The sequence below is a fragment of the Eretmochelys imbricata genome, chromosome 9 (assembly GCF_965152235.1).
Source record: "Eretmochelys imbricata isolate rEreImb1 chromosome 9, rEreImb1.hap1, whole genome shotgun sequence".
NCBI lineage: Eukaryota > Metazoa > Chordata > Testudines > Cheloniidae > Eretmochelys > Eretmochelys imbricata.
Window position 1 is genome coordinate 59794999 of NC_135580.1, and position 72089 is coordinate 59867087.

Here is a 72089-nt window from a genome sequence, read left to right on the forward strand (position 1 = left end):
CCTTACAGAGCTGAACCGCGGCCATGATGGGACACAGATCATACGGGCCAGCAATTGGCTGCAGAAAATGACGCGGGAGGATGATGTCGAGGCGTACCTCCTGGCCTTTGAGAGGACAGCCCTGCGGGAGGTTTGACCCCGAGAACAGTGGTCTGGCATCCTTGCTCCATTCCTGTGTGGGTTGGCCCAGAAGGCCTACTATGATTTGCCTGAAAAGGCTGTGACAGACTACCCCCAACTGAAAGCAGAGATCCTGGCCAAATCTGGGGTAATGACCACAGTGCGGGCCCAGTGATATCATGAGTGGAGGTACCAGGAAAACAAAACCCCACGGTCCCAATTATATGACCTCATCCATCTCGCATGAAAGTGGTTACGAACTGAGTCCCGGAGTCCAGAGGAGATACTAGAAGTTCTTGTCATCGACCGGTACATGAGAGGACTACTGCCAGAACCTCGTGCCTGGGTAAGCCAGAACGAACCCTCCACCTACAACGAGATTGTCGCTCTGGTAGAAAGGCAAAGGACGGCAAGGGAGCTGACCCGACCAGTTAAGGAAGAAGCACCCCAGGTTAAACTAGCAGCACCCAGCCCTAAAGCTCGGGTGACTGGGCCACCAGGAGAACCCAGGTGGAAAAAGAGAGGGGCTGAAGGCCCACCAGAAGCCACCAAGAGTTGGAGCACTGAGGGGGAAGAGGATCGTGATGTTAGACTACCTAAACCAAGAGACCGGGGAATGCCTAGGGCTCCATACAGATGTTATGCCTGCGGGGAGTGGGGACACATAGCTGCACAGTGTCCAAATGCCGAGGAGCCTATGCAGTGTAACCTGGGGAACTGGGCAGACCCATGCTCCCTAATCCACCTTGTGGGGGTCTCACTAACCCCACATATGTACACCAGACCAGTGAAGCTAAATGGGGTAGAGACCACAGCACTGGTTGATTCGGGGAGTGCTATCACGCTTGTCTCGGGGAAGCTCGTGAAGCGTAGTCAGCTGCTGTGGGCTAAGCGTACGGGGATAACATGCGTCCATGGGACAGTTGGTTATTACCCCACCATCCCAGTAAAAATCGAGATTTAGAGGAACACTACTGAGGTGGTAGCAGCAGGTGTAGTCCCTAAACTCCCATACCGGGTGCTCATAGGGAGGAACTTCCCAGGGTTTGGAGACTTACTCCTGGTAGGGGAATTGGAGAAAGGGGGAAGCCCTGAAAGTAGTGAGGCATCCACAGTAGACTGTCAACCCCCAACCTTCTCTGAAATATCCCCAGATTTGTTCTCCACTCCCTGACAGCGTAGAAAGACAAAAAGGGAAAGAAGGGCAGCTAAGGCCTTGGGAACCCGAATACTGGTCCAAAGCCAGAGGGTCGCTCTCGTAGGTAGGCAGACCCGAGCAGCTGAAAAGGAGGCCACCCAGGAGCGAGAAGCACCCAAGTCTGACCCACACCCTAATGCCTCTGAACCAGTAGAGGCAACAGACTGGCCCCCTAGATCTCGGGCAGATTAGCCCCAGGAGAGGAAATTTTGGACGGGACCAAGCTGAAGACCCAAGGTACGACAACATTAGGAAGGAGGTGACTGAAATAGATGGGGTCCCCGTGGAAGGGAAAACCCAGGGACCAGGACCCTACTTCATAAGGAAGAAGAATCTCTCTCTTATACCACGTTGCACCAGTACAGGGGCAGAAGGTACAGCAGATCCTAGTACCTCAAAAACACCAGAATGCTATATTAAGTCTGGCCCATAGTCATCTTTTTGGGGAGCATTTGGGGTAGAAAAGACCCTGGCACGGGTCCTGCAATGATTCTTCTGGCCTGGAGTACATGAAGAAGTGCAGAGGTACTGTGCGTCCTGCCCGGAGTGTCAGCTGCACAGTCGCCATCCCTACTTGAGGACACCTTTAGTACCCCTTCCCATCATAGAGGTTGCCTTCGAGCGAATAGCCATGGACCTAGTGGGACCCCTGGAGAAGACAGCCCGGGGCCACCAATATATACTTGTCGTTCTGGATTATGCAACTTGCTATCCAGAAGCCGTCCCCCTGCAGAACACGGCCTCTAAAACGATAGCTAAAGAGTTGGTGGGGATCTTTGCCCGAGTGAGGCTACCAAAGGAAATATTAACAGACCAAGGTATCCCATTTACGACGAAGCTTATGAAGGACCTCTGTACGCTGCTCCATATACATACCTTGAGAACTTCAGTCTATCATCCGCAGACTGATGGACTGATAGAAAGGTTTAACCGAACCCTCAAGGCAATGATAAGGAAAGTGGTAAGTCGGGGCGGGAAGGATTGGGACACCCTACTTCCCTACCTTATGTTTGCAATCCAGGAGGTACCTCAGGCCTCAACTGGGTTTTCCCCCTTTGAATTATTATACAGATGCCACCCCCGTGACATACTAGATATCGCAAAAGAAATCTGGGAAGAGGAACCCAATGAGGGGAGAAATATAATTGACCATGTGTTGCAGATGCGAGAATGGATAGCCTGAGTCACCCCTATTGTACAGGAACATTTGGAAAAGGCGCAGGGTGCCCAGCGAACCCATTACAATTGCCAGGCAAAAGTCCAACAGTTCCAACCAGAGGATCGGGTGATGGTGTAGGTACCCACAGCAGAAAGCAAGCTTTTGGCCCAATGGCAGGGGCCATATGAGGTGGTTGAACCCGTGGGGGAAGTAACCTACAAGGTGCGGCAGTCAGGACGCCGGAAACAAGAACAAATTTATCACATAAACTGTTAAAGCCTTGGCACCAACGGGAGGCGTGTGTAGTGGCCCAAGAGACCCCGATCCAGGGAAATAACATGCAGGAGCAGATCAGGATATCCACTGATCTGACACCAAACCAGAAGAAGGAGGTAACTGAGGTGATCAACCGATACCAGGATGTGTTTTCAACCAAACCAGGTCGGACCACCGAAGCCTATCACCACATTATCACAGATCCTGGGGCAAAGATAAATTTAAGGCCCTATCAGGTCCCAGCAGCAAAAAGGGAGGAGCTCAAGGCAGAGGTAAAAAGGATGTTGGAGCTGGGAGTCATCGAAGAGTCCCACAGTCAGTGGTCAAGCCCAATTGTGTGTTGGTGCCCAAACCCAATGGCACCACTAGGTTTTGTAATGACTTTCGCCGGCTGAATGAGATATCCAAATTTGATACATACGCCATACCCCCTATCGATGAGTTAGTTGACCACCTGGGCAATGCTCGACTTTTGACCACCCTTGATTTAACAAAGGGATACTGGCAGATTCCCCTTGCCAAAGATGCGAAAGAAAAGACTGCATTCTCTACCCCAGAGGGTCTGTTTCAATATACTGTTCTTCCTTTTGGACTGCATGGGGCACCTGCCACCTTCCAGCGGCTTATGGACACACACTCCTATGGCCCCATATCAGTTATGCTGCGGCATACCTGGATGATGTGATTATTCACACCCCCAACTGGGAAACCCACTTAGGAAAGATGGAAGTGGTTCTAGACACGCTAAGACGGGCTGGCCTCACAGCCAACCCGGCCAAGTGTGCTATAGGGCTAGCCAAGGCTAAATACCTTTGCTACATTGTAGGAAGGGGCATGGTCAAGCCCCAACTAAACAAACTAAAGGCTATCCAAAATTGGCCCCAGCCAAATCGGAAAAAGCAAGTCCGGGCATTTCTGGGTGTGGTGGGGTATTACTGACGATTTATTCCCCATTTTGCTACCAGAGCAAGTCCCCTGACAGACCTGATAAAAGCCCGGGGTCCAGACATGGTGAAGTGGACAGATGCCGCAGAGAAAGCATTCATAGATCTACGGACAGCCCTTTGCAGTAACCCCATGCTTATAGCCCCAGACTTCAACAAAGAATTCATTTTACAAACAGATGCATCTGAAGTAGGATTGAGAGCTGTCCTATCGCAGATGGTCGGAGATGAAGAACACCCAGTCCTCTACCTCAGCAGGAAACTCCTCCCAAGAGAGCAGAAGTATGCCATGGTTGAAAGAGAGTGCCTAGCTGTGAAATGAGCCATGGAAACACTACATTATTACCTTCTGGGATGACAGTTTACCCTTGGGACCGACCATGCACCCCTCCAGTGGATGCAGCGAAATAAAGAGAAGAACGCAAGGGTGACCAGATGGTTCCTGTCCCTACAACCTTTCAAATTCACCATACAACACCAGGCTGGAAGCCACCATGGCAATGCAGATGGCTTGTCCCAAGTTGCCCAACCCCATAGTGTTGAGCAGAGGGGGCGGGATATGTGACAGGGTCAGGCTGGATGACTACAGGAGAGTAATAGAAGGCAGATATATTAGCCCCAGGTTAAGTAGGTCCCTTTTCCCTGGGTAAAGCAACAGGGAAGGTTCCAGAACAATCAGGAACCTTCTGGAGACAATGAAGACAGGCTGATTAGGACACCTGCAGCCAATCAAGAAGCTGCTAGAATCAATTAAGGCATTCTAATCAGGGCACCTGGGTTTAAAAAGGAGCTCACTTCAGTTTGTGGTGCGCGTGTAAGGAGCTGGGAGCAAGAGGCGCTAGGAGCTGAGAGTGAGAACGCGGACTGTTGGAGGACCGAGGTGTACAAGCATTATCAGATACCAGGAGGAAGGTCCTAGGGTGAGGATAAAGCAGATGTTGGGAGGAGGCCATGGGGAAGTAGACGAGGCAGTTGTAGCTGTCACACAGCTGTTCCAGGAAGCACTCTAGACAGCTGCATTCCACAGGGCCCTGGGCTGGAACCCGGAGTAGAGGGCAGGCCCGGGTTCCCCCCAAATCCTCCCAACTCCTGGTCAGACACAGGAGGAGTCGACCTGGACTGTGGGTTCAGAAAAACGGCCAAGCTGAGGGCTACCGTGAAGCTCCAATGCGAGCAAATCCGCCAATAAGCGCAAGACCCACCAAGGTAGAGGAGGAACTTTGTGACAAGAGTTAACATCTGCTAAAAGTGGGCCGTGGGTTGGAACGGAAAATGCTTTGCAACCTGAACAGCAGAAAAAGCAAATTATCAAACTGGTCACAGGTGTTAACAATTTGAGGCTTTGTTGTTTTTTTTAATGCCTTGACTCTAAAGTTTTAAAATGAAAAATATCAAGCTATTAGTTCATAGTGGAAATGGGGAGCGGGAAGAATGGAAAGTGAGTAATTTTGCATGCACGTTATCTTTGTTTCAACCCAGATCTCCCGAGTCTTTCAGTGTATGACTTGTCCACGTGTGTGGCAGGTCCATTGACCTGCTCTGGCACGTCAATAGTCCATGTCACAGGGGGTCCTGAAAAGCTCAGTGACACAAGAGAATGCAATAGCTCACTCCAAGCCCCATGGACATTGTGCATCCACACACTGGGGCCCCTTTTCTAAATAAAGCCAGGCGTGCTGGGACAGATTTAATATACTTGGGTGGAATGGCAGGGGCTGCCAATAGGGCTGGGCAGGAAAGGGTTTTCCAGTTCTGTGAGGATGTCTGCGATTTTTGACATCTTTTTCCTGTTTGGAATGGGGCGAGAAGCTCTCCCGCCCCATCCTTCACTATACCACCCTGCCCTGCCCTCCACTGCACCATCCTGCTCCGCTCTGCCCTACACTGTCCCAGTGCCTTGCATCCGTGTCCCACACTACTCCATACCAGACCGCCCTGCCTCATACCACCTTGCCCTAAATGAGGCTTTCTTCACAACTTCACCCACATATCTATTCCTCCTACATTCTGGAGAACTGTCTTTTTTTCTCTTCCATACTAAACCTGTGGCCTGACGCTAGCTGACCCACATTCTTTATCCCATCCCCTCTAAGAGGGATTACAGTCACTCCCTGCACCCCATAGCCAGGGCATTAACTCAAAGGTGGAATTTCCTCTGCCTGAAAAAACAAAACAAATGCTCTCCTTGGGATAATTACCCCAACCATGCTTCAGCGGGCAGGCTCCTGCTAACAGCACGGCAAACTCCTTGGGCATGGAGCTCTCAGCAACAGACAGGGAAGGGCCAGGTATTGCAACCAGGAAGGGGAGCTTGCCTTTGCTTCGCTTTGCACATGGAGTTCCCACCAGCCGGCTGGCTCGGCAGCCTCTTCCTGGAGCAGTGTGACACTTTTACAGTTTTCACTGGAGCAGGGCAGGATGAAATCAAAGCAATAAGCAAAACTTCTCCACCGAAGGAAGCCCCAGTGTCAGCAGGAGCTGGTGAGTCTCCCACTTGACATGCTGTGCGCTGTTTGTTAGGGCATGTGCTGGAATCTCCTGGTGCAGGAAGCAGGCATTTGGGAAGCAGGAAAAGTCCTAAAAATAGATGGCGGTGCTGGGCTGGAGGGAGCAGCTCGCTTAGGAGCGATGGCAGGACACGTTGCTAGAGCTGTGCAACAAGTACATGTGGGCGTGGAGGTGCCAAAGAAGAGCCCCAGCACCCAGCCAACCCAGCCTGATGTTAGGTGAATTGGTGGCAGCCCTGAATTGTACAGGACTCCAGCAGGACAAGACCACCTGTCCAACCTAGCGCGCAATGTAGGAATCACATTCTCCTCCAGCTGTAGAGTATGAATAATGGATCAAGGGCTGAGCTCCATCTGGTGAGTTAGAAGCAGATGTCTCTGCACAGCCAGAGGCTGCATTGCACCTGGCTAAGAACAGAACCTCCAGTGCCCTCCTCTCTAAGGTGGAAGCGAGTGGGGTGTGTGCAGCTGACAAGTCCAAGCCCCCAGTGCTCCACTTGTTCTGGGATCCCAGCAGCCAGCTGCCCCGTCTGTCCACACGGCTTGCACCTGCTCACACTAGGGCTGAATCTGGTCCTTGGTGCGAAAACGTGTATGGAAAAACCTGCAAGCCAGCTAGTCTGTGGGAGGAGCTTTTAGATGGTATCTCCCAGCTTACTGCCTTCGGGTACCTTGACGATGGTGTGGTATAACCCCCTCCCCACGCAGAATCCCTCCATTTGTACGCTGGGCTGTGAACAAGTTTCCCTTGTTCTATTTAATATATCCTCCACAAGAAATGATGCCCCCAGTCCATACTGTAGGGCCCAATTTGGCTCCCATTCAGTCAGGGGCAACAGTTACAAGACAAGTCTGCCGGAGCCATGTGCATTTTAGACAAGTCTCTGCTTCTAATGGCTACACACAGGCCAGGGTCTGCTCCCAGGGCTTTCCTTAAGGCTTTCACTTTCATAGTGTCCATGCAGCTCACAATTCCTGAACTTGTCACCCCTAGAACCCCAGCAGGCAGGGAGATATTCCTGTCCCAGTATTACCGAGAGGTTCTGCGGACAGCTGCCTCGGATGCCAGTGCCCCTCAGCCATCCCCAGTTGTGCACCCCAAAGTCAAATCACATGCAGCAAACTTCTGCAAACTTACCTACAGTCCCACAGTGAGTCTGCTGCAAAGCTGCAACAGGCCCCCTCTCCAGATTCCCTGCCTAGCAACTTTGCCACAAGCCCAGCCAGAAGCAGCGCGGGGGGTTTGAAGGAACGTTTTTAATGAAGGACGAAACGGCAAAGGAGACAGCCCCTCCCTAGCGCATGGCTTGAGGACATCAGATGCAGGGGTGGGGCACCTAGCATGTGCAACCCTATGTATTCCCTGCCAATTCCCTCCCACAATCACACAGAGGTCACCTGCTATTTCACTGAGTGGGCCTGTCTCCTCTGCTACCAGCAAGGCAGAGGCCCCACACACACCCCGCTCCCTCATTCTGCCTCTGTGGCACTGTCCCTGCGAGGAGGGAGCAAGGGGAGGATATGCCTTGTGGAGCTTGCAGCACACATCCATCCTGGGCTAGAGGCAATGGCTCTGATGGAGCTGCTGTGGAAGAGCTGGGAGGGGAGGGACCAAGGGCTCCAGAATCAGCACAGGGGCATCAAGGTGGAGGTGGATGGTCCTGCCCTGGGGTCTGTACAGTGCTGGGGCTGGACATGCCTCTTGTTGCACAAGGGAGGGAGCAGATGATCCGGAAACACCTGTCTCCCGGTGGCCTGCTGTGATCACAAGCACACTGTGTGCCAAGGTCTTGCCCAATGCTAATAATACAGCAAAAAGACCAGCGAAGATCAAAGCCCCTGCCCATCTCCATAGCACATGTGGCATGGGGCATAGGCTGCCTACACCTTCCATTCCCCATCTGTCAAACAGGTGTAAGGGAAGGGGACAATGGCCAGGGATGAGTGCGCACAATGGCTGGTACCGTAGAGCTGCCTCCATCTCCTCAGTCAGCATGTGGTTGTAGCAGCAGTCTCCCACAGCAAGGGGTTATGGGGAACTGGAAACAACCCTCTGAGCAGGATGCGAGCCCTACATGACCGTTACCAGGACCATTAGAGATGGGCAAATAATGGATCTTTCAGTTCGCTGGCAAGTCTGGGGGAAAAAATGGTTTCAGGTAAACCTGAAAACTAAATTGTTTGGAACCGTCAACAAATTGAAAACAAAATAAGTTGGGATTTACCTAAAGGTTTTGTTCCACCCGTAACAGAAGGTTCAGTCTCCATTTTGACCATTTCAAAAGATTTTTTAATTGTTTTTTTTTATTTTAAATCAAATTAAGAGAAATTTCAAACTAAAATGTTATTTTGAACCTGCCCAAAAAGCCAGCCATTTAATTTCAAAACTGTCAAATTAAAACATTTCAACATTTTGAGCATATTTTTCTGACAGAAACAATTCAGTGTTGCTGAATCTGCATTTTTCACTGAAAAGAAAGGTTTTGGACAAACCATCGTGCAGCCCACAGGTTGGCATACTGTCTGCCTTGCCCAGCCCCAGGGATTCTATCTGGCCAGCTCTTGGAACGGTCTGTCAGCAGCACAGTAATTAGGGAGTTGTGGAGAAAGCTTCAGAAGTGACTGCTCCATCTAATTGGCAGTGATTTCTGTAGCAATTAGCTATTAAACCTAACAGTGGCCTAATAAGTGTTGCTTGTTAAATAGCAAACCCCTGTGCAGGGTGGCTTAGTGGATCCAGCGCAGCAGAATGAGCAGAAGATCACTGTAAACAGGTTCCCAAAATTAGGTGAGACTCACTGTTCGTGGCCTGAATCTTCAGTCCATCCTCCCCCGAAGACAGGGGTACACACAGTGTTGCTGCTTTTTGAACAGGTTTATGCCCATGACTCCAGCTACTTCCAAGCAGAACCCTGTCCCCTAGCAGACAGAGCTGCCTGTCCCAAACCCCTTCTCCACTTAGTTTGGAACTGAGCAGAGTCTGACACGGGCTTACTCTGTGACCTCAGGCAAATCACCTCTCTGTGCCTCAGTTTCTGCATCGGTAATTGGGGTTAAGGTGTAAGCACTGTAAGATCCCAGCAGGGAGGTGCATAGTACTTCTGGACTTTTTTCTGACGGGCTTCAACTGCAAAGATGAAATATGAACCAATACTCATTGGGAGTTAACTTATCGCACTGGAATCCATACAGATGAGCTGGTCTAGTAAACCCTGACAAGGAATTTGTCAGCTGTCCCTTGATGTTTCAAATTAAAGTCACACCCTTCTTCTTTCTCCTTCAGTATTTATGTTTTGGTAGCACCTAGGAGCCCCATCCTGGACAGACCTCACTGTGCGATCTCTAATGTGCCACACCCCACTGTTCTCCAAACTGGCCCCACTCCTACTTTCTGTCCCCCACTCCCACTGCCTCCCCTGCCCCAGGGCTCTCTCCTAGTGAGTGGTGGGGCCAGGATCCTAGACAGCATGAAGGGCAAGAGACACTGAATGTAACTGGAACATACAGTCAGATACACCAGAATGTTGTAACCAGGACACATAGAGATACCGGAACACTGTAACCGGAACATACAGTCAGAGACACCAGTATGTTGTAACCGGAACACACAATCAGTGTCACCAAAACACTGTAACCACAATGCACAGACAGAGATATCAGAATGCTGTGACATGAGAACACTGTAACATGATTTTAAATCAAAGTAGGAACTATTTGAAAGACTCATAGCACTAGGTGGTTCTTTAAGTAATGTTAATTTTATTCAAAAGAAGCTCCTGATTTAATGAGTTTGCTGTGAACATTTCCAATATCAGAACATTACTGTTCCAGCATTGCCTGAGTCATTAACACTAGAGCTCGAATTTCTTACAGTCTTACAAGATTTCCTTCCACATTTTCAGCTCGGCTGGCCAAAGCAATATGCTCAGCATTTATGTAACTTGAAAACCTGGAAATTCCAATGCTGCTTTAAAGCCTCACAAGACATCAGTTCCTAAACTGACACACTCCTTTATGGCTGTCTTCTTATGGTGAAATACATCAGGCTAAATGCAGCACAATTGCCACTTTATCTTAGAAGAGCCAAGAGGGTAAAAGACATCTGATTTTTGAGGGAAACATCAGACTTTAAGTTGGTCTAAGTGGCAGCATCCTCTCTAGACAATGAAAAGTCTGGCAAGGAAAGAAGGCTTTTGAGGGAGCAATCTTCAGAGCAAAGAGAAGCTGGCATGCTCAGCTGTGCAAAGGCCAAGTTTAGCTTACAGGTGGAAGTGCGAGATTGGGAAATGCATGTGTGCGTGCAGTGGAAAGTTACCCTGTTAAATGAGAGCCATGCTGCAGCTGTATTATTTGAAAGGAGAAAGGGAAAGCTGCTTTAACCTGGTTTTGATTCTGGTTCACTAAGAGGATTAAAGCTGAGTGAAGTATTCTTGCCCAGTGATTCATTTGATGAATTTAGCCAATTATTCTGTTTTGCAAACTATCAGCAAGCGAGGTGTGGATTTTTGTGAATGTGTTAATTATTCTACATTGCCCAAAAAATGTTTTCCCGGTATATAAACATTGCAGCTGATGGATGGCTGGCAAACTGCTTTGACTGTCTGCTCTGTGTTATTCGTGATACATGTCTCCAGGCATCTAAGTCACATGGTTTATACTCCATGATCGAATTACTAAAATTACTAAAATTTTGTCACTGGCAGAAAGGGTGTCACAGCCCCACCTGTGACAAGGTCTGCTCACCTCCCCAGGTGGGCAAATGCTTTTGGTCACATGACAGGAAGGTCATGTGACTAACTCAGACCAGGCCTAGGGCTATTAGAGAGAAGCCTGAGGGAACAGGAGGAGCAAAGTGGGAACTAGTGACAGTCTAGCTAAGCAGGGCTGGGGGTGCCAGCCAGGCAAGGCAGACGCCTGAGAAACTGCAGCAGACTTGAGGAACCAGCTGCACGTGGGTACTGCAGCGAGCAAGACTGGCTCCTGCAGGGAGAGAAGGGACTGTTTGCATCACAATCCAGTTTGGGGAAGAAGGACTGGGGGTTCCTGGCTCAAACAGAGAGAGGACTCTCAACTCAAACTATCTGAACAATGGAACTAGTGGCTGAAGGGGCCAGCTGGGTGAAGCCAGAGTGAAGTATTACATGGCTGTGGGCTGGAAAGCTAGTATGCATATGGATTAAATAAAATGGATCCCCTCCAGAGAGAAATGTTTTAAATTTAAATGGATTAGATGGAGTTTATTGAGGAGCCTGAGAAAGGAAACTGAGGCAGGGTGCTGCAGAGCCACCCCAGGCCACAAGGGGATGTTCTGGAGATGGCAACCCAGAACCAAGGGGAGACACAGAGGTTTCATTGTGACTGCTAAACTTTCCCTAAGGATTCCTCTCAACTGTCAAACACATCAACATACGACCCCAGCAATATGTGGAACACTTGGGTTCTGTTGCAAGTTTCATCATAGTTGACAAGTTAGAATGGTGGTTAATTATAAAACCTGGTTTTAAGGATGTTTTCTCCCTGTGTTAATCAAATCAACCCACTTTTAAAACAAGAAAACTGGGAAAAGAAGTTCCATCATGTGCAACCGTAAGGCTACTCCCAGCTGAGCACAGCACCTCCAGTCTCCTGCCCCAGACCGCTACCATGGGAGCTCATGGGGATTGCTATGCTCTTGGCCAGTGGGTTACACAGCTATTTGCTAGGCAGCAGTAGAGTATTGGAGCTCAGGAATCCTGGATTTGGGCTGGCTCTGAAAGAGGAGTGTGGCTTAGCAGTGAGAGCGATGTTTGAAGCATCTATTGACAGCTCATTCCATCTGAAAGACAAATGTGGCTGAGTGGATGAGAACTGGGTCTGCTGTACCAGACACCTGGGATCTAGTCCTGACTCTGCCAGCCATGACTTTGTGCAGCCTCTCTGTTAACTTATATATGTAACAGGGTGGGAAATACTTGACTGACTGCTAGGGTTGGGGTATGAGACCTTGGTTAGTAATAGGGGCTATGAAATGCACAAATGTATAAACAGCAGTCATTAGAATTGCAACCAGAGCTCATCATTTCCAGCCTTCCAGCTCAGTGCACTGTCCCCTTGGCAAAAACAGCCTTTTGGATGGGCATACCTTTCCAACTGGGACTGATGGTGCAGCAAAACATGCAGCCTCATTCAACTGCGATGCAAATATTTCACAAAATCCCCGGCACTGAAGAGCTCATGAGACTTTCATGTCAGGTCAAAGTTCTTATGAACAAAGACATGCTGTATACGAGAAAAGTGGGTTTCAAAGGGGGAGGAATCCCACCGCAAGCAGTGCGTGGGTTTGGACCTGCCCAGTTCTGAGCAGGGGGCACCATGTGTGCAGAGTTACAGGCTCCCTGCTCTTTCATGGTGTAGTATACAGATGTAGGCTCACCACACTGTGACTAGTCCCACTGCTGAGGCTGGCTTCTGCAGAGTGGCCCTGTGACCCCTGGGCATTGGGGCTAAGCTCAGCCCTTTTACAGGAAATTGGTGACTAGCAGCCCCTTTGCCTTTACCAGCCAGCCAGAAGAGTGGGTCTTATGGGCAGCGGTCACAAGACCATCTTTGTGTCATCTCTGGCGGTAGGAGCCAGAGAGGGAAACGAAGAGCAGGTTGGGTTCACCTGCATGTCTCCTGCCTGTGAGAGGCCACCAGGGCATTCCTGAGCAGCAGAGAGAGGGACCTTCCCCATTGTCCACATGCTGTTTGTGGCTGCAGTAGATGAGGGGGATGCCATGTGTACGGGGACGGATAGGTAGCTAGATAGGCACATATAGAGGACGGAGAGAGATTTTTGAAGGCATCATCTTTTTGATGGTTAATGGTGGCTGTGGGCAGTGACCCTTGACCCTTCCCTGGCTCTGGTTCCTCATGGCAGCCAACCCGGGTCCCAGAGAGATCAGAGGCAGCCGCTCCCTGGGAGCCTCTCTGGGTGTTGAGTTACCACAGCTGTCTTGCCCTCCGCCGGCACACAGGACAGCACATTGCTTTGCCTCTGCTGTGGCGGTGTTGTATCAGGCCCAACCCCACCCTCTTGTATGAAAGAAAACATGGCCTGGTTTGCTCCTGAGAAAGGCCTCTCTGGCTCCACAGCTCTCTGCTCACTCCAGCAGCCCCAACAGAGAGCAGACAGGAATGGGGACAGGCTGAGGCCAAACCTCCATTGCTTGGTCAGCCAGCACCTCATGCGTGCGAGATGTGACGGGCAACAGGGAATGGATAGGAAGCCCGGAAGTTTTCCAGGTTTGGAAGCTGCATCCAGATGCATTTCATTGACCTGGCTTGACCCCGCTGCATTGTCCTATTCCTAACCTCTATTCCAGCCCCAAACCCCAGAGTCACTCTCTGGGTAAACTAAAGTGATGACATTAGTTCCTGTTATGGGATTGGCTGGAGCGTTCCCTGATTAGCCATACGGCCTCCTCTGCATTGCACTGCCCAGTTACTGGAGCTGGGTCTCCATTGCCCTAGGGGTCAGGATCACTGCCCCATCCATGCCTTTGAGGCTCATAGGTAGGATCCAAACCTGCGGTCCATGCACAGTGCAGAGAAACAGCTATAGATCTCTCCATTCTGCCATGGCAGTCCTCATGGGGACACCCCCACCCAAGCGGAGAAGTGCTGTGAGTGCAGTCTCAGACACTTTATGCCTGCTGGTGGGAACAGCCCAATTAAGGGGCTATCTGGTCTGGCCCTAAAAATTCAGCTTCCAAAAATGTCACAGAAACACTTATTTGGCTGCGAGAGGTGGCAAAAGCAGAACTGGCCAGCTCCTGCTGTTACGTATATTATGGTAACCCGACAGGCCTCAGTCAGGGATCAGGACCTGCTGTGCTAGACACTGAACATGCCAATAGGAAGAGAAAATCTCTGTACTATTGCACAGAAACAGGCTGTGACACTGCACTCCATATGCTTTATGAATGTGAATATGATGTAACTGGAATATGCTTTATGCAAAAGGTCTCTTGTAAGTTATCATTAAAAAGGTTTATGAGTTTTCCCTGTATAAGCTTTATACAGAGTAAAACGGATTTATTTGGGGTTTGCATCCCATTGAGAGCTGGGTGTCTGGGTGCTGGAGATAGGTAACCTGCTGAGTGGTTTTCAGTTAAAGCCTGCAGCTTTGGCGGCATGGTTCAGATCCTGGGGCTGTGTTGGCTCAACAAGGCAGGGTTCTGGACTCCCAAGCTGGCAGAGAAAATGGTAATCTCAGCACATCAGGTGACAGTCCCAAGGGCGTCTCTGTGACTGAACCCGTCACAGTGGCGTAGTCGAACAGGATCTGTGCACAGCTGACTGCTTTGAGACATTGGTAGTGATTTGTGTTGTAGGAGCAGCAGTGATCTGTATGCTCTGTATGACTATGCTCAAAAGGTCTGTTACGCTCCCTCCCCTTTTTGTCTCCTCTCCCTCTTTGAATACCTGTGAAGTGGCTTTCCCCCTCCCCCTCCCACTTCTTCCTGGAATGCTTGTGGGATGAATGGGCTGCTTCAGAAGAGCTCCCAGGTAGACAAGGTGTCTGGAACTCTAATTAGGCGTGATCACACACCCAACGCATGGACACTGCCCAAGGTGGAGTGTGACCAACGAGGTGTGCCAAGTCATCTCTAGTCGCAGGCCATGAGGAGCAGGTCCTTAAAAGGGGAAGTGGCCATGTGCTCAAGTATGCACTCATAAGCTTGTGCCTCCTGTGAAGGCCCTTCGCCCGGACCGCCTGGCCAGTGGTCCTCTGCGTTGCATTCCATCGTGCCTTGGAAAGACTTACCTTCATCGCACCATCCAAAGCTGCGCTGTGGAACACTTATCTTGAAGGATCCTGACATCTCCAGTGCCGTGCCTGTCCTGGGAGTGTGAGTATGCAAGTGTGAGTGTGACCCCCCCCCACCCCTTTTCTTTTGAGTTTAGCTATCAGAATAATAAACATGCTGCTTTCTGCCAAACTCTGGTGGGTCATTAGTCCTCCCTAAGCTTACTAGCTGGCCCAATTTTGGGTAACATTAATGGTGGAGAATGCAGGCAGCTTAGTGGAGGATTTGACCCGAGAGTAGGGGTCCCCTGGTGCCCCCCGGTGCTCTCTTGGGTGGGTCTGGCTTGAGCCTGCTTGAAAACGTGGTAGGCTAGCAACCCACTGTAGGGAGGAAAGGACGCCACTGTTGAGTGCCGGTGTAGGGGAAGGGAGAGAATTAGGTGCAAATCCCCTGGTGCCCCCTAATAGCTTCTTGAGTGGGTCTGGCTCGAGCCTGCATGAAAAAGTGGTAGGCTAGCAACCCACTGCAGGGAGAAAAAAACGCCATTACTAAGTATGCCACTGTGGGGCAAGGGAAAGGAAAAGGCGAAGCAGCCCGAGCGAGAAGACACCCCCCTTTTGGGAGCAGAACTGCCGCTCAGGGTGTTGTTAGAATGGCTCCAAAAGAAAGGGGCAGACCCGTGGATGCCAGGGGTGGTTCCACCTGGGAGTACAATTCCTGAACTAGAGATCATGTTGGATAAATATGTACTTATATACAGTCCTGATAAGGTGGGACTGGATCGTGCAGCTGCCTGGCTGCTATGGCAAGCAGGCTGGCAATGGCAGGCAGCAAAGAGTCAGCTCACCACTGAAACAGATTCACTCAAGGACCGATGTAATGAGTTGGAGAAGGAACGGGATATGTGGAAGGCGCAGGCTTTGACTGCTAGCACCCAGCCTTCTTCCCTCTCTGTGGCTGCAGTACAGGTGGTGGCAGGAGAGGAGGAGCGGGAGCGGGTGGAAGTAGAGAATGCCGCTCTGAGCCAGGCAGTTACCTGCCTGAAGGATCTGGTCCTGGAGGGGTCCGCCCAGGAGAACAGGGTCCAGGGGGCTTATTCAGCCTGGGTCACCACCGTTGGGGTGAAAGCCCAGGGGGGTGTGGGATCATATGATGATTGGGATGGGGATATTTGGTATGATCTGGATCCCTTGGATCCAGACCCCGGATGGCTGAACCCCAGACACCATGTTGCAGTGGTCCGGAGGGTGGTCCGAAACTATGGGCCTGGGCCTGCGCCCGCAGGGGGCAGGGCAGCCCCAAGTACTGAACACACTGTGGCAGAGACTGAGTTGACTCTCACGCAAGCAATAGAGTTAGCAAAAACCCCGGAGGGAAAATGGGTACACCACGGTCAGCTCAAAGGAGCAGGGTGTGCCGTGGTGGGAGCACTGTGTTAATTTGTTTCTAAGCTTCTATCTTTCAGCCTCCAAACCGGAACAACAGGAGAGCTGGTACCAGCTGAAGAGTTATAGAAATACCATGGTTATAGTGTCGCGACAAAGTCTTTGTTCTGTGTTGCATGTTCTGTGTGGGCCCAGTTCTGTGTCTGTCCTGCACTAGCATGGGTCCAGAGAGAGAGGGGATACTGCACTAGACAGGGTAAATGCCTTTTCCTCTCTCTGCTTCCCTCGTCTCCAACCAAATTATCAATCACATCCACCTCTGTCCAAAAGAGTTTGGTCCCCAATGCATCAGGTTTATTTTTTGTTAGGTTCTCCAATAATCATTTTGTTGTTAACAATACAAATGTATCAATAACAATTGATACATTTGTATTGTTAGGTACATTTTCTTGTATTGTTAATTCCACCTTACAATTGTGGTACTCCTACAAATCTTATTTGTTGTGTGTACTGAAGGGTTAGGGTTGACTTTTATTGTTTGATGGCTATTGCAGCATCAAACTTGGGCCTCATTTTGTTTGTCAATGTACCCAATTATTGTATTGGTGATGGTTTTATTGTATTCCCAATTATTATAATTGTAATTGTTTGCATTTGTGTTTATATTATATCTGGTGTTTAGTCAATTGTAATTGTTTTAGTTATAGTCACCTGGTTATGATTGTTTGGTTTGTTTGCAACAGATCACCTGTGCCCTACAACGACAACAACTACTGTAATGATCATAGATCAAGGGGCGGAGTGTTATAGGAGCAGCAGTGATACTGTATGCTTTGTATAACCTCTATGCTCAAAAGGTCTGTTACACTCCCCTCCTCCCCCCCCCTGCTTTTTGTCTCCTTTCCCTCTTTGAATACTTGTGAAGTGGCTTTCCCCTTCCCACTCCCTTCTGGAATGCTTGTGGGATGAATGGGCTGCTTCAGAAGAGCTCCAAGGTAGACAAGGTGTCTGGGACTCTAATTAGGTGTGATCACACACCCAACGCATGGACACTGCCCAAGGTGGAGTGTGACCAACGAGATGCGGCCAAGTCATCTCTAGTCGCAGGCCATGAGGAGCAGGTCCTTAAAAGGGGAAGGGGCCATGTGCTCAACTATGCACTCATAAGCTTGTACCTCCCAAAGTGGTACACTCATTTGTTATTTTCTGTTTATTTCGGGTGTGTGAAATAAGCACAAGAAAGCAGGAAAATGACTACCAGTGAGGCAGCTACAAAACTAGAGCTGGCCAGACTGGAAGCGGAAGAGAAGGCAAAGGACCACGAGTTTCAAATGTGGCAGGCAGAAATGAGTATCAAAGAAGCTGTAGCCAGGGAATCCATGGAGGCCCAGAAACAGGCTCAAATTGAAGCACAGAAAGCTGCTCACTAAAGAACCATGGAGCTAAAAGACAAAGAGCTTGAAGCCCAGAGGCTAGCACAGCAAGATGCTCAGGAGGAGAAGGAAAGAGAGAGGCAGCTAGCCCTGGACTTAAAAGACAAAGAAATTGAGGGCCAGATTGCGACCCAGAAGCATGAACTGGCTGTAATGGAGTCAAAGAGACAGAACCCTTCAGCAGCTGGCTCCACTTCCCCAAAAATCCATAAATGGGAGTGGTTATGCCCACAGTATAATGAATCCAGTGATATTGATGAATATTTCATCACCTTTGAGAGACTGTGCACTCTCCATGCAATTCCTGAAGATCAAAAGATGACCCACTTTGGTTGCAAAATTGACTGGGAGAGCTCTGGACATATTCAATAAGATGCCTATTGCTGATGCTTCAAAGTATGGTAAATTTAAGGAACTGGTTTTGAAACAGTTCCAGATTACACCTGAAACCTACAGGGTAACTTTCAGGAGTCTTAAAAGGGAATCTGGATTGAGTAATTTCAGGTTTCAGAATAGCAGCCCTGTTAGTCTGTATCCGCAAAAAGAAAAGGAGGACTTGTGGCACCTTAGAGACTAACAAATTTCAAAAGCTTATGCTCAAATAAATTTGTTAGTCTCTAAGGTGCCACAAGTCCTCCTTTTCTTTTTGTGGATTGAGTAAAGTGGCTTATGTGAACGAAATGAGGGATTTGTTAGACAAGTGGGTGAGGGGAAAAGGCATTACAAGCTTGGAAGAAATGTGTGATTTGGTTACTGCAGAACAGTGCCTGAATGTGTGCAGTGATGCTGTAAAACAGTATTTGTGGGAGAAAAAGGTGGATGCAGTGGGGGAATTAGCTGGGTTTGCAGGCTCTTATGAGCAGTCACAAGCTGCAATTAAACATTAGCCACTGGCCGAGGGGTGCAGGGTTGGGGGAAAGCAGAATCACCGTTTACCCCTGGGGAAAAGGAGGCGGGGCATTCACGTCCCCGTTCCCCTGTTACTCGTCCCAAGTCTCCTGGACAAGCAGAGGAGCCCAAGAGGTGCTACCATTGTATGTCCACTGAGCACCTGAGGAATAAGTGTCCTGGGCTGAATGCGAACAGGCACCTGGTAACACATGAAGCTGCTGCTTCTCAGAGTACAGGGGTATCCTAGGCTACTGCCTCGTACCACACAGGATTTGTAAAGGTTGCTTCTACACAACCAACTGATGAGCATATGCATGCTGTTAAGCTCAATGGCAAAGTGCTACAAGGTTGGAGATATACTGGTGCAGAGATCTCTATGGTCAGGAGGGACCTGATCCAGGAGAAGGATTTGTTACCAGGGAAAATGGCAGAGTTAGAACTGGTGGGAGGTTACAAAGTCCTTGCACCTTTAGTGAAGGTACACATGGAAACTGGTGATTTGCAGGCTGAGCTGACTGTTGCAGCAGTGGCACAGAATTTTGCACCGTTTCTACTGAGGAATGATTTTTTTTAATGTGGCAGAATCTGTCCCAGGGTTTGTTAGCAGCAAGAAGGAATCTTGTGCTGAAAGCCCCAGAGGGGAGAGTGAAGTCACATGTGCTACTGGGGAAATAGGAGAGTGTCTCTTTAATTCCTTGGTAGCCGTGGGAAATGGGCCGCGTAGCCCAGGGCTCAAGGCAGGTCCCTGGGGGAAGGGCTGGATAGAGCCAGCTTCTGTCCTGTGATCATCTCCTTGGGGGAGGGGGATGTTCCACCTTGTGCCAGGGAGGCCTTCCCAGCTGCTGACTGTCAGGAAGTTGCAGGTCAGAAGGGGACAAGTCCTGCCCTGGGGTGCACAGAAACACGTATCCTGGAGATGGAAGTTGGAGTCCTGACAACTGACCGTTGCAGTGGGAACAAACCCCAAGGGCTCTGTAGCTGGAAGCAAGCCCAACCTGAGTGAAAAGAGAGGGGAGGGATTTTGCTAGCCAGTGAAGGGTCTGTCATAGCTGGTAGCTATGAGCCCACAGCTGGATCAGGGTCACCTTCCCTTTGAAGGATACAGGGGTGTCTGCCTCAGTGGGGAGCCCAGAGAGGGAAGTCCAGACAGAAGGTGAGGGGGACAGGAGGGTCTGCCCACCTTTTGTAGGCAGGCTTTTCCCCAGGAGGAGGGTGAAGGATCTGCATCTGAAATGCCAGACCCCTCACCTGTGGGTCAGATTTTAAGGGAAAACTGGCTGTCAAATCTCCTGGACGGGAGAGTCCCCCCAGCTGACCTTCTGGAAACAGAGAGTGGGATGTCCAAGGGGATCTTACCAATCCAAAGCACTCTATTGAAAGATGTTGCTCCTGCTATGCTTGTAAGAGACAAAACTGTCTCTTCAAGGCAGGAGGAACATAAGAACGGCCATACTGGGTCAGACCAAAGGTCCATCAAGCCCAATATCCTGTCCTCTGACAGTGGTCAATGACAGGTGCCCCAAAGGGAATAAACAGACAGGTTATCATCAAGTGATCCATGCCCTGTCACCCAATCCCAGCTTCTGGCAAACAGAGGCTAGGGACACCATTCCTGCCCATCCTGACTAATAGCCATTGATGGACCTATCTATCTCCCTTTTGAACCCTGTTATAATATTGGCCTTCACAACACCCTCTGGGAAGGAGTTCTAGAGGTTGACAGTGCGTTGTGTGAAAAAATACTTTCTTGTGTTCGTTTTAAACCTGCTACCTATTAATTTCATTTGGTGGTTCCGTGTTCTTGTATTATGAGAAGGAGCAAATAACACTTCCTTATTTACTTTCTCTATATCACTCATGATTTTTATAGACCTCAATCATATCCCACCTTAGTCGCCGCTTTTCCAAGCTGAAAAGTCCCAGTCTTATTAATCTCTCCTCATATGGCAGATGCTCCATAACCCTAATTATTTTTATTGCTCTTTTCCAATTCCAATATATCTTTTTTGAGGTGGGACAACCACATCTGCACGCAGTATTCAAGCTGTGGGCGTACCATGGATTTATATAGAGGCAACATGATATTTTTTGTCTTATTATCTGTCACTTTCTTGATGATTCCCAACATTCTGTTCGCTTTTTTGACTGCTGCTGCACATTGAGTGGATGATTTCAGGGAACTATCCACCATGACTCCAAGATCTCTTTCTTGAGTGGTAACAGCTAATTTAGACCCCATCATTTTCTATGTATAGTTGGGATTATGTTTTCCAATGTGCATTACTTTGCATTTATCAACATTAAATTTCATCTGCCATTTTGTTGCCCAGTCACCCTGTTTTGTGAGATCCTTTTGTAGCTGTTTGCAGTCTGACTGGCACTATGTAGTTTTGTATCATCTGCAAATTTTGCCACCTCACTGTTTACCCCTTTTTCCAGATAGTTTATGAATCTGTTAAATGGGACTGGGCCCAGTACAGGAAGAAAAACTTTGCATTTGGGAAGCTTCACAAGCAGATGGGGCCCAACACAAAGAGATTCCAGAGGAAGGGGCCGAGGGCAGGCATGGTTGCAATGCACCCTTTCCTTGCCAGGACCCGAAACACATAGCTGAATTAAGAGCCTTCTCTAAAGAGACAGGAGAATCTGTGTCTGAGCACCTACCATGCTACACTAAGGGACTGGGAAATGGAATAGACACTGAACAAGCCAAACTGTGTGAACAAAGTCTGTCTGTCATAAATTGGCTGTTAATCTTGTGTCTTTTACTACTTCATCTATAGGTCAAGACAGTGGAGCTGATGCTCTGGACAAATCCTGTGAAAATGTGTAACATATCTAATTTTGGGGAAAACCATTCCTAGCATGTACAAAAGTTAACAAGACAGTACCACAAACATGATGCCTCTCAGCTAATAGTGGTAAACAGGCTTAGAGCTTGTCACAGCAGCAAAAGCATAACAGGCCTACACTGCTGTGCGGAAGGGGAAACTGAGGCACACCACCTCATGGCATTGGTGGCTACATGCCAAGACACCTCCACTTTAACAGATATTGCTGCCTGCATTCTGTTAGCAATACTACACCCCAACATCTTTTCAGGCACCCAAGGACCAGGAACCCAAAACTTTGATAGAACACCAATGAACACCTATGAATGACATGGTAGGGATTTTACATGTACTGCTTCTGCCCTGGACAGTGTCCAAGACTCTGGCAGTAAGTTCAGGAGGAGGGTGTGACGTTGCACGCCGTATGCTTTATGAATGTGAATATGATATAACTGGAATATGCTTTATGCAAAAGGTCTCTTGTAAGGTATCATTATAAAGGTTATAACCTACTGAATATATTCCTCCTATTTGTATGAATGTATCATTCTTGTATTTGAAACTAGAAATATGAAGTATTACTCTGAGATCCTATTGTAGTTATGCAAAGTGTGGGCCATTAATGGTGGCTTAGGATCTTGATGGCTCCCATTGACTACGACAATGGTTGTGAATGGGTTTACTTACCTACAAGCCTTCCTGTCAGGGCCGGCTCTAGCCACCAGCAAAAGAAGCAGGTGCTTGGGGCGGCACATTTCTAGGGGCGGCCTTCCAGCGCCGGCCATGCCGCCCCTAGAAGTATGCCCCCGCCACCCCAGCTCACCTCCACCTGCTCCCCTGAGCACGCCGCCGCCGCTCGGCTTCTCCCCCCTCCCTCCCAGGCTTGCCATGCACGAAACAGGTGTTTTGCGCTGCAAGCCTGGGAGGGAGGGAGGGAGGGAGGTAGGGAGGAGAAGCCGAGCGGGGGTGCGCTCGGGGGAGGCGGCGGTGATGGAGCGGAGGTGAGTTTAGACGGGGAGCGGTTCCTCTACCTGCCCCTGTTACTTCCTGCGCTCCCCCCACACCCTCGCTCCCCTCTGCTCCGCCTGCTCCCCTGAATGCGCTGCCTCTCCCTCGCCCGAGAGGGAGGGGGGAGAAGCAGAGCAGTGGTGTGTTCAGGGGAGCAGGTGGAGCGGAGGGGAGCTAGGGCGGAGGGTTGTGGGGGGGGAGCTGCAGGAAGCAGTGGGGGGGAAGTGGGGCCGGGGATTTGGGGAAGGGGATGGGAAGGGGCGGAGCTGGGGGCTGGTGGGCACGAAAAAAAAGCTGGGGCAGCCAAAAAATTTTTTACTTGGGGCAGCAAAAATCCTAGAGCCGGCCCTGCTTCCTGTGTATGTGACCTGAGGTGGGTAATGAAGAGTGAGGTCTTATAGTGACATGTGACCATGTCACATGATACTGGAACCCATCTTAAACCTGGTGCTTTTCCATTTAGAAGGAGGGGTGGGAACCCAGAGAGACAAAAGATTCCCACCTTGGGCCAAAGCTATAAAAGGGGGTGGAACAGAACAAAGGGCTGAGGATGTTAGGGAGATTGCCAAACCTGAGCTGTCTTTTGTAGGTGACAAATCTGAGGAATTGTCACAGATTGAACTGTCACTAGAGGAGGTTTTGGAATTAATTGATAAACTTAGCAGTAACAAGTCACGGGGACCAGATGACATTTACCCAAGAGTCCTGAAAGAACTCAAATGTGAAATTGCAGAACTATTAACTATGGTTTGTAACCTGTCCTTTAAATCAGCTTCTGTACCCAGTGACTGGAAGATAGCTAATGTAATGCCAATATTTAAAAAGGGCTCTAGAGGTGATCCCGGCAATTACAGACCGGTAAGTCTAATGTCAGTACTGAGCAAATTAGTTGAAACAATAGTAAAGAATAAAATTGTCAGACACATAGAAGAACAAAAATTGTTGGGCAAAAGTCAACATGGTTTCTGAAAAGGGAGATCATGTCTTACTAATCTATTAGAGTTCTCTGTGGGGGTCAACAAACGTGTGGACAAGGGGGATCCAGTGGACATAGTGTACTTAGATTTCCAGAAAGCCTTTGACAAGGTCCCTCACCAAAGGCTCTTACGTAAATTAAGTTGTCATGGGATAAGAGGGAAGATCCTTTCATGGTTTGAGAACTGGTTAAATTACAGGGAACAAAAGGTAGGAATAAATGGTAAATTTTCAGAATGGAGAGGGGTAACTAGTGATGTTCCTCAAGAGTCAGTCCTAGGACCAATCCTATTAAACTTATTCATAAATGATCTGGAGAAAGGGGTAAACAGTGAGGTGGCAAAGTTTGCAGATGATTCTAAACTGCTCAAGATAGTTAAGACCAAAGCAGACTGTGAAGAACTTCAAAAAGATCTCACAAAACTAAGTGATTGGGCAACAAAGTGGCAAATGAAATTTAATGTGGATAAATGTAAAGTAATGCACATTGGAAAAAATAACCCCAACTATACATCCAATATGATGGGGGCTAATTTAGCTAAACTAATCGGGAAAGATCTTGGAGTCATAGTGGATAGTTCTCTGAAGATGTCCACAAAGTGTGCAGCAGCAGTCAAAAAAAGAAACAGGATATTATGAATCATTAAAAAAGAGATGGAGAATAAGATGGAGAATATCTTATTGCCCTTATATAAATCCATGGTACACCCACATCTTGAATACTGTGTACAGATGTGGTCCCCTTATCTCAAAAAAGATATACTGGCATTAGAAAAGGTTCAGAGAAGGGCAACTAAAATTATTAGGAGTTTGGAATGGGTCCCATATGAGGAGAGATTAAAGAGGCTAGGACTTTTCAGCTTGGAAAAGAGGAGACTAAGGGGGGATAAGATAGAGGTATATAAAATCATGAGTGGTGTGGAGAAAGTGAATAAGGAAAAGTTATTTACGTGTTCCCATAATATAAGAACTAGGGTTCACCAAATGAAATTAATGGGTAGCAGGTTTAAAACAAATAAAAGGAAGTTCTTCTTCACACAGCACACAGTCAACCTGTGGAACTCCTTGCCTGAGGAGGTTGTGAAGGCTAGGACTATAACAGGGTTTAAAAGAGAACTAGATAAATTCATGGAGATTAAGTCCATTAATGGCTATTAGCCAGGATGGGGAAGGAATGGTGTCTGTAGCCTCTGTTTGTCGGAGGGTGGAGATGGATGGCAGGAGAGAGATCACTTGCTCGTTACCTGTTAGGTTCACTCCCTCTGGGGCACCTGGCATTGGCCACTGTCGGTAGACAGGACACTGGGCTGGATGGACCTTTGGTCTGGCCCAGTATGGCCATTCTTATGCTCTTATGTTGTGGAGTTGCCCATGGTGATCGAGCAAGGAGGTAGCAGAGAGGGCTTGGGGGGGGGGGGCGGGGGGGGAGATTAGGAGTTCTGTTTCAGCTGTGTTGAGCTGATGGACAGACATCTGTGATGTCAGAGAGACAGGCTGAGATTTTAGTCAGGACAGAAGAAGACAGGTCTGGAGTAGAGAGGCAGATTTGTGAACCTGCCACATAGAGATGTTAGTTGAATTTGTGTTTGTGGATGAGATTACCAGAGATAAGGTGTAGAGGGAGAAGAGAAGGCAACTGAGGACAAGCCCTGTGGAACCCACACTGAAAGCTGGAGGGGAAATGAGGAGGGTCCTGTGAAGGACACACTGAAGGAATGATGAGAGAGCTAGAAGGAGAACCAGGAGAGGACAGAGTCACAGAAGAATCATAGAATCATAGAATATCAGGGTTGGAAGAGACCTCAGGAGGTCATCTAGTCCAACCCCCTGCTCAAAGCAGGTCCAATCCCCAACTAAATCATCCCAGCCAGGGCTTTGTCAAGCCTGACCTTAAAAATATCTAAGGAAGGAGATTCCACCACCTCCCTAGGTAACGCGTTCCAGTGTTTCACCACCCTCCTAGTGAAAAAGTTTTTCCTAATATCCAACCTAAATCTCCCCCACTGCAACTTGAAACCATTACTCCTTGTTCTGTCATCAGCTACCACTGAGAACAGTCTAGATCCACCCTCTTTGGAACCCCCTTTCAGGTAGTTGAAAGCAGCTATCAAATCCCCGCTCATTCGTCTCTTCCTCAGACTAAACAATCCCAGTTCCCTCAGCCTCTCCTCATAAGTCATGTGTTCCAGTCCCTTAATCATTTTTGTTGTCCTCCGCTGGACTCTTTCCAATTTTTCCATATCCTTCTTGTAGTGTGGGGCCCAAAACTGGACACAGTACTCCAGATGAGGCCTCACCACGTTCCTCGATCTGCTGACAATGCTCCTACATATATATAGAAGCCATAGAAGGACAAGATTTCAAGAAGAAGAGCTTGGTCAGTGGTGTAGGAGATGGCTGATAGATCAAGGAGGATGTGGATGGAGTAGTGGTTCTGACCGTTGGCTAGGAAGAGCTCATTAGAGATTTGACTGAGAGCAGTGTCAGTCAGGTGCAAGGGGAGGAAACTGCACTGGAGAGGGTCTAGGATGGAATTGGAGCAGAGGAACTCTAGTCAGGGATTGTAAATGGCATGTTCAATGACCTTAGTGATGAAAGGGAGACAGGAGACGGGGTGATAGTTGGAGAGGCAAGTGGAGTCAAGGATTGGTTTCTTTAAGATGGGAGAGACTAGAACATGCTTGTATTGAGAGCAGGGAGAGCTAGAGGAGAGGTTAAGGAGAAGAGTAATGCTTGGGGTATAAAAGAAGGCACAAGGGAGATCAGGAGGTGGGATGGGGTGATTGGGGCAAGTGGAGGGGTTCGAGAAGCGGAGCAGACAAGAAATTTCTGTGTCTGTGATGAGAAGAAGGTGGAGAGTGCTGTGGGTGGGGCAGGGGAAGCCCATTGCATTTACTCTGGGAGGAAATGGGTGAAATCCTGTTCAGAGAGAGAAGTGGAGGCAGGAGGAGGTGGGGGTTTTGAGGAGGGAGTCCAAGATGGTAAAAAGGTGGCTGAGATTGTTGATGTGGAAGCCAATTAATGCAAAGACGTTGCGGGGGTTGGCCAGGGCATGGCAGAACTGAAGAAGGAGAGAATGGACGTGTAGTGGAGGAAGTCAGGATTTCCACCAGAAACTCTCCGTAACTCGAGAGGAGCAGTGGAGGAAGTGGATATTGGGAGTGAGCCGGGGCTGGGGGCTGGCAGGGTGGACTTGCGATGGGAGAGAGGGGCAAAAGGGTCCAGGGTGGAGGGGAGTGAAGCATGAAGAAAATCAACAAATACCTCAAGGGAAGAGAGGGCTGGGAACAGATGAGAATGCTGAGGGATTGGATGTCATTGACAGGCTGAGTGAGGGGGCATGGGGGAGCCAATGCGCAATATGGAAAGAGACCAGGGGATGGGCAGAGGGGGGAATTTGGCAACAGCCAGCTCAGAGGGAGCGGTGTTTGACAATCAAGTCAAGTGAACAACCCTTTTGTTGAGAGGGGGAGTTGAACCAGGGCTGCAGCTCAAATCAAGAGGGGAGGGGAGGAAACATGCAGCTGAGGGTCTGATGGCTCATGCATGTGGAAGGTGACATGAGCAAGGGTGTGTGTAGGGGCACTGTGAGGAGAGGGTGAGAGAGGATGAGCCAGGAGCTGAGCTCAGAGAGGAAGGCTGCCGAGGAGGAGTTGGACAGACAGCTGGGAACAGCAATGTGGAGTGGGAGAGGAGAGAAGAGAAGAGTTGGACGCCGGGCTGGTTAAAAGAGGAGAAGGAGTAGGAAGGGAGTGGAAGTGGCAGGAACAGGAGGGGAGAAGCCCTACACTCCCACCACAGTCTCTCCGTAAGAGATGGTGGCTGCAGAGGCAGTGACAGACAGAGGGCCAGGTCTCTGTGAGAGCTGGAGGGAGGGAGATAGGAAGAGGTCATGGATGGCTGTGAACTTTTCAGAGATGGAGTGAGCATTCCAGAGCCAGCAAGAGAAGGGGGAGGGGGAAGGGGCAGGTGGGTGCCAGGTGAAGAATGATGGCACCAGAAGGGTGGAGGTGGTGTCAGAGGCAAGTGTGGGAGATGGAGAGGATGGGGACAGAGGGAGGGCCAGGGTTGGGGCAGATGTCACCAGAGGGGTGGAGGAGGATGGTGTTGCCCCACGGAGGGGGAAGAAAGTGGAGTGGCTGGACTGCACCACTGGGAGGATCTGGCCTGGGAGGTCAGCTGTGTGCTCTGCTGTGCATCCCTTCCCAAGCCAGCTGGGCGCGCATGCAGGAGCAGGAGTGCAGATGTTTGATATAAATGAGCTCTGAGCTCTCCCATCCCACCAGACCCTCTTCCTGCCCCATGGTTATGGACTCTGAACCCAAACAATAAAGGTTAGTAAAATGACCCTAAATCTGAATAAATGGAGTGATTCCCCCAGGACGAAACATATTGAGCCCAGCTAATATCTAATAGGCTTTGAAAGGCTGCAACTAGGGAAAAAACAGAACTGACAGGAGCCATTCATGCAGACGTTTGCCCTTTTGAACATATGGAGCAGGCCTCTGTACAATCTCTGCGCTTCCCCCATCCCCTTTCCTCTCCCAGTCTCACTGCCCTTTGCATTGAGGTAATCATAGAATTGTAGGACTGGAAGGGACCTCGAGAGGTCATCTAGTCCAGTCTCCTGCACTCATGGCAGGACTAAGTATTATCTAGATCATCCCTGACAAGTGTTTGTCTAACCTGTTCTTAAAAATCTCCAAAGACAGAGATTCCACAACCTCCCTAAGCAATTTATTCCAGTGCTTAACTTCTCTGACAGTTAGGAAGTTTTTCCTAATGTTCAACCTAAACTGCCCTTGCTGCAATTTAGGCCTATGGCTTCTTGTTCAGTCCTCAGAGGTTAACGAGAACAATTTTTCTCCCTCCTTCTTGTAACAACCTTTCATGTACTTGAAAACTGATATTATGTCCCCTGTCAGTCTTCTCTTCTCCAGATTAAACAAGCCCAAATTTTTCAATCTTCCCTCATAGCTCATGTTTTCTAGACCTTTATACATTTTTGTTGGACTCCTCTGGACTTTCTTCAATTTGTCCACATCTTTCCTGAAATGTGGCGCCCAGAACTGGACACAATACTTTAGTGGAGGCCTTAGCAGCACGGAGTACAGCAGAAGAATTACTTCTTGTGTCTTTCTTACAACACTTCTACTAATACATTCCAAAATGGTGTTTGTTTTTTTGCAACAGTGTTACACTGTTGCATCCGATGAAGTGAGCTGTAGCTCACGAAAGCTCATGCTCAAATAAATTGGTTAGTCTCTAAGGTGCCACAAGTACTCCTTTTCTTTTTGCGAATACAGACTAACACGGCTGTTACTCTGAAAAGTGTTACACTGTTGACTCATATTTAGCTTGTGATTCACAGATCCCTTTCTGCAGTACTCCTTCCTAGGCAGTCATTTCCCCTTTTGTATGTGTGCTTCCTTTCCAAGTGGAGTACATTGCATTGTCAGACCATTTCTCCAGTTTGTCCAGATCATTTTGAATTTTAATCCTATCCTCCAAAACACTTGCAATCCCTCCCAGCTTGGTATAGTCCATAAACTTTATAAGTGTACTCTCTATGCCATTATCTAATTCATTGATGAAGATGTAACCCTTCTGCCCGTCAGAATTGGCAGCAACAAGGGCAAGGTTCAATATCTAGGGATCCATTCCAATAACACAATGCAAACCGGCTTGAGCCCCCACCCAGCGACCTGGGACAAATATATACCACCCCCGCTGGGTGCCTCCAAGAGGCAATACTTCCCCTCTCACAAGCACATAGTGTAGCAAAAAGTGTAGCAAAAAGCCTTAACAAAATAACAGAGAGAAACAATGTGGCATTATGTTGGGGAAACACCACCAACAGGATTCATAACACAACCCATGAACAAAAATCCACTCCAAGCAAATTGGGGCATGCCCCTTTCCCTTTGGTTCTTAAGTCCAGCAACCCCAAATCACCCAAAGTCCCAAAAGTCCAATGACCCAAAAGTTTCTGTCCCTGGTCAGGGCAGCACCAGAGTTCGAAAGTTTATCTGCAGAGCTTTACCTCCCAACCTGGGTGGAGATGGGGTGGGGGAGAGAGAGAGGTAAGGGGCACCTTATATGATCTGAAGCTGACTGCCCCACAGCTTCATAGGCCTTCGCTCCGCTCTGCCAGCCACCCCACAAACTGCTTCGCTCAGCTCTGCGGCCCACAAGCAGCTCCCATCATCCCACGAACTGCTCCACCAGCCTGTCCACAAGGCACTCCAGCTGTCCCACAAACTGCTCCACAATATATCTTCAGGCTCCCCCACTACTTAACAAAACGCTCAGTGATTTCAGCTCTTAGTAAGTTCAGCTCTTTGATGAATTCAGCTTGTAGTAGGGGAGACTCAGTGCTGGTGCACCATTAGCCCAAAGTGAGCTCAGCAGCCTGTAACTAGACTCCTAATAGAATCAAAATTAGCTCTGATATTCCACAGTGGAGAGAGGAGGAAGCGCAACTAGCATGTAAGGCCCTCACTAAGGGGCCCATACCTCCAAGCATTAATACTTGTCCCAAGCCTCTCTCACTTCACACAGTTTTGGAACCCATGACCCTTGCCTGGCGAGTGCTACTTAGTTGATGGTGAGTCCCTCCATCATAACAAAAGGCCAAGTACAGTTCCAAGCACAGTTCCCATAATCAGGGTAATAACAATTTATTCTTCCTGCCCCAATAACAGAGACACTGGGGATCCCACAGCAGCCAAAGTGACCATTTGGGCAGCTATGGCCTCATTCTAGGCAGGGTGGGTGTGCCTATGCAAATGAGATCAGCCCCTGAAGTTCTTTTCCACAACTTGCCACACCTCACCACCAGATGTCAGGGTGGAGCTCATCCTGACACTGCTTATAAAGATATTGAACAGAACTGGACCCAGAACTGATCCCTGTGGGACACCACTTGATATGCCCGTCCAGCATGACTGTGAACCATTGATAACTCCTCTCTGGGAATGGCTTTCCAAACAGTTATGTATCCACCTTACAGTAGCTCCATCTAGGTTGTATTGCCCAAGTTTGTTTATGAGGAGATCATGTGAGACAGTATCAAAAGCCTTATCAAAAATCCAGATATACCACATCTCCCACTTTCTGCCCCCATCCCTGCCCCCATCCCCAAGGCTTGTTATCTGTCAAAGAAAGCTATAGATTGCACTGACAATTGACTCACTCATCACACTGCCATAGTGCAGAGCAGGGGCTCCTTCCTGACATCTGCAGGCTCCCTGTCGCTGGAGCATGAGGTTACATTGCCCCCCAACTTGCCCCTTAGCATGCGTTTCTGAGCCAGTCCCCTGCTGTCGCTCCATGCAGTCTCCCCTCCCATGAATCCTCTGGCTCAGCCCAGGTGCAGTCACCTTTGCTGTGTCAGCATCAGAGAGGGTTTGTCCCCTGTGAAGCTGTCTGGCCTTTGGTTCCCAGGAGGTCGCGCCTCCCCTTGTGGTGACAGTCCCAGGCACAGGCCTTCACATCAGCCAGACCAATGTACCCATGGTGTTTCGGTTGCTGTCAAGGAGGAGCATGGAGCAAAGACCCCCCGTCGGTGTCTGGGTTCCCCCCCGTTTTCCCAGCTTGGGCTCAGACTGTATCGGCTGGCTTTGGCCCCAGGAGGAGGCAATGGGGCACATGTTAAGACTGGTTTTTAAAGGCTGAGGATTTTTTTTCCCTGCAGTTAATTGCAAAATGACTTTGTGCAGCTGGAGAGGAGTCTGGGTTTGTTGGTCATGCCCTGGTGCAGGTGCCTGGGGGGATGAGCTGGTGATCTCTGATTGGAGAATGCCAGCACAGTGTGACAGAGCTGGCAATCTATGCTCTTGAGCCAACCGGGTGCATTAGAATGTGTGGGCAACCCAGGACTGCAAGAGGGGGGTGGGAGGAAGGAGGGGGAAATTGAGGGGTATGGGCAGAGCTGCGTGGTGGGAGCCAGGGCTGTCTCTACCCATATGCAAAGTATGCAGCTGCATAGGGCACCAGGAAATTTGGGGCCAAATTTCCTGGTGCCTTACACAGCTGTGTGCTGCTCCAGCCCCTGCTCCGTTTCTTTCCCGTGGTCCCTGCCCCTGCTCTGCCCCCACCCTGCCTCTTCCTGCCCCTGCTCTGCCCCAGACCTGCCCCCACTCCCCTGAGGACTGCAGCAGGTGGTGGGAAGTAGAGCAACCCGGCTCCAGCCTGCTCCGCTCCCCTGGCTCCAAGCCACGCCGCTGTTTGCCCCTCTGCCCACTCCGTAACTCTTCAAAACCTCTTTGAATGGAAGAATGAAGAAAGAAAAATGAACCACTTACCACCCTTCCCCCTCACTGATCCTGACCATCCTACAGCACCAGCAGTCCAAAGCCTTAAGCACGGCAAAGGGGGAAGCACCCCAACCAAACCCTGATGGTCTTGAACAGCCACGTCTCACACTGCCTGTGCCACCAAAACCTGGAACATTTGAAAAAACTCCTTTTTGTGAAAGTTTCCAGTATTCCAAAAGGGGCATTTTATATTTAAAAAAGCCTAGAAGAAAAGCTTTAACTAGCTCTAATGCTGAGCCGCAGCCCCTTGCTATTCCAGCCCTGGGCTCCTCCCCCACCAGCTCTACCGATGCCCCTCAATCCCAACCCACAGCCCCCTGCTGTTCCAACCATGGGCTCTGTCAAGGTTCCTTCCCCACTCTGAACTCTAGGGTACAGATGTGGGGACCTGCATGAAAGACCCCCTAAGCTTATTCTTACCAGCTTAGGTTAAACGCTGCCACCACCAAAGTGTTACACTAAGAACAGGGGAAGTGCCCACTTGGAAACGTCTGCCCCCCAAAATATCCCCCCAAGCACTACACCGTCTTTCCTGGGGAATGCTTGATAAAAATCCTCACCAATTTGCATAGGTGAACACAGACCCAAACCCTTGGATCTCAAGAACTATGAAAAAAAAACTATTAGGTTCTTAAAAGAAGAATTTTAATTAAAGAAAAAGTAAAAGAATCACCTCTGTAAAATCAGGATGGTAAATACCTTACAGAGTAGTCAGATTCAAAACATAGAGAATCCCTCTAGGCAAAACCTTAAGTTACAAAAAGACACTAAGGCAGGAATATACATTCCCTCCAGCACAACTTAGTTTATCAGCCATTTAAACAGAATCTAACACATATCTAACTAGATTGCTTACTAACTCTTTACAGGAGTTCTGACCTGCTTTCCTGCTCTGGTCCCGGCAAAAGCATCACACAGACAGAGAGAACCTTTGTTCCCCCCACTCCAGCTTTGAAAGTATCTTGTCTCCTCATTGGTCATTTTGGTTAGGTGCCAGCGAGGTTATCTTAGCTTCTTAACCCTTTATAGGTGAAAGGGTTTTTCCTCTGGCCAGGAGGGATTTAAGGGTGTTTACCCTTCCCTTTATATTTATGACAGGCTCCCACCAGGGCTGTCCCTAGCCATTTTGGTGCCCTTCGCAGCCTCCCCATGGGGGGGCTGTGTGGCTCCCTAGGCCTCCATCGGAGCGGGGGAGGGGGCTGGCCCTAGGCCTCCGTGGGGAGGAGGGGCTGGGGGACAACCGCACCCCCAGCACCACCTGGCGGAGCGGAGTGGGCTGGGGCCGGGTTGCTCCACTTCCTGCCGCCCGGTGAGTGTAGGGCAGCCAGGCTGGACATGGGAGCTTGCTGCTTTAAGTCCTGGCTTCAGGGCAAGAGCAGCTTGTTACATTGATGGCGCAAGATAATGACATGATGGATCAAAATAACAAATCACTGTCCCCCCACATTTAAAAATATATGCACAGCTTCCTGCATGGTGCACTGCCCAGGCCAGACAGGGTGGGTGTTGGTGGCCGGTGGCTGTCCTGGCATAGTGGGTGTCCTGTGCCGGAGAGAACACAAACAGAGCACCTGGCATCAAGACAGACAAACCAACCTATGAGTCAGCCCATCTTCAGCACTGGAGACTGGAGCACCCCAAGCCAAATTTGCTCTCAGCTTTGTCTATGCCACCCCACTGCCTTCCCAGGGGGCACAGAGCAGTGCCCACACACTTGCCATTCTGGCATTTTAATTTCCGATGCTGTGCCTTCCCTCTGCCCTGCCACTCCATCCACTCCTGGCTTTGCATTTTCAATCTCTTTTCTCCTGTTCTGCACTTTTTTCCATTAATCTTCCCCCTCCTTGCAGACACAGAGATTCCTTTGTGGGTTAGCTGTGGAGCCTGCACTGCTGTGATTGTGTGGGATTATTCTCTGCAAGCAGTGTGGCATGCTGCTGAATAGCCAGGGACGTGCTGGCTTCTGTTGGAGACAATTTTCTCTTTCTCGGGCTGCTGCAAAGCTGATGGAGAAGGGGATGCAGCCAGAGCACCGTGTTGATAAATGTTGCTTTGAAAAGAGTAAATCCCCTTCAAATAGCAAGGACCTGACTCTAGCTGTCTGCACGAGGCATTACACAGGAGCACAGCTGGCAGGCAGTTCCTCTCCTGGCAGGGGTGTTGTGGGATTAGCATCCAGCACTGCATGGCAAAGTTGTTCATGGGGATGGAATCTTGGCCACTCGGGTTTGTGATCTTCTCCCTACCACTTCTGGCTGGGGTGCTCTCCCTGGGCCAGGGCAGGAGTGAGAGACCGCAGGGGGACATCAGCACAGATCCCAAGGCCCAGAGCATGGGGGGTAATACAGTCAGAGTTGTTCTCCGACAGACAGGGCTCATCACTTATTGGTAGGGCCCTACCAAATTCAGTCTATTTTGGTCAATTTCACGGCCAGAGGGTTTTAAAATTGGTCAATTTCACAATTTCAGATATTTACATCTGAAATGTCATGGTGTTGTAACCTTGGGGGTCCCAACCCAAAAGGGAATCATGGGGGGAGTCCCAAAGTTGTTGTATGAGGGTCACAGAATTGCTACCCTCACTCCTCTGCTACCTTCAGAGCTGGGTCATCAGATTTCATGGAGAAGGGCTTATTTCACAGTCGGTGACACATTTTTCATGGCTGTGAAATTGATAGCTTTTTCTTAAGCTCTTGGGTCACGGACCATCTTTCTGTTCAGTGTTTGTACAGTGCTGAGCACAGGAGGGTGCCGGTCGCTGCAATACAAATAACAATGTCCTGGCTTCGCTGATCCTGGGCTGTGCTGGGTGACAACACTAGAGGCACAGGTCAGTGGGTCCCCCAGAGGCATCACCAGGCAGACTGGAGAGACCATATGGATCAAATTTGGACCTACCTGCAGTGTGCATCCAACCCATATGCCCCCTGCCACCTTCTGGAGGGTGCCTATTGGCATGTGCCCCCTTCACCCCAGTGTCTTTGGCAGCAGGGTGGCTGGCCCCTCTCTACTCAGGAGGGGCAGATTTCCATGACAATAAATGTGTTTTATCTCCCAGCTCACCTCTCACAAAGGAGAAGTAGCTGCTGCAGCCCCAGAGCCTCTGCAGAATGAGTGGAGTGGGGAAGGCACTGGTCTGAAACCTCCAGGAGCTGGGGTAGAGCGGGCTACCTGAGCATGCCTCAGGAGAGCCACAGTGACCACTGCCCCCACAGCCCTGGGAGGAGTTTGGGAGGTGCTGGGGGTGTGGGTTCTGTGTCATGCTCCTGAAGCCAGCACAAGACAAGGGGAGAGGCTGGTGCCCTGCCGGGACGGGGTCCTGTGGGTATCACAGCACTAGGGCTGAGGCATTTGCCACATGCAAGGGGAGGCTGTCTGTCCAGCTACTTGCACGGCCCTCATCTCCGCACTGTCTGAGCACCAGCCAGTCAGGGATTTCCCTTCACACACTCCGGGAGCAGGGCAGGGCTAGTTTCCCCATTATACCGATGGGGAACTAAGGCCCAGGGTAGAGCAAGGTCCTAGAGGGAGGCTGTGGCAGGAATTGAGCCCAGTTCTCCTGAGTCCTAGTCCAGGCCCTATCCACTGGATCACCCTTCCTTCTCTGCCAACTGGACAAGCACAGAGGTGGAAAAGGCCTGTTCTCATGCCTGGTCCCACTCTGTTCCCCAGCCCCACAGTCACTGCAACACTTGTCCCTACTCTACACCATTGAGTACTTTCTTCATCTGAAATGTCTCAGCGATGGGGACAGTGGAATTGTGCTGCCTGAGTTGCCTTAGGAGGCCCATCCCCACCACAGTGGTACGCCGCTGAGAACAGTGGGCAGAATTGCCGTGTAGGTAGGAACTCTACCCCATGGGGCAGGCTGTGTTCTGAGTGTGTAGCCAGGGAGAAGACCCCTCAGTCTGGTATGCAATTACACTGTACAAGCACAGGCTTCCCAGCTGCCGTGAAACATCAGGAGACCAGCCCTGAGACTGTGTCATCACCATTAGGCTGCTAAGGGAGCCCCTCCTGGCATAAAAATGAGGACCCCTCCTTGTTTTTGCTGATACAGACTAACATGGCTACCACTCTGAAACCAACTGGAGTAATCATTGTAAATTGCAGCATTTCGTCAGTGGAAACCCTACTGTCTTGGCCTCCTGCGCAATGATATTATTACTGCTCTAATCAGACTGGTAGCAGGGTGCTTTTGCAGGAGGTGCTGCTGATGCAGTCACGCAGCGTCATTAACAATACAGATTAGGGAGACATCAGAGTCAACCAATTACATTCTAATCTGCAACTGAAACCTAATGGAACCTGATTGGCTCCAATGGGATTAACGGCTGTTTATATAGCATGTTACAGCATTAATTCGACTGCTTTCTGTGAAGCCACCTCCCCTGCCTCCCTCCCATTCCCTCTGCTCGGCTGGGGCTGGGGGCTGCTCACGGAGTCACAAGCTGTTGATGGGGCTACAGAGTGTGATGAACTCACTCTCAGGAAGATGGTTTCCTCTATAAGTAAGATCCGCAAGAGCTCTTCCCTATGATGTCCCATGGGAAGCACTGACGGGCAATGGGTGATTTCTTGACAGATAATGGGGACCCCTTGGAGGATGGTGTCTCTACTTGGGGGGTGGATGGGAATCCCCTCCAGAGCTCTTCAGTCCTGGTTCTCCTCCAGTCTGTGCTGGAACCCTTTGCCCATATGGGGCTGGTCGGAGGGAGCGGTGAGCAGAGGATTTGATGGGGGATTGGCAGAGGTGGTTCATGGTGTTGTACATGACCACCATTGTGTTTCTTTACTGTGCTGGGGTCGCCCATGGGCTCTGTAGCTCCCAGGATGCACTGCACCTTGTTCAGAACAGAGGGTCACTCAGATCAAGAGTGACATAGCAATGCCCACTGGAACCTGTAGTCTCTGTTGGCCACGCCTCTGGCGGAAGAAGAGGGCAGTCCATGGTGGCACCCCGTTATAGGGCACTATGGATGTGACTGCTGGGCTGTGCACTTCACTGGCATATCACTCACCCAAAGAAGAGCTCTTCAGCCCCCAGAATTTGCTGCAGGGCTCATGAAGGCTGATGGTACTGTCTGGACACCAGAACCTTTAAAAAACATCCTCTTGTATAACACCCTTCAAGTGCTGCTCTCGAGTCAAAAGCAGCTTCAGCCTGCTTGTGCTCTGGGCTTCCCTGAGCAGGAACGCAGGCTCACACAGAGAAAATCACATCCCGGCTCGAGACACTCCTTCAGAAGAGGCCCCAGTTCTTTATTCCCCCATGTGATGCCAGCCTGGCTCCAAGGGCTGGCTTTGGAGAACCAGAGGCTGGCTCCTCATTTGGAACTTACAGCCCCTCCAAGTGGGGCAGGCTCACCTGCTCGTCACTCACCACCTCTCTGCGCAGGGGTCCCCCTCAGCCCCCGCGCCTGGCACTTGCCCAGCCCCACAAGTTTTTGCCTGTGTGGCTGTCTTAGCACAATCCTAAAAGCGACACATCCCAGGGGACGGGCTCCTTCTCTGTCCCTTTGGAGTGAGAGTCTCAGGCACTCCTCTGTCACTGGGTTCTTCCAGTGGAGGGGTTTCTGCAGGTTACTTGGCCATTGCCACTGATACGTTTTCAGATGCTTGTCACTTTGTCAGCCAGGTGCCTCTATGGGTTGTCGTGTACAGTCTGGCCAAACATCATGGGGTGGGCCCCAAAAATCACGAGTCTGACACAAAAATGGGGACATTTTACAAATCATCGTTGCTAGGTTCTTTGTCTCTGTTTTATAGCAATGGAGCCATTTGGAGTCTGGATCTCAGGCTTTCTCTGCAGCCCGGCAGGTGAGACACTGACTTCTCTTCAAATGAAAGCTGAGAACGTGGAGGTGCTGCTTGTGGGGAACATGTACATCAGAAAGGGCCTTGCCTTCTGGATCCTGGATCTCTGGGAGTTGCACTAGTGAGGATGGTCACAAGGAATGACGCCCTGAGCTCCATTTACCCCCATGCCTGCACTTGGGCCCCCTTCTGGGAAACGATGCAAAGCTGCAATTAAAAGGGGCTTTCCCTGCTACAGAGCTTTCTGGATTTAATTGCAAGCAGGCTGAGCTCAGACACTTGTCCCTCGTGGCCATCAGCATTGTAATGGGAGGTAAAAAGGTTGAGGATGGAGCGGGTTTGGCATTTGCTGGTTTGACTAGTCCATTTTTTGTCCCATCCCTCTCGTGGCCTTGCGGGAACCGTAAATATTGAACACGGGACTCGCCCCCTAAGCAAGCGTGGCTTTGATCAGCAGGCCACATGCCGGGTTCAAAGGAGGGCTGGTGCTTTGCACGGTGCTGCTGTGAACAGTCATGTAGAATTAAGGCCCCTTTACACTTTGTGCCTACGCACCACTCTCAAAGGTGCTCGGCTGCTCTCAGCAGGCTGAGGAACAGCTGACCACCCAAGACCCGAGCTTTTGTCACATTTTAATGCCTGCTCCGCCCTCTGCTCTCAATGTCTGCCTGGCTTTGGTGGAAGGTTTTCTAGGCATCACAGCACAGGTGGCTGATTATGACCTGCAGGCCGTGGTGTGTATGAACCCCCTCCCCCAATCAGAGACATGCCGGCTGCGGCAACAATAGGTGTAAGCACTCAGCCTGGCTGCTCTGGTAGATAGACCATTGCATCCAGCGACCTCTAGTCTCTGCTTACAGGGTGAGGGTGGCTGCAATCTGCTGTGTAAATCAGGTGTGTGCATGTGCATGGGGGGGGGGGAGGTGCCTGCGGGGGGTTGGGGGGCGTTTGGAGAGCGGGTTTGTTGGGTTGCATAGCACAGCAGTGGGTTTGCAGGTTACAGATGGGACTCAAGCATGTAATTACATTTATCAGGTAATTACACAGGTTTGCCCATAATTTCCTGTCTGGGGAGCGTGCTAATGACTACGCGCTGCGCTCTGTCATTACCATGTAATCAGCACAGTGTGACATTGCAAAGGAGCACCTGTTTGCAAGGCAGCAGTGACCATCCCCTAATCCCATCATCAGAGCCAGGGAGGCATGTGGAGTCATGCGGGCAAGGGCTGGTCCTTTGACTGGAAACAAAATCTTGTATGTCAGTGCTCTGAAATGAGCACATCTCGGGGAGAGAGATCCAGGACTCAGCTGCCCCCGTCACAGGTCTCCCTTGCGTGAGCCCACCCTGCTAGATGCCCAGGCTGGTCTGAAGGAATGACTAAGAGGAATAGTAGGTCATTCCTTCCTGGCTGACCCCAGCCCCTCTCCAGCTGGCGGGGGATGAGGGGTTCTCAGTGTGCCGACAGAAGAGCCGGGATGGGTTCCATGAGAGTGAGCGTCTGAGGAGTGAAGGGCAGTGATGGATCTGGGGCTGAGACGGTCCGCAGGAGCACTGGGGCTGGGTGGGGAGCAGGGCTGAGGGCGGGAGGAGGGGTGTAAAGAGAATGATTCATGCTGAGAAGTAGGAAGTGATGAAGGAATGAAACTGAAAGATGCATCCGCTGGTGGGAGTGCAGGCCGGGGTCATTAGGAGGGCTAGCCAATGAGGCAAGGACGGAGCAACTGAACTAAAATCCACTTCATCAGGCTCCCTGCTGTAAGGCGAAGGCCCTGCCACCCCAGGGGCAGGGAAGAGCTGGTATGCCCATGGTAGAGAGGGGTGGGATTTAGCCAAAGTCTTGTAGGAAGTTTGGGGCAGGGGCAGCACTAGAGCCCACATCTCTTAATGCCCTATGCTGCCACTAACCCAGCCTTCCTGCCAGCAGGCAGCCCCTAGGAGTTGGGATCTGAGCTCTGCCATGTACCTGCAGCATGCACTGGTGACATCACACACCTGTGAGTGACAGAGCTTACAGCCAGCGCACCAGGCTGAGCCCTGAGATTTACCTGCCTGATACCTGGCCTGTGCCCATTGTACAGCTGCGCAAGCTCATTTGGTTCAGTGGGGGCTATAATAGTTCTGTGGCCTGCAGCACCATGGCATCTGAGCACCCCAGAACAGTTACTGTGTTTACCCGCCCCCACCACTGTGTGCAGCGCAGGTCTGTTAGCCCCATTGGGCAGATGGGGGGCTGCAGCACATAGACGGAGTGATTGTTCCAGGGTCACATAGAGGCTCTGTGGCAGAGCACAGAAATTAACAGCATTCTCACAAGGGGGAATCCCCACATCTCCAGGAGGGCCAGCTGCATGGGCTCATGGATAGTGGAAATGGGGAGGTCATCCAGCACTGCCACTGGGCTGCTGGGTGAACTTGGCAAGTCTCATTGACTTTAAGGCCAGAAGGAACCATCATGATCATCTAGTCTGACCTCCTGCACATTCCAGGCCAAAGAACCTCCCACCCACACAACCTCTGGGTAAGTTACAGAAGTCCTCAAACCTTGATTTAAAGACTTCAAGTTACAGAGAATCCACCATTTACTCTAGTTTAAACCAGCAAGTGACCCATGCCCCATGCTGCAGAGGAAGATTGTAGACTATCAGAGTTGGAAGGGACCTCAGGAGATCATCTAGTCCAACCCTCTGCTCAAAGCAGGCACAATCCCCAATTTTTTTGCCCCATATCCCTAAATGGCTCCCTCAAGGATTGAACTCACAACCCTGGGTTTAGCAGGCCAATGCTCAAACCACTGAGCTATCCCTCCCCCTCAGGTCTCTGCCAATCTGACCTCAGGGAAAATTCATTCCCAATCCCAAATATAGTGATCAGTTAGACCCTGAGCATGTGGGCAAGACCCACCAACCAGCCAGACACCTGGGAAAGAATTCTCTGTAGTAACTCAGAGCCCTCACCATCTGTGTCCCATCTCCAAAGCATAGGAGCAGGGACCTGAAATTTGGCAAGGGAGGGGTCACCTTGGTGTCAGGGGTGGGTTGTTTGCTGTTGTTGTGAAAAACTACCTAAATCTGGCCAAACTATGAGTCTCTGAAAAAATCTCAGTGTGCACATGCTCAGTAGAGACTTGTTAGAGTTTGGCTGCTAAACTCTTCAAAGATTCCATTTGCACTGAGCATGCTCCAGCTGCTCATAGCTCCTCCATGTGACTGGATTGGGGATGCTGTAGTGTGCCATCCCCCCAGAACGGCTGAGCAAGGTTCATCCCAGGGCTGCAGGAGCAGAGCAGGACCTTCCCTGGAATTGCTATTCTCATCTGCCTGGGGCTGCTGTGGTGCAGACAGTGGAATGGAGATCGGGGAAATCATCTGTCCTGTATTGTCAGTGCTGCCCCTGATGGCACCCTGGCAGTGCAAAGGGAAAGGAGGAAGCATCTGTCTGGAATGCAGAGGGGTGAGAGTAGGAAGTGGGAGCTGCAGGAGCCAGAGGTTGGGAAGAGCAGATGGGGTGGACAATGGGGGTCAGTGAGGGGATGGAGAAGAGCAGAGGGCTGGAGGTATATAGATGTAGAGGGCAGGAGCTTGGGTGTGGGAGTAGGTAGGAGCACAGTGGGAGGATCACAGGAGCTGGAGCTTCGGGGTGCAGAGAAGGGGACAGGGACAGCACCCACATGAAGAAGTACAGGAGCAGAGGAGGACAGAGACAGGCTTGCAGGGACATAGGGCAGACAGGTCTGTAACCACTAGAGAACTCTATCCTCCAGAACCTGGACTACAGGCCAGAAGTCCTGAGTCTCACTAGTCTTCTACTGTGAATCCTACAGGTAAAGTGTCTGTCTCAGCCCAATCTAGTGCTAACAACTGTAGCAAAGTGGCCATGACAGGGCTAGCTGGGCTACTCAGAGAATTATGGGATGGAGCCAAGCTCCACTCCTGCCTGACTTCCCATTCAGTCAGTGGGAGTTCTTCCCCTCCTGGTGTGAGGCAGTTACACAAAATAGCCAGTTCCCTGCCTGCAGTCCTGGGAGTAGACTTATTTCTGTTGCATCGAGCAGTTCCTGCACAAAACCAGCCTGCTGGTGCTGTTGGTTACTCCCTTAGCTCAAGGGCCAGAGGTCTGTGCCATGGATCCAAAGGCCCAGCCCTGCTTGACCCAGTTGGGGATCAGTTTGGTTCCAAGCAGTGGAATTTGGGGGGGGTGGGGTTTCAGAGTTTTTTTTTAACTTAAGAAATTACATCAAAAAAACTACACTAAGGCTGCAAATAACAGCTCTCAGAAGTTGTGAAATGCCAGCTTTAAAGATGGCTGGTGCTCAGGGAATGGAGCAGGGCTGTGCAGTGTTGTTTCTAGGGCCCTTTAATTCTGCAGGATGGCCAGCCTTGGAGCTGGCATTCTCTAACTGTGGTATGCTGAGCGTTGCAACCCTAACATTGGTTACTCTAGTTTTTGTCTGATGTGATCATTATTATTCCTACAGAGGTAGCCCCCTGCTGAGAGCAGCCCCCCCCCCATTGTTCTGTGGATGGGAGAAGAACCTAGTGAGTGATGGCTCCTGCCCTACAGACCTTATAGCTCAAACCAGATGAGGCAGATAGGGAGGGAGGGGAAAGGACTTGACCAATATCACCCTGCAGGGCAGTGGCAGAGCCAGGAGAGAAGCCCAGCTGTCCTGAGTCTTAGTCCTAGACTGCACTGCCCCCTCTCCAGGGCCCAGTGTGGGACACTGGGACCTGCTGTCAGGGGGCCGCCCCTGCATGTTAAAGGGGAGTCTGCTCCATGGGGAGCAGCCATTTGTGGATGGGCTCCCAGTAACCAGGTATAATCCCCTCCCCAGCCTTCCTGACAGCACTGTCCCCAGTTCTGCACTCCCATGACCCAGGTCTGCTCTTGCCCACTCACTGCATCCCTCCATTTCTGCTCTCCAGCCAGCCACATGCTGGGAGACCAGGGAGAGGCACAGCAGGAGTCTGGCTGGCTGTTGGCTGGCCAGAGGGGAAGGTCCCCTGCCCCCAAACCCTTCCCCCTATGCAGGACCCTGAGATTCCTCTCCCCTCCCCACAGCACAGAGAGCTGGGGGACAGTGTTCTGCAGGGGGCTGCCAGGGACTAGGTGAAGCAAAGCTGCGGGGTTCCTCTCTCGTCTCCCCACATCAGAGGGGAGGGTCCTTACGGCTCCTCTTGTCCTTCACTTTCCCTAGGTGGGTGATTGAATTGCAGCTGGCTCTAAGCAACTTGAACACAGATCACAGCTCCTCATCTGAACCTACCACAGGAGCCCAGGGACTGGCAGCTGCCTGGCCTCTCTGCGCAGCAGGATCTGTGGGGCAACTTGACATCCTCATTCCTGCAGTTAATGCTTGTGACATGCATCCTCACAACCTGTGCTGCCCTGGGCTGGGCAAAACTTCATCTTCATTGTTACCTCATTTTCACGAGAAACCCAGGGTTACACTTATATTGGTTTATTAAATGCCGCTATTGGAACAAACAGAAAAGGGATGGAGCTTATTCATGCACGCACACATTCAATGCATTCAGACCCTCATGCACCCACACACTCATGCAGGCAGAGAGTTACCGGTGACAGCAAAGGAAGCCAAGAAGCCGAAGCATAGTAGATCTAGTGTGTTCGCCTGTGGTCATGGATCCGGACCGGCGAGCAGGTCAAGAAGAAGAGAACTTGTGAGCATGCCTTCTTCCTTTTATTGGAACTGGACGGCTCCTGTCACGTACACTGAGTTTTCCTTCTGTGTCCGTCACCGAGAAGCATTCCCAGACCTCGTTCTTTTCACACATACCAGGTTCTTCTTTTCTTTACAGCACCCCCTGATTGTCTTCTCAGGGCAGATTACATCAGACACACCTGGCTGCTGGCTCTTTTCTCCTTGCAGTTCCTCTCTGCCCAGACCCACATACACTCCCTTGTTCACACTCCCTTGTCTCCCACACACACTCCCTTGTTCACACTCCCCCTGATCGTGTGATGGAATGTTGCTAAGCTCGGAGGTTATACAAGTGGTAACTGAAAAGGTTACAAAGCTTGCAAAAGTTACAAAATTTAAAAGGCTATGCTAACAATGACTAAAAGTTACAAAGTTTGCAAAAGGTTACAGAACCTAATGATCATACTAGCAATGACTGAAAAGTTACAAATTTTACAATCGCATTCTGCTGGATTGAGCGGAGGCTTTACACAACATTCATCATCACCATCATCCCCCTGACAGATCCCACAGGCACACGGCCTGCATGCAGAGTAAGCGTCCCCTGGAGCTAGCTTAGTCCTGAAGAAAGTCCAGCTGGATGTTCCATCTCAGTGTGTCACTGGACAAAGGGCCCCTGGGATGGCCTGTCTCTGCTGCTGTCCTAGCACCAACCAGAAGGGCGGTTACTCCAGCTGCCAGCTGATTCTCCGGGAGCCATAAATCTTGGTGATGAGGCAGAGCTGGAAGTGTGTCCACACTTCCCAACCACTTGGAGATATTACAAAAAGGCAGTGATCATATTTCTCGGGTTACCTGGCTGAGCTGGCACCCCAAAGAGCTTGCCAGCCGGCACTCACTGCAACTGCAGCATAAAGAACCTGGGTAGGTTTGGTAGAGAGGCTGCAGGGGGGATTTTCCCACTATCCAAGTGGCACATAAAAAGGGGGACTGTCCATACGTGGAGTGTGGATTTGCTGAGTTTTGCGGTTGAAGTAACACCAGTGGGCAGGGGAAGGGGCAGAAACTGTCCACCATTCCAGTGATGGTGGGGAGGAAACCCCAGAGGGGCCTGATAAATACAGCCTCAGCCTACTCTCTTGTCCAGATGGGGCTGGTAACGCTGCACTGGATGATTCCTGGAGCCAAGATGAACCTAGAATGTGTCCACGGGGATAAGAGGCTGTGCCCTATGGCCCAGATGCCCCTCGAGGTCTGGGGAAAGTTTTGGTGGAAATGGGTCGGGGTAGTGAAGGAGCTGCCTTACTCGGTAGTGTTGGGCATGGACTGGGACCCCTTCCCAGGAGGGCAATGAGATGGTGGGAGGAAGCCTACAGTGGGGAAAAGGGGAGGTCCCCCAAAGAAGGGGATGGAAACCCCTAAACCATGAAGCCCCATTAAGGAGATAGACCAATGTCCTCAGGAGCTAGAAATGAAAAGCCCTAGACAACAGAGCCTGAGTTGGGAAGGAAGTGAGGAAGGAGGGATGTGGGAAGACATCCTGCCGAGGGCACTTAGCAGAGGAGAAGGGCCCAACAGAGCTCCCTACAAGGTGACCCCCAGGAGAGGAGACCCAGATCCCGCTTGCCAGGTTTGAGGAACCTGAGGCCCTGGGTGTCCAGCGGGAAGTAGGGACCAACCCTGAACCCTTGCAGGAAGGAAAGGAGGGGAAAGGAGTGGGGACACACCTAGGGGTGCGAATGGTGTGAGGACCTGTGGCTGTGATAGACCTATGGGAGCATCCACCCACCCACACTGTAATTTGTGAAGGTGGGGGATACAGGAACTCCACAAGGAGGACCCCAGGGGTCACCCAAAAGAGGAAGAAGAACTCCCCTGTAGTGCCCCATCTGATAGAGGGAAGAGGGAACAGGCAAGGATGAACCTGGCAGTTCGGTAAGAGGAGGTGTGTAACAGGGTGCTGGGCTGGGACTCCTGAGACAGCCGTCTGTCAAACTAATTCCAATTAAGGGAGGTAAATTGGAGCTGGCTAAAGACACCTGTACCTGATAGACAAAGGGGAAACAGCTGCCAGCCCAATTAGCCTGGGGCTATAGACAGGCCTAGAGGAAGGAAGTATGGGGGGAAGCCAGAGTGGGAGTAGTTCTTCCCTTCTAGGTGCAGAGGCAAGGGAGTCCTCAAGGCTGAGAACCCCAAGCTGCATAGGGTGAGAAGGTGGTGGGATTGCACCCTATAAATAAACTGCACCACTGATTGCTGAATCTGAGGGTCTCTGAGTGGTTTTTGGAGCAGAGTAGAGGCAGGAGTGAAGGGGGCCCTGCTATGCCTTGTTACACACCTGAACAATACATCGCAAGGCCGTGTTCTGTTCTGACTGCACTTCTTCCATCGACCTGGGCACTGCCTTTCGGGGAGGTGGAGTGCCGACAGTGATGGGAGAACCCCTCCTATCGCTGTAGTGAGAATCTACATTGACCCACTGCACCTGTGCTGCTGTAGTGTTTTAAGTGGAGCCCTGGCCTGTCTGAAGAGACCCTGCTTTAACCCTGGCTCAGGAAGGTGTTTCCCAGCCTGCTCCAATCCCAACGGAAGGCTGTTGTTAATCACAAAGCAAACAGTCACCTCTCAGTGCCCATTGTGGCAGCCTCTCCTGCCTTCCGGGGCATATAGGCAGACTCAGCAGGTTAAATAGGGAGGGGATCAGATCCAGCATGCTGCTCCTCACCCGCCCTCCCCAAGTAGCCACATCGTTAGCACTGCATCTCCTTTGGCTGTGGAGTGCTGGCTTCCGGCCTTTGCATCGCCTCCCTGTCTCTCTCCTTTGCCAAGTCAAGCTTCCTGCCCTGCCCCTTGCTCCCCAAATCCCAGTTGGAGCAGTGAGGGCGAGGCGCAGACACGTGGCCTGCCCGCCACATGCTGAGCTCTGTGAAAGAGCTGTGCCATGCGAATGTCAAATGAGTGGAGGAGGCTGGGAAGCCTTTGGAGTTTCCACATCAAACACGTGCTTGAGTAGAAAGAAAAAGAGCAAGGCAATCAAAGCAGGTAAGGTGTGGGGGGGGTGATTATGGTAGCACAGAAACTGGGGCAAGAGTGACTTTATGCAGAGAAAAAAATAGTGTCTCCTGGCTTCCAGCCTCTTGTCCCCCCCAAAAAGGCTGAAAGATTGTGCTGCTTTCATGTGCTGAATTGATTTGCAGGAAGGGGCAAAGATCTGAAGATCTAGGCCAGGGAACAGGGTCAGGGCTAATAAACACTTGAGAAGCGTTCGTGTGGGCTGGGGCCCAGATGAAAGAGCAAATGCTTTTTATTTTTAATGATCTCACAGGATTCTGAAATGAAGCCCAGTGGGTAGAATGATTTCAAAAGATAGCAGAGGGCTGGGAGCTGATGTGTGTGTTTCTCTGCTGTGGGTCCCACCCAGACAGAGAGGTTCAGGGCATGGAAAGGTGAAACCCTGCTTCCGTCTGAAATGAACAGGCCAATGAGAGAGAGGCAGCATGGCCTTCTGGACATGAAATCTATTGTCAGCTGCATGCAGACAATCTGTGGTGTCATCCCCATGGGACTGGCAATTATCACGTGACATCCCTCTACAGAGACACCATCCTGCCTGCTCCAATCCCACTGCCACGCCTATAGCTATACAATGCCTTTAAGTAAGTTTGGTCACCATACAGCATCTGTTTCTGCAAACCATATCAGCTCCCCAATGAAGAACAGATGCTTGTGTTTCTCTTATTTGTGCTGTGCTTAATTCGCTTTTTTCAGCTTCTGCCTCTGCTTCTGCCCTTTGTAGTTACAGATTGATCTTGGGCTTATGCCAGGGGAGGAGGGGAATGAAGAAGTCTTCTGATTTCTGGGCTTTATTTTTAGATGCCCCATGCAGAGCACCAGTGTCAGACCGAGGCCCCACTTAGATACATCCCAAAAGGATCTCAGGGTCAGATTTCCAAGTGGGCAGCTCCCATAATTGGGGCCAGATTGTCAAATATCCCAGTGCCCAGCATGAGTCCTTCTGAGAACCCCCACCATGGGGCTCTCGCGGGACATTGGTGCATGGCCTGGCACAAGCCCTCTGCACCTTTTGTGGAGTGATGAAATAGCGACTGCAGGTTTTGGGCTGGGCATCCTTGCAATCCAATATTGCCTTCAATGTCTGAAATGAGTCTGAGCAGAGGAGGTCTTGGGGTGAAGTCCAACCCCCCCGTCCACGTGTCCTGAGTGGCAACACTGCAGGAATGTGTCCCAGAGAAGTGGGGAAAGTAACCACCCCATTGCTGAAAGCCAGCTCACTGAGCCCTTCCAGCTGCCGCCTGCATTGTATTGGCAGAGGGCATGCTGCCCTCACTAGCGTAGCTAGTCCCTGGACAGTAACGCTCTCTCTCGCAGTGCAGCTCCCCAAGGACCAAGGCACTTTGGAGCTTGGCCTGGCACACGGACACTCCCACTGCCCAGCCAGGCCATTCCACATTCCCAAGTCTGGAGTAGCCAGAGTTGCTCTGCAGGGATCAGTGCCCCCTCTCCTCCCCCTGCCTGCACCCAGGCAGGAGGCTTGTGAACTCCACAAATGGGTTTATCAAATCTTCCCCTTCCTTTGACCGGCTCCATAGCATCTGTGAGTGTCTGCAACCTCCGAGCCAGGCACAGTGGTCGGCCCCTAGTTGGCTAGTCCCACATGGGCACGTCTAGCAGACATGGTAAACAAGCGTATAGTGCCAGCTGTTTGAGCTGGGAGGCAGAGGCTGGCTCAGGCCCATGCTGGTATGTCAGAGTCCCACTGTGTTCAGAAAAGTGTCCCAAAAACCAGTGCCCCTTCTCATTGCTCAGCTCAGCATCCTGCCTGCACTGACATTGGCAAGTCATTCACATGGAGCCAACTCAGCACCAGGAGAGTGAGCCGGGGGCTCTCCTGCCTCACGCAGGGCCAGATTAAAAAATTTTGGATCCATGTGCACTATGAAAATTGCCCCCTTCACTCAAATTTGGCCTGGCCGCTCTTCCAGCCCTGTCATGAGGGAGGGGCAACTAGGCCAAACCTGAGCAATGCTGCAACTCTGCCCTTGCTGTGCTTCAGATGTGCCAGCTCTGCCAGGCATGAACAGGGTGTAACATTCCCCTGGTGTTATCTGGACTGATGATCTGCTAGGTCACTCCAATCCTTAACTCTGGGAGCCAGTCTTACCCTACTCTGCTGTGAGAACCCCCACTCCCAGGTTGTTCCCACCTAGTCTCTAGCATGTAAGCTGCTCCCAACTATATGAGTGAGCACTGTTGGCCAGCTGCTGCTTGGATTGTGCAACCGAATGACACTAGCCAATATCTCCCATCCCAGACACAACCCTAGGAACCTACATTTTGCAGTGTCCAATTATACCCACTGGACTCTGCAAGCTTATATGAGTTCATCAATTTAACAAAGAAATTGATATGTACCAGGCTTGTTATCCCAAGGGGAGTCTCTGACACGCTTCAACCAAACGCACTGCTTCAGGTAGAATAAACAAACACATTTAATAACTACAAAAGATAGATTTTAAGTGATTATAAGTCAAAGCACAAGAAGTTAGATTTGGTCAAATGAAATAAAAGCACAATGCATTCTAAGCTGATCTTAACACTTTCGATGCCGTTACAAACTTAGATGCTTCTCACCACAGGCTGGCTGGTTGCTCTTCAGCCAGGCTCTCCGCTTTGATCAGCGCTTCAGTTGCTTAGTGGTGGTGGCTGTAGATGGAGGTGGAAGAGAGAGAGAGAGCTTGGCAAAAGTCTCTCCCTTTTATCATGTCCTTTCTCCCCTCTTGGCTTTGCTCCCGCCCCGCCCCGTTCAGAGTCAGGTGAGCATTACCGCATCGTAGTCCCAAACTGACCAAGGGAAGGGGTTGACTCACTCGAGAGTCCAACAGATCCTTTGTTGCTGCCTAGGCCAGTGTCCTTTGTTCCTGTGAGGCTGGGCTGGGTTTGTCCCACACATGCCCTGATGAAGTATGACCTGCCCCTCTGCCCCTGGAGAGTTTTTGGCTGGGCTTGTTTTAAGCCATGAGGACACATTTTCAGCCTCTTAACTATATACAGGAAATTACAACCTATAACATCACTATAACAACCATGCTCAGTGCATCATGAGCCTTCCAAAGACACCCAACATGACAAATTTTGCATTGGATACCACACAATCATATTATAAGGATGAACATGGGGGTGCAGGGTGTTCCCCCGAGGTACAGAGCATCACACTGGGGCTTCCAGCAAAGCACCCCCCACAGATTCCTGAGTGCCCCTCCCCCTATATGCCCCAAAAACCCTCTTCCCTCTTCCCCACACAAGTGTCCCAGCAGCCCTGACATAATATCCAGCTTTCTGCAGTCCCCAACACCTCAGCCCCTACCTGCCACAGCCTCCAATGTCCCCCACTCACTCCAACATCCTGGCCCCCAAACCCACTGCCCCCAATATCCCCAGCAACATTCCCCTCACCTACAGCCCCCCAACATACCCCATACTCACCAACAACTCACCCTCTATCCCCAGGATCTTCCTGGTCACTCCACATCATTCCTGGGCAAGGGGGGCTCCTCCTAATCCTGGACATCCAGCTGCTTTGCTCACTCCTATTACCTGCCTTGTTCTCACACAGTGCAGGCCAAATTTCAGTGAGGTGGCATGTGACCTGGGGTGCAGGGCGGCCCATTGCAGTGCCACCCACCCAAATCCAGTGGTCAGCACCCTCCCGCCCCCAAATGGCATGTGTGCCCCACATGGGACTAGAAAGGGTTAAGCTCAGCAAGGAGCAGTAGAGGTGAGACCTCCGAGCAGCCCAGAGAGGCTGCATGAGGCGCAGCCAATCAAGGGAGAGTTACAGGGAGTAACCAATCCAAGCCTGGCAGGCTCAGATAAGAGGAGCTTCAGGGCAGAGTAGGGTCAGTTGCTGCTGGGAGGTCAAGGATTGTCTCTAACAGGCTGACAGACCTGCAGCACCTTGGACAGAGCAGCTACTGGCAGGGACCTGGGAAGCAAGAGGGAGCTCCTGGCTGGCTGCTGGGACTGGAGAGCTGTATGCCCTGAGGCTAGGGTGAAGAAGGTGCTGGGGCTATGGGGAAGTGGCCCAAGGAGACATAGCAAGAAGCTAAAGAGTTGCTGTTGGAGGCTGCTATCTATAGGGTCCCTGGGCCAGGAGTAGTGGGCATCCTAGGTCTCCTCACCCCACTGGGGAAGTGGCTGGAATATCGGACTGCTATACTAATTCCCCCTCATAGAAGGGAGAAACATGGATGGTGACACGGCCGGAGGGCTGAGCCACAAAGAGGACACTGCTGCACCTGTGGCTGAGAGAGGGCCTGCAGTTGGATAACAGAGTGACAGTGTGCAGACCATGGACAGAGGGTGTCAGCCTCAAGCTAATCCCCAGAGTGACCAGGAGGAGGCGTCAGCCCAGTGGTGAGTAATGCACCCCGTGACCTGGGGGCACTGCAAATGCATTGAGTGCACATTGGTTAATCCAGATTTCATTTCACACACCATCAGCACAAGACTCAGGCCAGGTCTCATTGTAGCCTATTAACGTGCCAAGCCCAAAGCGGGAGACGGTGCTCCCAGTGTGGCAGCTCCTGCCCTGGGCATGGCACACTGGAGCAGAAGGGATTTTAGAGCCAGGAGGGGACTGAGTTACAAACCCAAAGGTGCCACAGAGTCCCAAGACAGTAGTGGAAGCAACCAGAAAGGCAAAGATCCTGGGCCTGATCCTTCCTGCCAGGCACTGTGTGTTGCCATTTACAGATGTCTCTTCTGATCTAGCGGCATTTCACCACCACTCTGCACAGCTGCCAGCAACGACAGGCACTAGGCCAGGGCCAAGCAGGCCCTGCCTCTAGCCAGGTCTCATTCAGGGCACCACCAGCAGGGCTTGTGCAGTGAAACCCACATCAGCAGCACAAGAGCAAAGGGATGGGGGTGAGGTGGGGGTGGCGGCGTGGAGAGAGACAGGTGCTGGGCTGTGGATGCAAAGGGAATGTCAGTGCAGAGAGGAAGGGGAGGTGGGCTGGTGGCTTCAGTGAAAGGAGGAAGAGCCTCTGTAGGGGCAGTCTGGGTTTAATTTGCATTAGCTCTTCCCAAATTGACTCAGATCTGATCCATATTAGCTTGTTTCTAAAGTGCCTCTCACCTCAGTGTCTAAGTGCCCAGTGTAAGGCAGCGGGGATATATGCCCTTGCCCCACCTGGTCCGTTCCATGCAGGATGGTGGGCCGAGAGGCTGGTCTGAAGCATGCGAAAATCAAGCAAGCCTGGTACCAACAAATCCACTGGCACTGTCTGAAATTGGTCTATTCTGCACCCTTCCATGTGCATCTTAACAAGCTCCAGTGAGGCATAGTGACGAGACAATATGATCCAGGGGCCTGATCCAGCCAGGATGCTCTGTTAGTGAGGCTGCTCAGCACCTCCCAGCAAGGGATCCTGAATCTGCAGGATCAGGTCCATTGTCTCTGAACGGCCTACACCAAGCATAAACTCGCCCCTAAGATCAAGCAGGATATAACAAGGATTTATTCATTTTGATATAACCAATCCCAATTCCAAAAGTGCCTTTTACAAGCTACAAACAGCAACGATTACTCTGAACCAGCCAGAAGCCCTGCGTGTATACGTCTCTTCTTCATTAATAAGTATTTATGAATATAACAAATGAGTTGAAGAGCTTTGGCAAGGGATATTTGTGAGCAGAGATTTGCTGATCTTCCTGAAACTGACATATGCTTGTGAGCTGTGAAATGCGGTAGAATTACTTAATGTAGTTGACAAACAAGATTGCAATATATCATGGTTTCATTGGCTGTTCTGCACCTCGGGGCTGTGTACTGGCTTGTAGCAGATGTTGCAAATTTTATGTTAATATGTGCTCAAGCAGTAAGAGAAATGTGCTGTCACAGAGCACGTAACTGTGCTGGCAAGCTGCTCTCTCCTATTGCATCTGAGCAGGGGCTGCAGATTCAGACAAGACAATAGGGCTTAAGAGATAGAGCTTTCATATCTGTAAGAAAGTTACCTGGAGAATATTGTCCCCCTCACTGCAGGCAGAGAGTGCAATTGACAAGAGCAATCCAGGCAGGCAGCTGGGGAGCTGTCATTTCAATTTTCCCAACAGAAAATCCAAAAAATTCCTGTAGAACATTTCAATTTTGTGAAAAGGGCAATTTCAGTCAGAAACAAATCTTGATGAATTTCCGACCAGCTGTAGTAATGATACTTCCCTACCTGGTGGGGGCACTGTGGTAATAAATTAATTCGTATTTGTGATTGGCTCAGTTTCTGCAGTGGTGGAGCCATAGAAGCACCGAGGAGGCTAGAACAGCGCAGCAATCACACCAAAAGCTCAGCTCACTTCCAAGTGATTGATTCAGAGGTTCCAAGGCCAGGGGGACTAGGGATGGGCAAAATACGGTCCACAGGCCATATCTGGCCCATCTAACATTTCTGTCCAGCCCGCCAGGCTCTTTGGCTGCCCCCATGTGATCTCCAGGCCGCTAAAAGTCCCACAGTGGGGTGCTCAGGCAGGATGCTGCTGCTGGCATGTCTGCGCACCCGTGGTATGGGGGGGAGGGAGCTCCGTGTGCTGCCCCTACCCCCAGCATCATCCTCACAGCTCCCATTGGCTGGCTTCCGGACAATGGGAGCTGCGGGGGCAGTGCTTGCGGGTGCGGGCAATGCACAGAGACCAGCTGCCCCCCTCCTGCCAAGGGGCACGCAGAGATGTGCCAGCAGCCTGCTGCTTCCAGGACTGGCGTGGGGCCACAGTATGCAGGCAGCCTGCCTGAGTGCCCCGCTGCGTTGCCAGCCAGTAGCCGCCTGTGGTAAGTGCCTCCCAGCCACAGCCTGCACCTCGCACCCTCTCTCGCACCCCAACCCCCTGCCCCAAGTCACAACCCTCTCCTGCACCAAGCTCCCTCCCAGACCCTGCATCCCCTCCATTAATATAGTAGAAATGTGTGGCCCATGGTGACTTACCAAAATTCATGGGGTGGCGCCCCCTGCAAAAATTATTGCCCACCCCTGATCTAGTCTGACCTCCTTATAACACAGGCCAGAGAACTGCCTCCCAATAATCTCTAGAGCCGATGTTTTAGACAAACATCCAATGTTGGTTTTAAAATTGCCAGTGATGGAGAATCCACCACGACCCTTGGTCAGTTGTTCCAATGGTTGATTACTCTCACTGTGATAAATTTAAGGAAGGGGTGGTTATAGCACAGGGGTCAGCAAGCTTTGAGAAGTGGCATGCCAAGTCTTCATTAATTTAAGGTTTTGCGTGCCAGTAATAAATTTTACATTTACAGGGGCCCCCGCGATGGAACCTCAGACTGTTAGCGGGGTGAGTGGTGCCGGCGGCTGGAACCCCGACTGGCAGGGGCCGGCGGCCGGAATACCAGACTGGCAGCGGGCTGAGCGGCTCAGCACGCTTCCGGTCTGGGGTTCCGTCTGCCGCCCACGCTGCCGATCTGGGGTACTGGCCACTGGCCCCGCTCAGCCCACTGCCGGCCTGGGTGGATTGAATCCCTGGATGGATTGAACCCAGGCGCGGACGGCAGACAGAACCCCAGACCGGCAGCACGCTGAGCCACTCAGCCTGCTGCTGGTCTGGGGTTCCGTCCGCTGGCCCCTGCCAGCTGGGGTCCCAGCCACCGGCCCCGCTCAGCCTGCTGCCGGCCCGGGGTTCTGTCCATCCAGGCCGGCAGCGGGCTGAGTGGGGCCAGTGGCCGGGACCCTGGCTGGCAGCAGAGTGCCATTAAAAATCAGCTCGCGTGCTGCCTTTGGCACACGTGCCACTGGTTGCCGACCCCTGTTATAGCAGCACCTATGTGCCAAATAATGTAGAGCGAATAAAAGATTTTTTTCAATTTGGGGGCCAAACAAAAAAAAATCTGGTTTGTTTCAAATTGAAATTGACTATTTCAAAAAATTTTGCCAAATCAAAACCAATTCTTTTAATTCAAATCAATCAGTGCAGATCAACTGAAATTTTTTTTTTCAGTTTTGTGATTAATTTCAAGTTGACCCAAAGATTGTGTCTTAATCAAAATGATTTTTTTTGAGTTGTCCGTTTTCAGTGTGACTGGGGCTGTTTTTCACCCTTTTTTGTGTGGTTTATGTAAAAATTGGCCAAGTCTGAAAACAGAATGCTGTTTTTGAAATAAATTCAAAATGCAACATTCAAAATGATCAAAAGAAAACATTTTGACTTTTTTCGGGGGGGTGGAAATCAGTTCCCCCCCCTGAAACTATGCATCAAATTCTACCCAAAATCACATGTAGTGGCAGAGCCCTGAAAAATGTAATTTTGTGGCAAAATTTCTATTTGTGCCCCCACCCCCACCCTCGCAAAAGTCAATAGCTCTAGTACTGCCCACAGGGTCACCGGGGCGATGCTCTGGAACTACTCCGTATGAAGTCAGCCAGGACTCTAGGGGAGCATGCCTCCTCTCTCTGAGCATACTGTAGCCAGGGTAAGAAGCTTACACAGCTTCAACCTTCCTGGGTCTGATCTTCGAGCATTCAGCATCACGGTGCGCTTCCCGCAGCTTCCACATGGTGCGCTTCCTGCAGCAAGTCCCCCTGGGTGGGGCTCATGGGGAATCCAGAGGGCCCTGCACCCAATTCCACAGTCAGACGTGACACTCAGCCAGCATAAAACAGAAGGTTTATTAGTCAACCGGAACACAGCGTAGAACAGAGCTTGTTAGCACAGAAATCAGTGACTTTCAGCCAAGTCCATCTTGGGGAGTCCTGGGCCAGGTGGCCTGGACTCCCTTTTGTCCAGTCCCCCCAGGCAAACTGCCAGCATCCATGACCCTACCTCAGACATCCCTGTTGCTCCTCCTCCTTCTCTTTGTCTCACTTCTCGGGCAGGCACCTGCTCCTCACTTGGTGGCATCCCCTCCTGGGTCTCAGGTTACGAAGGGCACTGATCATAGCATACGTGCAGACAGCTGGAACAGCCTCACCTGCCCTAGAGATCTCAGCCAAAGTCACTCACCCCTGTTCCCACCACTGAGGTATTGGTGCAGCACACAGGGAAACTGAGGCACTCATTATTCATGTAAAACTCACATGGGCTCAACAGTAAGACTCTCATACAACATAACAAGGGAAAATCCCCACTTTATTACAAGTACCAAATAATGTGACAATGGGGCAGCTAGAATGTGGCCTGAACCCAGCTTGATCTTACAGAGGCCTTAGCTCCCAGCATGCAATGTGCCAGCTTGGGCTAAGCAGAAGAACCTCTAGTCCCCAAAGGCAGCACCTAGGTGTTAAAGATGAGAAGTGACTCTTCCTGCTCCATTTTGCCTTCATCTGTGCAGGACCCTGACTATTTTCAGGCTACTGGCCTTTTTTGACCAGCGTAAACCAAGTCTGAATGAGCTCTCCCTTGACATCGAATGATGCACCAGGGAAAAAAGTCTACAGGGACAGATCGTGTTTGCATAGACATACCTATTCTGCCTAAGTGCATAGCATGATGGGGCTGCTTTGCCTAAATGATCAATTTTCGCTAGTTGGGTTACAAATCACTCTAGTATTCAAATGGAGGGGTAATGAACTGTTATCCTTATGGTGCGAGTAAAAGGCAGCAGAACTGGCATGCATGGATGGCAGGTATAATTGGCCAGTTGCAGGGCTTGAGGGGGAAGTTTTTGCTTTATTATGCCCCATGCAGGTTCCAGAGTGGCTGAGGATGTGGTATGTGCTATTCACCTTCCTGGGTTCACCAGGAATTTCCTTGGATTCCAGAGAGATTACTGAGGAACCCAGGAAGCTGAGTAGCACATACCACATCCTCAGCCACCCTGGAACCTTCATGGGGCATATGAAAAGCTTCCTCCGCGGAGAGTGAAACACTTTTCCCCAGGGCGGCTTGGGGTCTGGGGAGGGGAGGCCCAGGGTACCTCCGGGCAGGTGTGCGTGGGGGTGGGGGTGGGGGTGTGTGTGCGCTCAGGCCTCCAGCCATCTCGGGGCTCTTATGGCTGGGGGGAGGGGAGGAGCAGTGCTTGGGCCTCCAGCCAGCCTGTGGCTCCTCTAGCCAAGGGGGAGGGGGGACCTTGGGACTCTTCTGGATGGGGATGGGGCTTATGGCTCCAGCCATGGGGACGGGGCAGGGGTTCTCAGGGCTCCAGCTGTGGCAGGTCTTGGGGCTTTGCGCAGGTGGAAGGGGCAGAGCGGGGGGGTTAGCGTCCCCAAATGGGGGCTCCACCCAGCACCAATAGTGGCATGCCCTGATCAAGGCGGTCTCCCTAAACTGAAGCTCACTTTCTGAGATAAAGGAATTGAAGGAGTGAAGGGACAGCAAGAAGAGGGAGTGAAAGGAGAATGCGGCACACCAGAAAGAAGCCATGGAGTGGCTCTTAACACTTATGGAGCGCCAAGTGGACATGCTCCAGGTGATACTAGCTCTTCAAACCAAGCAGCTCCGCGCCTGTCCTCCCCTGCAGCCGCTGTCACAAAACTCTTTCCCATGCGGCCCCCCACCCACACCACCAACACACACTTATCAACCTCCTGGCTCCACTCTCTACCCACAGCATTCCACTCCTTCCTCCTCACAGTCTGGCAGTGTGGACTCCCACTGCACTCAACACCCATCCCTCTGCAGTTGGCATTTGATACCGTGCCACATGGGGAATTATTAGTTAAATTGGGTAAGATGGGGATCAATAGGAAAATTGAAAGGTGGATGAGGAATTGGTTAAAGGGGAGACTACAACGGGTCCTACTGAAAGGTGAACTGTCAGGCTGGAGGGAGGTTACCAGTGGAGTTCCTCAAGGATCGGTTTTGGGACCAATCTTTTTATTACTGACCTCGGCACAAAAAGTGGGAGTGTGCTAATAAAGTTTGCGGATGATACAAAGCTGGGAGGTATTGCCAATTTAGAGAAGGATCGGGATATCCTACAAGAGAATCTGGATGACCTTGTAAACTGGAGTAATCATAATAGGATGAAATTTAATAGCGAAGTGTAAGGTTATGCATTTAGGGATTAATAACAAGAATTTTAGTTATAAGCTGGGGACGCATCAATTAGAAGTGACAGAGGAGGAGGACAAGGACCTTGGAGTATTGGTTGATCATAGGATGACTATGAGCCGCCAATATGATATGGCCGTGAAAAAAGCTAATACGGTCTTGGGATGCATTAGGAGAGGTATTTCCAGTAGGGATAAGGAGGTTTTAGTACCGTTATACAAGGCACTGGTGAGACCTCACCTGGAATACTGTGTGCAGTTCTGGTCTCCCATGTTTAAGAAGGATGAATTCAAACTGGAACAGGTACAGAGAAGGGCTACTAGGATGATCCGAGGAATGGAAAACTTGTCTTATGAAAGGAGACTCAAGGAGGTTGGCTTGTTTAGCCTAACTAAAAGAAGGTTGAGGGGATATATGATTGCTCTGTATAAATATATCGGAGGGATAAATACCAGAGAGGGAGAGGAATTATTTAAGCTCAGTACCAATGTGGACACAAGAACAAATGGATATAAACTGGCCACCAGGAAGTTTAGACTTGAAATTAGACAAAGGTTTCTAACCATCAGAGGAGTGAAGTTTTGGAACAGCCTTCCAAGGGAAGCAGTGGGGGCAAAAGATCTATCTGGGCTTTAAGATTAAACTCAATAAGTTTATGGAGGAGATGGTATGATGGGATAACATGGTTTTGGTAATTAAATATTCATGGTAAATAGGCCCAATGGCCTGTGATAGGATATTAGATGGGGTGGGATCCGAGTTACCCAGGAAAGAATTTTCTGTAGTATCTGGCTGATGAATCTTGCCCATATGCTCAGGGTTTAGCTGATCGCCATATTTGGGGTCGGGAAGGAATTTTCCTCCAGGGCAGATTGGAAGAGGCCCTGGAGGTTTTTCGCCTTCCTCTGTAGCATGGGGCCTGGGTCACTTGCTGGAGGATTCTCTGCTCCTTGAAGTCTTTAAACCACAATTTGAGGACTTCAGTAGCACAGACATAGGTGAGAGGTCTTTTGCAGGAGTGGTGGGTGAAATTCTGTGGCCTGCGTTGTGCAGGAGGTCAGACCAGATGATCATAATAGTCCCTTCTGACCTAAATATCTATGAATCTATGTACAGCGCTTGCTGCATCGTACTCCAAAGGAGAAGGTTGGGTATGATCCCTGGACATACACAAATCTGTAGCCATCCCGGGACCACTCCTCCTCTTGAGACCTTCCATTCCCCCATCCCCCTCCCTGCTGATGAATTTTTTCGTTTGACTCTCTCCTCTGGTTTCAGAGTAACAGCCGTGTTAGCCTGTATTTGCAAAAAGAAAAGGAGTACTTGTGGCACCTTAGAGACTAACAAATTTATTTGAGCATAAGCTCCACTGAATGCATCCGATGAAGTGAGCTGTAGCTCACAAAAGCTTATGCTCAAATAAATTTGTTAGTCTCCTCTGGGTGTTGTCTTTCAATAAAAGAATTGTTTTTGAAAGCAATCTTTATTCTATTAAGTGAAAGCAAAAAGAGCACTGCAAAGCAACATACAGTTATGTTAAGGCCCCTTCTTGCATCATGTGCACCAATCACCTCCTAGCATTACAAGCACTGCAATCCCAAACATAGCAACAAATATTAGTGGTTTTCAGCTTCAAATTGCTGCCTCAAAGCATCCCTGATCCTTATGGCCCCGCTCTGTGCCCCTCTAATAGCCCTGGTCTCCGGCTGTTCCAACTCAGCCTCCAGATGCTGAGCCTCTGCAGTCCAGCCCTTAGTGAAGCTTTCACCCTTCCCTTCACAAATATTATGGCGCATACAGTACACGGCTATAAGCACAGGAATATTGTCATGAGCCATGTTCAGCTTTCCATAATGGCATCGCCACCGAGCTTTTAAATGGCCAAATGCATACTTCACAGTCATTCTGTACCTGCTCAGACTGTTGTTGAACTGCTCCTTGCTGCTGTCAAGTTGCCCCCTGTATGGCTTCATGAGTCACAGCATTAAGGGGTACGCGGGGTCTCCCAGGATCACAATGGGCATTTCGACTTCCCCTATGGTGATTTTCTGGTCTGGGAAGAAAGTCCCGGCTTGCAGCTTCTTGAATAAGCCAGTGTTCCAAAAGATGTGAGCATCATGCACCTTTCCAGACCAGCCTGCGTTAATGTCTGCGAAACGCCCACGGTGATCCACAAGTGCCTGGAGAACCATTGAGAAATACCCCTTGCGATTAATGTACTCAGTGGCTAGGTGGTCTGGTGCAAGAATTGGAATGTGTGTGCCATCTGTTGCCCCTCCACAGTTAGGAAAGCCCATTTGTTTAAAGCCATCCACAATCGCACGCATGTTGCCCAGAGTCACGGTCTTTCAGAGCAGGATGTGATTAATGGCCCTGCACATTTGCATCAACATGACTCCAAAGGTTGACTTTCCCACTCTGAACTAGTTAGTGACTGATCTGTAGCAGTCTGGAGTAGCCAGCTTCCACTGTGCAATCGCCACGCACTTCTCCAGCAACAGGGCAGCTCTCATTCTCGTGTCCTTGCGCCGCAGGGCTGGTGCAAGCTCATCACACAGTCCCATGAATGTGGCTTTCCTCATGCAAAAGTTCTGCAGCCACTACTGGTCATCCCAGACGTACGTCACGATGTGATCCCACCACTCAGTGCTTGTTTCCCGAGCCCAAAAGCGGCGTTCCACAGTGGTCAGCACCTCCCTGAATGCCACAATCATTCTTGTGTCATAGCTACTACGCGTGGCGAGATCAATGTTGCGCTCCTCTTGCCTTTGTAGTTTAAAGAATAACTCCACTGCCACTCGTGACGTGTTGATCGGTGCGAACAGCATTCTGGTCAACAGCTTGGGATCCATTCCTGCAGCCAGAAAGAGGCAGGGCAGGGTGTGCAGTACATAAACCGTTGAAAGATGGCACCAAATGTGGGCAGAAGCACAGGGGTTGCTGGGATGCAAAGCAATGCATCATGGGGCATTGGGACAGGACCCAGGATGCCCCGTGACCCCTTTCACCTTCCCACAAGTCTTAACAGCTGTCAAGGTTTCTTCCCCACTCTGAACTCTAGGGAACAGATGTGAGGACCTGCATGAAAGACCCCCTAAGCTTATTCTTACCTGCTTAGGTAAAAAAAACTTCCTCAAGGTACAAACTTTGCCTTGTCTTTGAACCCTATGCTGCCACCACCAAGCGTGTTAAACAAAGAACAGAGAAAGAGCCCACTTGGAGATGTCTTCCCCCCAAAATATCTCCCCAACCCCTACACCCCCTTTCCTGGGGAAGGCTTGATAAAAATCCTCACCAATTTGTAGAGGTGAACACAGACCCAAACCCTTGGATTTTAAGAACAGTGAAAAATCAATCAGGTTCTAAAAGAAGAATTTTATTTCAAGAAAAGGTAAAAGAATCACCTCTGTAAAATCAGGATGGTACAGGGTAATCAGGGTAACCAGATTCAAAACATAGAGAATCCCTCTAGACAAAACCTTAAGTTACAAAAAGACACAAAAACAGGAATATACATTCCATTCAGCACAGCTATTTTACCAGCCATTAAACAAAAGAAAATCTAACACATTTCTAGCTAGATTGCTTACTAACTTTTTACAGGAGTTCTGAAGAGCATTCCTGATCTGTTCCCGGCAAAAGGATCACACAGACAGACAGACCCTTTGTTCCCCGCCCCCAGCTTTGAAAGTATCTTGTCTCCTCATTGGTCATTTTGGTCAGGTGCCAGCGAGGTTATCTTAGCTTCTTAAACCTTTACAGGTGAAAGGGTTTTGCCTCTGGCTGGGAGAGATTTTATAGTTCTGTATACAGAAAGGTGGTTACCCTTCCCTTTATATTTATGACAGCGACAAAAGAGAAAGAGGTGCTCTGTGGGATAGCTGCCCAGAGTGCACTGCTCCAAATAGCGCCACAAGTGCCAACACACTATTGTGCAGGCAGCTCTCAGTGTGAACACACAAAAGCAGTTTTCCCTCGGAGCTCTCTAAGCGGCTCTGTGACTGCCAGCACTGTAACTTTGCCAGGGTAGACGCGCCCATACTATGCATCACTAACACGCTTATGCAATGTCTGCCGACCTCTGGGCACCAGCAAAGCTTTCTGACTAGTGTCAGGAACAGAGTGCTCAGATCTCATGGTAAAAATAGCCATCTCCCACTAGCTTATCACAGCTGGTGAATGGCTGCCTAATAGCTTATTTGTAATGGTTTAAACCCCATTTCACAATTGCAAAGAGACATTGGATAGAGAGCATTTCAGGGAGATTATGTACTCCTCCATCCTCACATAACAGCATCTGAAGCGAGATATAATCACCCTGAAACTCACTCTCATTTGTATTTTATTGCTTAATTAAAGAATCCTAAGTGTGTGTTTAAATGATAAAGCATAATGACTCTAGAGCAGCCATTACTGATCTCTGATCGATGATGAGTGTACTGAAGAGAGGCCAAGTGCTCACTGACAGGCACTGACTCATACACCTCCACAGGGAGCTGGGCCAGTCCTCAGGATGAGTCAGCTCATGCAGGGATCAGAATCTTCCCAACTAGCCACAAAAGCCTTCATCCAGATGAGGAGAGTGACTGTTTCCCGCAACGGCCCAGGCTTCTGGAATTGACTTGCTTGCTCTGGGCACTAGGGGTCCAGCTGGTGGGACATGAATTGTCTTTCTGTTGCAGGTTTGTACAGCTCCCAGCACAGTGGACTCCTACTCTGTGACTGGGGCTTCCCGTTTCTATGATATTACTTCTGATAATAATTAATTGTTTTGTGGTGTCAGGAATCAGGGCCTGCAGCACAGCTGGACTCTGGGCAACCTAATGAGCGCAGGTGGCCTGTTGTAAGCTGCCTGATTGGCTACACCCTCTGATTGGAAGAGTCAGCAGACTGGGTTTTAAGTCCAGCAGCAGGATAATGGCTGGCTGCTCAAAGCATTCACCCACAGATGGCAGTGATGGCTCCTACACCTGCCTTGTTCCCAGCTCTGCTACTCCAGGTAACCTAGTCCTAACCCTTACCTCTGATTTCTGACTCTGGCTTTGACCCTTGGCTCCTATTCCTGGCTTCTGCTTTCAGTTCTAACCATGAGGCCTGACTCCTGCACTGACCCCTAGGCATGACTGACATGTGGTTTAGTTCCTCATTTGTGGGGTGGGGCTAGCTTTCCAGAATAGCAAGTGCTTCTGTTGTTGTTGGGGGGTAGTGACATCAGCCCAGAATGCTGACTTGGGGGGAATTTAAAATAAATCCAAGTAGTCAGAGCTCAGTTCCTATCAGAAGGGCACCATCCTAGGGGTCATGGGCATGCCCTGAAGTTATTTATTAGACCTAGTCACTTTCCACTACCCAGCTATCATAACTGTTGCAACAGGCTGTCCAGAGAGCTGAATGGAAACAGTTTCCCATCCTAAATCTCACCTTGTATTTCGTTGCCATGAGATCAAAAGGTCTCTTGGTAGGTTTTTAGTGACCTGGTTCTGCCTTTGCAATGTCTGGTCATGCCAGAACCTGCTGCTCTCCTCAGAACTCACTCTCCTTTCTGAGCCTTGTGACTGTGAACATACAATCAAACAGACTATTTACATTGTATCTGCAGCCAGAGGGACTGAAACAATAGAGCCAGGAGATGTGGGAACTTCCTGCCCTATTTACCTTAATGGGGGGTTGAGTCAAACACTTGTGCCCTCTTCCATCTGCAGCGTAGTTAACTCTTTTGCTTCTGACTAGTACACAGATAAACCCAGCAAAGGTGCTGATCCAGTGAGGCTGGACCTAGCCAGTATATGCTGGATTTCTTTCATGTGAAGGGAGAGGCTAATTAATACCACAGAATAGATTAGATTGGTTACTGTGGAGATCAAAGTTTTGTCCTCTCCTTGAACGTTGCATTCAATTTGGTGGCCTTGGTAACATTGTCAAAAGCTAAGGGCTTGTCTGTATGGGAAAGTTTGATCAATTCTACCACCAGGTATAGTTATCTGGGTATAACCCTCCATGGGGACAGTCATATTCTGGTTTAAGGATTTGTTTTTTTGTTGTAGCTTGATCCCCTTCCCAAGTGACAAAAGCTAAACTGGAGAAAGACCACTGCTCTACCGGGAGAAGTGCCCACAGTGTGTGTGGGGGGTGTGTGTGTGTGTGTTTCTAACCAGTAGTTTCAATTCACATTTTAGGTTATACAGAAACAAATCCCCATGTAGACGAAGCTCAAGTCCCATTTTGAGAAGTGAGTTAGCCATTTAGGGTCCAGCTCTGGGAGTCTTAGAGCCTGCAGCAGCTGACTCAGGCTTGTGTTAAAGGGGCTAGAAAGAACAGTGTAGACCAGGGGTGGCCAACCTGTGGCTCCAGAGCCACATGCGACTCTTCAGAAGTTTAATATGCAGCTCCTCGTATAGGCACCGACTCTGGGGCTGGAGCTACAGGTGCCAACTTTCCAATGTGCCAGGGGATGCTCACTGCTCAATCCCTGGCTCTGCCACAAGCCCTGCCCCCTCCCCTGAGCCTGCCATGCCCTCGCTCCTCCCCATCTCCCGCAGAACCTCCTGCATGCCACGGAACAGCTGATTGGCAGGTGTGGGAAGGGAGGGGGAGGCACTGATTGGCAGGGCTGCCAGAGGGCGGGAGGTGCTGGGAGCTGATGGGGGCAGGGCTGGGGGCTGCTGACTTATTACTGTGGCTCTTGGGCAATGTACATTGGTAAATTCTGGCTCCTCCTCAGGCTTAGGTTGGCCACCCCTGGTGTAGACATTCAGCCTTGGGCTTTATTTGTGAGGTTATGACGCACTTTGCAGCAGAATCAGTTGACCTGGGCTCTGAGACTTGCTGCTGCAGGTCATTTTTTTGCTGTGACCATAACATAAGAACAGCCCTGGATCAGACCTAAGGTCCATCTAGCCCAAAGATCCATCTATCTTGTCTTCTAATGGCAGGTGCCCCAGAAGTGATGAACAGAACAGGGAATCACCAAGTCATCCATCCCCTGTTGCCCTTTCCTAACTTCTGGCAAACAGAGGCTAGGGACACCATCCCTGCCCAACATGGCTAATAACCGTTGATGGACCTATTCTCCATTAATTTATCTAGTTTTTGTTTTTTTAATCCTGTTTATAGTTTTGGCCTTCGCAACTCTGGCAATGAGTTCCACAGGTTGATTGTGCATTGTGTGAAGAAATACTTCCTTTTGTTGGTTAAACCTGCTCTCTATTAATTTCCTAGTTCTTGTGTTATGAGAAGGAGTAAATAACACTTTGTCCACACAAGTCATTTTATGGACTTCTATCATATTCCCCCTTAGTAATCTCTTTTCCAAGCTGAAAAGTCCCAGTCTTATTAATCTTTCCTCATATGGCAGCCATTCCATTCCCCTAATCATTTTTGTTGCCCTTTTCTGAACCTTTTCCAATTCCAATATATCTTTTTTTGAGATGGGGTGACCAGGTCTGCATGCAGTATTCAAGATGTGGGCATACCACGGATTTATATAGAGATAATATGATATTTTCTGTCTTATTATCTATCCCTTTCTTAATGATTCCCAACTTTCTATTAGGTTTTTTGACTGCTGCTACACATTGAGTGGATGTTCTCAGAGAACTATCCACAATGACTCCAAGATCCTTCTTGAGTGGTAACAGCTAATTTAGACCCCATCATTTTTTATATTGTTGGGATTATGTTTTCTAATGTGAGTTACTTTGTATTTATCAAAATTGAATTTCATCTTGCCATCTTGTTGCCCAGTCACCCAGTTTTGTCCCTTTGTTGCTCTTCGCAGTCTGCTTTGGACTTAACTATCTCGAGTAGCTTTGTAACATCTGAAAAATTTGCCACCTCACTGTTTACCCCTTTTTCCAGATCATTTATGAATATGTTGAATAGGACTGGTCCCAGCACAGACCCCTGGGGGACACCACTATTTATCTCTCTCCATTCTGTGTAGTTGTACCCTATATCTCATTGACTTTCAGTGGGCCTTAGGCTAATAAGTACCCCTGTCACTTTTGAAAATGGCACTCAGGCTCCTAAATCACTTTGGTGCTTTTGAAAATGTTGCCCTAGGAATATGAGACAGAAAATGCAATAGAGCGTTTTACAATGATAAGTGTGCACAGGAAGCAATGAAGTGTTCCTAGTTAGTTCTTCCCATAATCAAAAGGTCAGAGGGCACTGGATAGAATTAAAAACAGTTAACAATAAATAAACTCATTGAATTACAGCAAGTCTAATTAACGTGTGGAGCATCCACAAGATGAAAGGAAGGCAATTCAATAAAGCATGGCATCTGCAGTTACACTAGCTGGGATCAAATTCAAGGAGCTATCAGTCTTCATGCTCCCAGCCACTGCACCGGCTGGGGTCAGGAAGCAATTTTCACTAGGGGTGAAGTTTGCATAATTGAGTAGATTATAGGATGTGTTAACCATGCAGTGAAGTGTCCGCATCAGCCACTGTTGGAAACAGACTGGATTACTTGGACCATTGAGCTGTTCCACAATGGCAGTTCCTGTGGATGTTACAAAGGAAACTATTGCCAAATGACATGCAGGGGGTAGCCAGTAGATTAACCTCCCAGGCCCATCATTATTATGGTTATCCCCCAATCCCACAGGTGACAAGTGACTTTTTCCAGCAGGGTCAAGTAAAACTTCCCAAGGAGCTGATGGACATTTCATGCCCAGTTCCATAGGCTTCTCTGGAAATCACAGCTTACATGTCATTCTTTTGAATGACAGCTACGTCCTTCTGATGTGCCTTTCAGAGTTCTGATCTCCCACTGATGCCCAGTTTAGCCATGCTGCAAAGGTCCTCAGTTCAGCCCTCAACAGCCTGTTGTCTAATACAGGGGTTCTCAAAATTTTTTGGGGGCTCTCCTTTGAAAATATTTCAAGCTATGATGACCTCCCCAAACCATGCCACACTTTCTTCTGCACTGCTGCTGACAGCACTGCCTTCAGAGTTGGGCGCCCAGCCACCAGCTCTCCTTAGCACACTCCCACCATTTCCACCTGAACATCAGCTGGGAAGGCTTCCCCCCTGGGGTTTACACACCATTTGGTGTCCTCTTTCTAGCAGTTTGGCCTGCCAGGGAGGGGAAGCTATTAGGATAACAGTAGTTTGTCTCTTTGAGAGCAGAGGACAAATGGACCCAAAAAGCCATTTGAGCCTGGCGGTTAGGGAGACTGACTCCTAGTGTTTGCCAAAGGAAGGGCATGCAAAGGTGCTTCCTGATGTGCTGTGCATTCCCTTTGTAGTGTCCAGTGGCTCCCGTATCTTTGCTCACTGGCATAGCCTCCGGGCCGATCAGAGGCTTGGCAAGGCTTTAGTTCTGCTATTGTGTGGGCTTTAAAAAACAAACCCAATCTAGGCACAAAACATGAAAACCGTCTGGTGTTCCTGAATGTGCAGGCATCTGATCACTCAGGATTAGCATTACATGGCTAGTTCTTCCATCAAAGGGTGCATAGCAAGCTTAGCAAACAAAAGGCTTCTCAAAATAACTTTTTAAATAGAAAATACTGTATTTTGCAGTTTTAAAAGAAGTTAATCTATTCACACACACACACGCACACCCCCAATTCAAAAGGATCCAGCTATAGAGAAGAGACGCCTTGAGTGAGTGTTGAAAGGGATTTACATGAAGGTTTCGCTGGAGGCATGTATGTTTAATGAATTAGTCCCTCCAGTGCCACCCCAGGGATACCAGATTTCCTTGATTTTTGAATCTATTTTTTCTTCTTTGAAATGAATCTTCCCCTAATTAGGATAAATATAAATATGGTTCTAAAAATAATAGGCTAGACTCTGTGCATAATAGGGGGGGAATAGTCACTGACAGAAATATAAAGCAAAGGAAAGGGGACGCGATCTTTGCAGTGTTTCAAGCCCCAGGAACATTACAGATCTTTCCAAGAGGGAAGAATACTAAGACAGGGGAAGAATAAAAGGCACATGTCCCTCAAAGCTGCTAATGGAGGATTCCCTGTGACAAATCATAGAGGCAACTCTGGACAGGCTGGCATCTTTGAGTAAGCCGTCACACCAGACAGCTCTGTATTTCAACACAAAAGGGCTGCTATCTACCAGCAGAAGGGGCCAGTAAGGAGTAGCCAGAAATCAACTGAGATATAGCATGTGCCAAAACCAGAGACTGGATAATCCTTCCTCAATCTTCCATTCTTTTTCTTCTCTTGAACTGCTTGCTGAGATTGGTAAACGTTTTCCTTTTTAATGACAATGCTGACTTGTGTAATCCTGTATTTATAGCAGTGGACTAAATTGGACAGGGATTTGTCTAGAGATTTTAAAAAAGCAAGCACTCCAGCCCAAACTAACCTATAATCCTGCTTGCTAACTAAAATGTTTAAAGTGATGGATTGTACAGAGTTCTAAAATGCACTCAGATCCTGTAAGAGTTGGAATAAAAATGACTTGTTGGCCCTTTGCATGTCATTCCCCATGCCAACAGCCTTTTGAAGACAGACCAATTCCAATCAATATGCGGACAATGGTAAGCAGTGGACAAAGCTGCATGAACGAGAACCTCAATATTTCAACCAGAATTAATTCTGTAACTTTGGGTAAGAAAACTTGTTTATCCTGAAAATTGCCAGATTTACTCTAAAGGGGATGGTGAACTTTTCTGCAAATTTTGAAGACAATTGGCCAAACTAGTTTTGGGTTACAGATAACTAAAATATTACACTAATATGACTTTTTTTGATAGTCTAACCATTTTTTGTGCCTCTCGAGCAGAAAAATAGCTTATTTTTCCAGCAAATCTTCCATATACTGAAACCTTGACAACTAGTGCCTAGGCTATATATGAAGAAAATAGATCACATAGGAGTGATTGTTTCTGTACGTTAATGGCTATAGTCAGGGGTCTCAACCTCAATTTACCTTAGGGCCAGTACCAGCCCTCAAATCCTCCCAGTGGGCCAATAATGTCACTGAAGATGGTGTTCAGAAAAGAAAATTTATTGTATATTTTGAATTTCTTAGAAATAATAAAACTTTATACAATTCTTTACCTGCCAGAGTTTTTAGTGTTTGCCAGATGCCTGGCAACGCTTCAGTTCTGTTAGTTTGTTGATGTTTGTTTGGCCTCAGTGACTGAGCAGTTGAAACCTTCAGGATTGCAGCAAGGTGTGCATCCGATAGCTGTGGTCGGTATTTTGACTTGCTTATACTCATTGTGGGGGGAAAAAGTGACGCTGCCTCCATGGCTGACTGTGCCCAGCAACTAGTGATGGTATCTCTGTCCCTCTCCCCCAGCCAATGGGAGCTGCAGGGGAAGCACCTGCAGCAGACAGAGCCGGCAGCATGTCTGTATGGTCTCTCCTCCGTGGGCTGCAATGGGGAGGTTCTCGGGCCACAGGTGGCCTGTGGGCTGGGACTTTGAGACCCCTGGCTATAGTGCAGGTGTAATCATGTTGCCCTCTAGTGGCTGGTTATAGCTTAAAAGGCGCATACAGGTCTTCCTTAGCTGAAAGCTGTAGAAAGAGTTTTCCTATGCTTTTTTTGAGGTACAGGATTTAGGTTCTAGTCTCAGGCCCCAAGGGGTGTATGTGTACATTCTACTGTATCTAGTATATTGAATCCCACTTCGTTGGGAAATATCTAGGGTTTTGAAGATTTTGATGACTGTAAGCTCTTCGGGGGCAGGGACTGACCTTTACTGTCTCGTAACACCCAAAACTGGGTGTTGCCTGTAGGTGCCATCTCAAGGAGATGTATAAGAGCAACTCCTGGCCCAAATCTGTGGGGAGGCAAAAGGACATGTTGTGCTGGAGAACCACACAGGTTAGGGTACATCTACAAAGCAATGTAAACCCCAAGACAGTGAGTTTCAGAGTCTTGGTCAGCTGCCTTGGGCTGTGGGACTAAAAATAGCCATGTAGATGGTCGGGTTTTGGCTGGAGCTGGGCTCTGAAACCCTGCAAGGGGGATCGTCTGAGCCCAAATGTCTAGCCCTGCAGCCCGAGCCCCACAAACCTCCATCAGTTGACCCAGGCTCTGAGATTCAGTGCCACGGGCAGATGCACCCTGATGTGCACAGAAGCATTTCATGGGAAGAGCTTTAAATGCACCTGGCATTAGTCTCAGCACAGCTGCCATTTCACTCGTTCCCAAGCCTCCATCTAACTATTTCAAAACAACAGACTCTGGGGAAATGCTCAGACCCCAACAATGTCCAACCAACACAGCGGGCAATGCCCTTACAGCTCCATCAGGAGGGCCAGGCTGTTTCCCCAGGGGCAGTGTGCTGTGTGGGAGGTGGAAGTCAGGTCTCCCAATGAGTTGAATGCAGCTGCTCTCTGATGTTCATCACTCTCATTGACCCCGCTGGCCCAGCAGGGCCCTTATATGTTTGTCTTAGAAACGAGTGGCTACCTCAGTACCTTTCCATCTGTCCCCTGGAAAATCCAGGGGAAACCCTGAATAATGACACCACAGCCTAGTTCTCTATTGGTTAGCAGTTGGAGCAGAGGACTGCAAGTCAAGCCCCTTGTATTCTATCTCTGCTATAGTCACACAGTGACTCAAGCAATGTCCCATAACCTCTCTCGGCCTTGACTTACCCATCTATAGGAGGAGGATAGTCCTAATCTCTGTTACAGATCCCAGTGGGTACTGTGGGGATTGAAGCTTTGAGATCCTCAGATGGAAGGTGCTCTATTACTGTCGGGTATTCATTAATTATTCTACAGACTAGATGTAAGGTGTATGTTTTAGATGGTGAGTTTAATGCTACACGGGAGCAGCTAACCTAGAGAAATGATGGACTCTCCATCACTCAAAGTCTCTACAATTGAGACTGGATGGCTTTCTAACAGATTGGCTCTAGCCATCAGAATTGATGCAGAAGTCACTGAGGTCCCCTGGCCTGAGTTTCTGCAAGAAGTCAGAGTATGTTGACTTGTCAGCAAGTTAAAGAAGTATGGGCTGGATGAATGCACTATAAGGTGGGTAGAAAGTTGGCTAGATTGTCGGGCTCAACGGGTAGTGATCAATGGCTCCATGTCTAGTTGGCAGCTGGTGTCAAGTGGAGTGCCCCAGAGGTCGGTCCTGGGGCCGGTTTTGTTCAATATCTTCATAAATGATCTGGAGGATGGTGTGGATTGCACTCTCTGCAAATTTGCGGATGATACTAAACTGGGAGGAGTGGTAGATACGCTGGAGGGCAGGGATAGGATACAGAGGGACCTAGACAAATTGGAGGATTGGGCCAAAAGAAATCTGATGAGGTTCAATAAGGATAAGTGCAGGGTCCTGCACTTAGGACGGACGAACCCAATGCACAGCTACAGACTAGGGACCGAATGGCTAGGCAGCAGTTCTGCGGAAAAGGACCTAGGGGTGACAGTGGACGAGAAGCTGGATATGAGTCAGCAGTGTGCCCTTGTTGCCAAGAAGGCCAATGGCATTTTGGGATGTATAAGTAGGGGCATAGCGAGCAGATCGAGGGACGTGATCGTCCCCCTCTATTCGACATTGGTGAGGCCTCATCTGGAGTACCGTGTCCAGTTTTGGGCCCCACACCACAAGAAGGATGTGGCTAAATTGGAGAGAGTCCAGCGAAGGGCAACAAAAATGATTAGGGATCTGGAACACATGACTTATGAGGAGAGGCTGGGGGAACTGGGATTGTTTAGTCTGCAGAAGAGAAGAATGAGGGGGGATTTGATAGCTGCTTTCAACTATCTGAGAGGTGGTTCCAGAGAGGATGGTTCTAGACTATTCTCAGTGGTAGAAGAGGACAGGACAAGGAGTAATGGTCTCAAGTTGCAGTGGGGGAGGTTTAGGTTGGATATTAGGAAAAACTTTTTCACTAGGAGGGTGGTGAAACACTGGAATGCGTTACCTAGGGAGGTGGTGGAATCTCCTTCCTTAGAAGTTTTTAAGGTCAGGCTTGACAAAGCCCTGGCTGGGATGATTTAATTGGAGATTGGTCCTGCTTTGAGCAGGGGGTTGGACTAGATGACCTCCTGAGGTCCCTTCCAACCCTGATATTCTATGTGGCGATCACGGTCCCATCTGGCCTTGGAATCGATGCATTATTAAACAACCATTAAGATATGCATCAGATTCCATTTTTGTTTTTTCTGTTTCATCTCTTCCCTTCAGTAAACTTTTCTCTAAAGGTCTGTGGGATCTGAGCACATGGGCAGTACAGATAAGCTAGTGCCTCGGAGCTAACCAACAAACTATGTAAACATTCGACATTGGGACAAGGCAGTTCCTGCTTGCAAGTGTGAAATATTGCTCCACTCAGCATGGAGCCTGCATTTTACCCAGCTTGCCAGAATTGCAAGGCCTGCACCTCTGTCACATGGAGTAGATGGCAGCTAGCAATGTGGAGGAGCATTGCAGAACATCTGCAGGCCCAGCACTGCACTCCGTCTAGATCCAGCTGGTTTTCCACTCGGCTCAATACCACTGGCTGGCACAGCAGTCGGTTAATTAGATGAAGCATTGCTCTTAGGTTAGCAGCAAGTTCCTATCTTCTCCATGGGCCATGCCCCTGCAGATGAGAGGATAGAGGGTGGTCCATGCCAGCGGTCTGCATGTGACCTTTGGCCTACACTGCAGTTAGCCTCAATTTAAAGGTTATTGTGCAGAAGTGAATAGTATGCAAAGTACTGCAGGGCTTTGTTGTAAGACACCCCTGATGTCCAGAAGCATTGACATTAGACAGCAGAGTGGCCAATGGAAAAATGCAGATGTAACCCACACACCTTCTGGGTGTGGTGATTGTCCCAAGACCATTTAGAGAGCTA